The sequence below is a fragment of the Quercus lobata genome, chromosome 12 (genome assembly GCF_001633185.2).
Source record: "Quercus lobata isolate SW786 chromosome 12, ValleyOak3.0 Primary Assembly, whole genome shotgun sequence".
In the NCBI taxonomy this organism is placed as follows: Eukaryota; Viridiplantae; Streptophyta; class Magnoliopsida; order Fagales; family Fagaceae; genus Quercus; species Quercus lobata.
This window is the reverse complement of record NC_044915.1, coordinates 30,393,430-30,465,518: the sequence shown is the minus strand read 5'-3', so window position 1 is coordinate 30,465,518 and position 72,089 is coordinate 30,393,430. Positions and strand designations below refer to the sequence as shown.

The following is a 72,089-nucleotide window of genomic DNA, read 5'->3' as shown; positions in this document are numbered from 1 at the left end:
GATCTTACAAGAGATTTACACAAACAACAATATGAGCAACACTAAAATGTGGCTAAGGTTTGCTTTTTATACTTAAAAAAAATTAGAAAACCCTAAACATTTTAAACAACTAGGATATAGTTGGAAATCTGCAGAAAAAAACATTCTGCCCGAAATTCGATCGATCGAGCCAGGCCGAAATGCATAATACTTTCTGCATTAGCTCGATTCTACCTTTACATAAAATATACAACTTTGAGCAAGATTAAAACACTTCTAAACACATTGTTTTGATCATGGTTTGCCAACAGTATACATTAGAGTTTTAAATATATAAATACCTAAGTCTTTAGAACGTAACAAACTCCCCCTTTGGCAATCCGTGACAAAACACAACTAGAAACTCAAAGTTTACAAAATAAAAGCCCTTTACACAAATAATGCTCATAAAAAAAAAAAATTCAATCCTAATTACTATCCATCAGTTGCAAGTGTAGACAGTAGCTCAATTGAATCAACCTGTATATTTCCTGAAACTCTAAACAAAATGCATAACCGCATGTGTGGAAAAAATACAAGTAAATGAAGTAAATTCTTGATTTCAAACAACACATAATAAAGACATATATCAATGAAAACATCATAAATATAAATCAATAAACAGTTGAAAACAAGAAACATATAAGGTAATAAAAAATAACACTCCCCCTGACATGAATATCCCATCAAAAACATGGCAAGAGCTAAAAAGATAAAACAAAATGTGAAGCACCTAGATACAATTTAAACTCCACAAGCTCCAACCAACAAAATACTCTCCCCTTGAAAACAAAAACTCTTACAATGTACTTCCCCTTTTTGTGACGGAATGCCAAAGGGCAAACAAAATCCATCATCAAAAGGGAGGTGGTGTGGAAGAACGTCTAAACTGTGCCAACTCCGCACGCAAAGCACAGATCTCATGGAGCACGTCCACCAAAATTTGTCCATGAGCTGCCTGAATGGTTAAGACATAATCCAACGTACGTCGAATGTCTGAATCATCCGAAGTAGTCGGTGGAGGAACATTAGTATCAGCAGCAGCAGCAGCAGCACCAGACGTCTCAGTAGCATCAGCACCTGTAGAAGAGGGAGGAGGGGGAATAGCACCAGATGACACACCTCTAGGACGCGAAGGAGTAACTCTCAAGTGAGCAGCCCTTTGTCTAAGAAAGGTGGCACCTATCTGAGCAACAACATGAACAGGCTCACCAGAAGGGAAACCATCAAGACCCAAAAATAGCAGAATCCTATAAATGAAAATAGGATGAATAAGCGCATGCCCTATGACAGAACTCCTATGAACCTCGTTCAAAGAACGAATGAACAGATGTGGGAAACTGATAGACGCACCAGAAACAAACGCATATAAAAACACATATCGCCCTAGAGGGATGGTGTGGAGATAAGAAATAGGCCACAAGGAATGACATGCTATCTTAAAGAAAAGATAGGCAGTCTCGGTAAGCTTAGCGGACGTAATCAGAGGATCAGATCCCCACTGGATAGACAACCCAGTGATGTATGACATGCCAACATCTAAGGGAAGAGACTCATTATAGGGATAGTTAGGCTCCCGAACAACCAGAACCCAAAGAGCCTCAGCCACTACCCGAGGGGTAATGATGAATTCAACACCTCGTATCCAACTCCTAACAAGGCTGTTGGAATCATTGACGTGGCAAGAGAGATTCGAGAAGAACTCTCTAATCAGGGCGGTCGGGGGTGGATGATCTATCTCTAAGAGAGGCAACCAACCTCTAGACTCAAAATTAGCCTTAATGGCTGGATTAATCTCATCTAAAATCACAGCACACTCAGCCCAAATCTTACGCTTACAATTCAAAGACTCAAAGGCCTCTCTGCTTTTATCATTCCTAAACACCTCACTCCTAGAGGGAGAGCTTGGCCCAATCGATCGAAACTTAGGCTCGATTGATCAAATCTCTGGCAGAATGTTTTTTTCTCCAGATTTCCAACTCAGCCTTAGTTGTTTAAAGCGTTTAGGGTTTTCTAATTTGTCCTAAATATAAAAGGAAAACCCTAACCACGTTTTAGTGTTGCTCATATTGTTGTTTGTGTAAATCTTTGGTGAGACCTAGAGTAGCTTTCCTTTACACAAACTTAGGGTTTTCAAGGAGGAGGTATTATCTACACCTTGATGATCAACTCGGTTGCTGCCATTGAATTTTAAAGAAAACACAAGTGGGTGTGCTTGTATCTGATGGTAAATCCAAGAAAGAAGGAGTTCGTGGATTCAGAACTTGCACGTGGTCCTGTCAGTAAGTTCTATTGGTTAGTAGCAATAAGAAGTCAAGTGTGAGGGCTTGTAAGTCTTATTGTATGAACTTCGATTCTTTCAAGATAGTAGATTCAAGTTTATCTTGAGGATAGCTAGGTTAAATCTTCCCCAGGTTTTTACTGGTTTGATTTCCTAGGTGATCATATCTTGTGTTATTTATCTTTTCGCTGCTTTGAATGATATGATCTTTGTGATTTTGATAACCTAGATTTGTTAAATTTGGACAAAGTAACAAGGCTAATTACCTAGGTTAAATCAATTGTGTTTTAAGGGGTCTAAAAACTATCAAGTGGTATCAGAGCAGGTTACTCTCTTGTTGTTGATCTTTTGATCACTGAGCTGATCCTTAACCCTTGTTGTTATAGATTTTTGGAAATTATTTTTACTTATTCATCAACTTGCTTACTTTGTGTATTTGTCACTTGTTGATTTTGTTAAATATTTCCTTGGACGTCTTGGTCTTATCATATGTGATAATAATTATTTGTGTTATGCTGCCTTAATCGCCTTAAAGGCACGTGATTCTTGTCTTTGGTATTTGGATAGTGGTTGTTCCAGGCATATGACAGGAAACAAAAGATTATTCAAGACCCTCTTTGAAGGAAAGATTGGACAGTCACTTTTGGAGATGGAAGCAAATCTGTAATCAGAGGCATTGGAACTGTGGACATCCCAGGGTTACCGGTCTTTGAAGATGTTTGGTATGTTGATGGACTGAAGGCAAATTTACTTAGCATCAGTCAGATTTGCGACAATGGACTGAATATTCTCTTCACTAAGTATGAATGTGAGATACTTGATGGAGGAGGTGACTGTATGTGTGTTGGTGTAAGGACAGCGGACAACTGTTATGGATTGACACCAAGCATAAGCAACAAGTGTTTTAGTGCAAAGATTGATCAAGTTGATTTGTGGCATCAACGGTTGGGGCATGCTAGTCATAAGCAGTTAGAAAATATTTCCAAATGTGATGCTGTTGTTGGTTTACCTAAGTTTGAGAAGATAGATAAGTACATATGTGGACCATGTCAGATAGGTAAACAGATAAAATCTAAACATCCGTCTGTAGTTAGTGTTCTAACTTCAATACCTTTGGAGTTACTGCACATTGATCTTATGGGTCCTGTTCGAGTTCAAAGTTTAGGAAGAAAGAAATATATTCTAGTGGTTGTGGATGACTTTACCAGATATACTTGGATTGTGCTTTTGAAAGATAAAGCTGAGGCTCCTAAGAAGATGATACATCTGTGTAAGAAATCGTAGGTTGAAAAAGATACTGTGATAGCGAGGATTAGAAGTGACCATAGAAGAGAATTTGAGAATACCAAGCTGGCTACCTTTTGCAATAAACAAGGCACACATCAAGAGTTCTCTTCACCCAAGACACCAAAACAAAATGGAATAGTTGAATGGAAAAATAGGGTTGTTCAGGAGATGGCACGTGTTATGCTACACAATAAAAAATTGCCAAAATCCTTCTGGGGAGAAGCAGTTAACATTGCTTGTCATACACTCAACCGGGTGTATTTCAGACCTGATTCCAAGAAGACTCCTTATGAACTCTGGAGAGGAAAGAAGCCGGTCGTTAAGTATTTCAGGACATTTGATAGTGATTGTTACATTCTACGTGATAGAGAGAACCTAGAAAAATTTGATGCAAAGAGTGACAAGGGATATTTTCTAGGGTACTCTTCTACTAGTAGAGCATATAGAGTGTATAATCTGAGAACCAAAACTGTCATGGAATCGTCAAATGTTGTGATCAATGATGAAGTATGTCCAAAAGCACATTCAGAAAGTACTGCTCCGATTCAAGATAAGCCAGTGAAGGTTAATGACTCACTTCTTGTTAATTATGTTAGGAAACATAGTGATGAGGAGTTAATGGTGTTGAATGATGCAATTTCTATGCCATCAAGTCCTAAACCATCCACTCCGGTTCATGAGACTCAACAGGCTCAATATGAGTTTAGTCCTTCATCAGAACAGAAAGGTACATGCACATCTCTAGTTAAAGGTCCTTCCTCTAGAGTAAGGCATAATCATCCATCCTCAAATATATTGGGAAGTCTGAATGATAACATGAGATTAAGGTCAAAAGCCTTAAGTGTAATTACACACTTATGCTATCTATCCCAATTTGAACCGAAAAAGGTAGATGAGGCACTTCAAGATGCTGATTGGGTAAACTTTATGCATGAAGAACTTCATCAATTTGTTTGGAATGATGTGTGGGTATTAGTTCCTAGACCAAAGGGTGTAAATGTAATTGGAACTAAATAGATCTTTAAGAACAAGTTAGATGAACATGACACTGTTATCAGAAATAAATCAAGACTTGTTGCTCAAGACTACACACAAGTGGAAGGGATTGACTTTGATGAGACCTTTGCACCGGTAGCAAGATTGGAATCCATTAGGATATTGTTGACTATAGCTAGTCATCTGAACTTTAAGCTATATCAAATGGATTTCAAAATTGCGTTCTTGAATGGAATGCTGTAAGAAGAAGTATATGTTGAACAATCAAAAGGCTTTGTTGATCCTTACAGATCGGATGATGTTTATAAATTGAAGAGAGTTCTGTATGGTTTGAAACAAGCTCCACAGGCTTGGTATGATAGATTGACTGCATATCTCACTGAGCATGGCTTTAAAAGGGGATTTGCAGACACTACTCTGTTCATAAGAAAGGATAAGAATAGTTTTGCTGTAGCTCAAATTTATGTTGATGATATTATTTTTTGTGCTACTAATGACTCTCTTGCTCATTCTTTTGCAAATGAAATGAAGGCGATGTTTGAAATGAGTATGGTTAGTGAACTAACTTATTTCTCGGGATTACAGGAGAAGCAAACGGACTCAAGGATCTACATCAACCAAGCAAAATATGCAAGGAATCTAGTCAAGAGCTTTGGACTGGACAATGCTGCACATGCTAGAACACCAATGGCCGCCAATGCAAAATTAACAAATGATCCGTCAGGTAAGTCCGCTGATGTTACATTATCCAGAAGTATGAATGGATGCCTTTTATATTTGACTACTAGTCGGCCTGATATTGCTTTTAGTTTTGGTGTTTATTCTAGATTTCAATCTAATCCTAAAGTTTTACACTTAAATGCTGTCAAAAGAATAATTAAATATGTTGGTGGAACTTGTGATTATGGATTATTTTATAGTAATTAGTCTAATCTGTCTCTTGCTGGTTTCTCTGATTCTGATTGGGCTGGTAATACTGATGATAGAAAAAGCACCACTGGTGGGTGTTTTTATGTTGGAGCTAATCTCGTTGCTTGAATGAGTAAAAAGCAAAATTCTGTGTCCTGGTCTACTGCCGAGGCAGAATATATTGATGCTGGAATTTGTTGCTCACAACTTCTTTGGATGAAATAGTTTTTAACTGATTATGGGATATCCTAATATACCATGGTTGTTTACTGTGATAACTCTAGTGCTATTGACATATCTAAGAACCCTGTTCAACATTCTAAGACTAAGTACATAGAGATTAGGTATCACTTCATTAGGGATCTTGTTGAAAGAAAGATTGTGTGTCTTGAGTATATTTCTACTGAATGCCAGAATGCAGACATTTTCACCAAACCTCTTGATAGAAGTAAGTTTGAGACACTTCGTTAAGTAATTGGTGTGATTCTGTGTCCCTGATTTGTCTTGGCCTTCTTGGTTCTTGTGCTTCATTGCTTTACTCTTTATGACCATCGTTCTTTGGTTTTGTTTTTTGTTTTTCTTTTCGTTTGTTTTCTAGTATTTGCATTGCATAACATTCATGCATTTCATTCTATTTTTTTTAAATAAATAAAAAAAAGGAGAAAAAGGAAGCAAATTGTGTTTTGTACTATTCTTCTTGGTTTTTGTGAACAAGGTTGGTCAATTTATTTTCACATAACATGTCTTTTGTATCTTGTTTAGGTTTGATGAGCTTACTTGTTACACTTTACTAGTTGAAACTTTGTAGTGCATGTTGTGTGGGAAAAATGTTTACGGTTTTTGATTACTATGTCTTGATCTTGAAGTCACATGTTTTTGACTGTCGGACTTGAACTTTTAGAGAAAGGCATAAATAACTATCTCACCATTGTTTACTAGCCAATCTTGAACACCTTAGTGCATATCATAAGATTTTGTGCTCGAAAAAGTATAGCACATGCACAAAAAGAACATAATGTGAAGCCTTGGTTTAAATTGCTTAATACGTAAAATTGGTGTGTTGTATTAGGCTTGATGCCAAAATCACTTGACTTAAAAGTTGGTGTATATACTATGAGGCATAAATTCAAGAAACTTACATGATTGCAAGCTTATGATCTAGGAGATGTGAGAGTTATATGATGTAACTCTTTAGGTGATAGTCTTTTTTAAATTCTTTGTGATTGATTGCTATTCACATATCACTTCACATATATCTCAAGTTTTTACTAGTTGCACACACTACACAAGTTACTCTTTGCTAAACATTGTACATGTTCTTGTGTGTGTTTATGGTCTGACCAACCAAGTTTTGCAATACCTTGAATTTTGTGCAAAATTAACTTGCTGATTGAAAATTTATGGAGAATACAAGAAATTTTAATTTTGGGAATTTTGGGCTTAAATTCTTGTTTTTGAAAATCACATCATCACATACTCATGCATTTTGTTCTTCAATTTCAATGTTTTGATTTGTTTCTAAATGTTTTTTTTCAAAAACTGTGTTTTTCCTCAAAATTAGTGAGCCTCTGCTAGTTTCGATTGATCCATTCTATTTTTCGATTAATCAAATTTTTTTTAAAAATGTTTTAGTGAGTCTCTGTCTGTTTCGATCGATTGAAACTGATTTTCGATCAATCGAAATTTTTTAAAATTGTTTTTAACGAGTCTCTGTCTGTTTTGATCGATCGAAGCTGTTTTTCAATCAATCAAAACTCGTGAATCAGGTTTTTTAAAAACTCAGATTTGACTGTTTCAAACTACTTTTTCAAAACTTTTTCAGACTTTCCTCTCTCTCTCTCTCTCTCTCTCTCTCTCTCTCCGACTTGGGAAGGCTCCACTGAGATTTTTATTTATTTTTTTATTTTTTTATATCATTTTCGGCCAATCTTTTTGCAAGGTTTTTCTCTCCCAAGGCCTGTAAGACCTTTATACCCTTTCTTTTTCATTTATTTTCATGTTTTCATGCATAAACTCATGCATTTTTTTGGGATTTTCGGAACTTTTCAAAATTGGGATTGTTGTTGAATCAATCCTCCTTTTCTGAAATTGATAATTGGGTTTTGTTCCTATATTGTTATATTCATGATATATATTGGTTAATTTGATCAATTTGGGGCTTTGTGAAAAATTGAAAATTCTAAGGCTTGTAATTAACCCGAATTGGGGATTTTGTTCAAATTTGGCTAAATTGATGAAATTGGCTTGTTAATTTGATGTAATTGGTCATTATTTTTGGAAATCTATCTTGTATGATGATCAATTAGTCAATATCTTTCAAATCAATCAAGTGGTTTTCCAAAATTTCGGGGTTTTTGTATTAGAAACTTTATGCTCAAGCCAATTTTGTGAATTTGAACTTATTTGAACTTAATTGCAGTGCATTAGGACATGTATCATGCCATTTAAACTGTTCATGCATCATATAGTTTTTGTTCTATATTTTTCTTGTGCTAACTTACATTCTGTCCTTCGTGTTTTTTTTGTTTTGTTCCTTTGCTTTGTGTTTTGGTTCTTATCCTGGCACCATGCCTAGGAAAAATAGAGCCCATAAGACCCCTTCCACTCCCTCTGAGTCTCCCTCTAGGAGTGAGGTGTTTAGGAATGATAAAAGCAGAGAGGCCTTTGAGACTTTGAATTGTAAGCGTAAGATTTAGGCTGAGTGTGCTGTGATTTTAGATGAGATTGATCCGGTTATTAGGGCTAACTTTGACTCTAGAGGTTGGTTGCCTCTCTTAGAGATAGATCATCCACCCCCGACCGCCCTGATTAGAGAGTTCTTCTCGAATCTCTCTTGCCATGTCTATGATTCCAACACCCTTGTTAGGAGTTGGATATGAGGTGTTGAGTTCACCATTACCCCTCGGGTAGTGGCTGAGGCTCTTAGGGTTCTAGTTGTTCGGGAGCCTGACTATTCCTATGATGAGTCTCTTCCCTTAGATGTTGTCATGTCATACATCACTGGGTCATCTATCCAGTGGGGTTCTGATATTCGGATCACGTCCGCTGAGCTTACTGAGACTGCCTATCTTTTCTTTAAGAATGTGTGTCATTCGTTGTGGCCTATTTCTCATCTCCACACCATCCCTCTAGAGCGATGTGTGTTTTTGTATGCGTTCGTTTCTGGTGCGTCTATCATTTTCCCACATCTGTTCCTTCGTTCTTTGAACGAAGTTCATAGGAGTTCCGCCATAGGGCATGCGCTTATTCATCCTATTTTCATTCATAGGATTCTGCTGTTTTTGGGTCTAGATGGTTTCCCTTCTGGTGAGCCTGTTCATGTTGTTGCTCAGATAGGTGCCACCTTTCTTAGACAGAGGGCTGCTCACTTGAGAGTTGCTCCTTCGCGTCTTAGAGGTGTGTCATTTGGTGCTATTCCCCCTCCTCCCTTTTTAACAGGTGCTGATGCTGCTGAGACGTCTGGCGTTGTTGCTGCTGATGCTGATGTTCCTTTACTGACTACTTTGGATGATTCAGACATTCGACGTATATTGGATCATGTCTTGACCGTCCAGGCAGCTCATGGACAGATTTTGGTGGATGTGTTCGATGAGATTCGTGCCTTGCGTGTGGAGTTGGCACAGTTTAGACGTTCTTCCACATCACCTCTCTTTTGATGATGGATTTTGTTTGCCCTTTGGCATTTCGTCACAAAATGGGGGAGTACATTGTAGAGTTTTTGTTTTCAGGGGGAAAATATTTTGTTAGTTGGAGCTTGTGGAGTTTAGATTGTATCTAGGTGCTTCACATTGTATTTTATCTTTTTAGCTCTTGCTATGTTTTTGATGGGATATTCATGTTAGGGGGAGTGTTATTTTTTATTACCTTATATGTTTCTTGTTTTCAATTGTTTATTGATTTATTTTTATGAGTTTTTCATTGATATATGTCTTTATTATGTGTTGTTTAAAATCAAGAATTTACTTTATTTATTGGTATTTTTTCCACACATGCGGTTATGCATTTTGTTTAGTGTTTCAGGAAATATACAGGTTGATTCAATTGAGCTGCTGTCTACACTTGCAACTGATGGATAGTAGTTAGGATTGAATTTGTTTTATGAGCATTATTTGTGTAATGAGCTTTTATTTTGTAAACTTTGAGCTTCTAGTTGTGTTTTGTCACGGATTGCCAAAGGGGAAGTTTGTTAGGTTCTAAATGAAAGTTCAAATATGTGTATAAACACCCTTGAATGTTTAGACCCCCAATTTACAAATTAACCAATTCAAACTTTATGTCAAACAACAAGTGTGCAGAAAATGAACATAAGTTATAATATAGAATTGGAAAAAATATTTAAGCCAAATTAAAATCACAACCCACAGCAGATAATAAAAGGTAAAGATAAAAGGGAAGGAAGATGCAAACACAAAGACAACACGCGATGTGTTATCGAAGAGGAAATTGAAGCCCTTGACGTAAAACCTCTCCGCTGCCCTCCAAGCGGTAAACAATCCACTAGAAATTGTAGTTGGGATACATGGACATCAATAGACCCTCCAAACCTAATCTATCCAGTGCACCTAAGCCCTCCAAGCTTCTTGCTCCAACGAGGTTGCGCCGAACCTTTTTCTTTTTTAGCTTCCCGGATTCCGCTACTAGACTGTAGCATCAACCAATGTAGATTGATTCCTTCCTAACTGCTTTCCAGAACACCAAACAGCCCTCTCACAGTGGTGAATATGGTGAGAACAAGGTTTTGGTAAAATGCCTCTCAAGGATTTGACAATGGAGAGGAAGAGAGTTGAGAAATTTGAAGAGATTCTAATGTATAGATTGTAGGTGAATCAATCTTGTTTTTCTCTAGGGTTTCTCTCTCAAAATTTTCTCTGGAAGCTCTTTTTCATTTGTGGGTATAAGGGATATTTATACTGAGGTGAGAGGAGAATGTGAAACGTCAGGTTTTGCAAAACAGGGGTGGCTCGCGGCTTTGCCTCACGACTTGACTGAGTCGCGAGATCCAGTCGCGAAATAACCGTATGGCTAGTTGTACTGTTTTGTCCTGTAGTGCTCCAGCTTGCATGACCATTCACCTTCTGGCATGCTTGGCATGTGTGGTGCATCTGGCGGCTTGCAGCTGCAAGTCACCCACGAGATCAAGCCACGAGTCTCTGTTTTCTTGCACACTCTTGAGCAATCAACACTTTATCTCACTCACTACCCTTACAACAAACCCACCTAAATACAGGGTTACGAAATGCTGAAATACAAGCAAATTTGGCATGGAATAAAGCCAATAAGATGGTTGATTAAATTCAACCTTACAATCTCCCCCTTTGGCTATTCCGTGACAAAACCCTAAAATAGACTCTAGACTTAACATGTGAGTTGGGAACAGTTGAGCAAAACTCACTCACACCTAACTCTAGAAGCTGTGAAGCACTTGAATCATAAGAACATGAAACTCCTGAAATACAACAATACACCATGATCATTGTATGCAGAAAAGTATGAAATGCATATGAAACAGGCTTAAGGTGATCAAGCAAAGATGAAGTGAAGTATCAAATCATAGCTTGATCAACCAAGTAATCACCACAAGGTAGTGATCATAGTGTTTATTCACACTTGGAATGAACACTTGAATATACAAGTTAACAAGAACAAAGCAAGTTACTTGTATGCCTAACACTTAACCAATGCATAATATACTAAGTATATGCATCTAGGAACAATCCTATAAGGGCACAAGAGTGACAGTACTTAAAACAAAATGCAAGACATTTAGATAGAAGTACTGATTTAAACAAAGCATAAAAGGCTGCATAAAGCATCGTACAAACCATAAAGCCTACAAATATGCATAAAATATAACCCTAAAGGCTTACATAAGCATCATGGGTACAAAACATAATATATACTGAATAACATCAACAATATATATAAAGAGTAAACCAAGTTTATAAGATAAGAGTTAGAAACAAAAATACACCAAAACCATAGTGTATCAAACCCATAAAAACACTAAATACCCAAAAACATAAACACAGATAAACAATGTCTGATATTGACTGCTCCCCCTCAACATATTACTCCCCCTTAAGAGCTGCTTTTTTGCTTCTCATCAACAAAAATCTCCCCCTTTTTGACCAGAATGGCCAAAGGGTCACTGTCCATGTTGGGTGGTGAAGCTGTCAAGTTTTGCAGACAAAATATCAATCTGGTCCTGCATGGCTGCCATCCTCTCAGAGTGCTCGGTCTGGACTCTTCTGATTCCATCAAGTCATTCCAGAATGACTTGAAATGCATCTAGAGGTGTATCTGAAGAAGTTGATGCTCTAGTCCTTTTGCCACTCCTTCTGGTTGATGCATGCCCTCTGCCTCTTCCTCAGTCTCCATTGGGACACCCTTTCTTTCATCACCTTCATCTTTTTCACCTGGAAGCCGAACACTTATCCTTTTGAAGATTAGTTTGTTAATTGTAGAAGGTGTGGACATAGGACTGATGTCTCGAGAGATTGGAACACCATTCTTTCTAAAGATCCTCATGAGCAGACTAGGGAAGATCAGTTTTGGCCTAAAAGTGGTTCTAGTTTCATCCACAATAGTGTCATATATGTGGGAACTGATGTCAATGAATGTCTTTTCTTTGAGGTCCATCAAAAAAATTGCTCTTGCACAGTTGATTGTAGTTAACTTCCTTATGGGATATAGGTTAAACATCATGATTATAGTGAGACACCTCATGTCCACTGGAAAAGCTATGGTATTCAGACATTTCCCTTCTCTCTGTCCACCTATCCTCTGTTGAACAGTTTCAATAGACAGAATTCTATCTTTGTAATTGACAAACTCCTGATCTTCTAATCCTTCAACACCTAGCACATCATCAATGTCATGTGCATCCAAAGTGAACTCTTTACCTCTAACCTAGCAGCTTAGATCATCCTCCTTTATCACAGCATTAGAATAAAACTCCCTAATCAGGGGTTCACACACAACTGGGAGATCATATAGAAGCTTTTCCCATCCTCTCCCTTCAAAACAGTTGGGGATAAAAGTGCCTCTCAAATCCTCCAAATCCATAAACCTTTCTTGAATAATTCCTGCCTTTAAGAAGAAGTCCTTGTATCTCTCAAAGTGGGAAACAGACTTGAACAGGTTAGGGTCTATTTTCATTCTTTTATCTGCTTTCTTTGCAGGTGTTTTCTTCTTTGGGGATGAAGGAGCCATCTGTGAACAATCAGAAAAGGCTACAACAACATAGTACAATACATGTGTAGAACAAATCAGTACTTTGTTAGAAACAAGGACAAAAATGCAACCACACAGATGAACTAAAACAATTAAACCTCATGCTACTTAAATCAACCACACAGATGAACAAGTCTAAAAGTGGGTACACAAGAACAACTGGTATAATGCAGGAGAGTATTAAAGCAACAGAGATTGAAAACATCCAAAAGACAAATATATGTCAATGAGACATACAAATTGATGAGTATGACATGACTCAAAGAAAGAAAAAAAATGCACACAATAGATGGACATGCACATATTTAGCACAGTAAAACTCACAGCCAAAACAGGAACATTTTGAACCAACACATCAACATAAGATCCGACAAGATGAGTAACCAACAAATAACAAACCCTAGCTAAGCACATGATGAAGAACAAAACCAACAACCTAATTAAGGTCAAACTAAATCAATAGCTTCCACAAGCTAAACATGGACAAAGAATAGCCGAAACAAAAACCCATCTTAAAAACATAAACAAATGTGAATAATCAAGAGGGAAAAACACAAAATCAAGTAAAATAGAGTTCAAGAAAGAAAACCCATACCTGTTACTTGAAGATTTTGAGCTGAAAGGAAGCAACAATGGAGTTTGAAAATGGTTACACAGAGCGTTTGGGAAGGAGACAGTTGAGAGAGAAGATGAATAGTCACAAAAAGTTCGAGGGAAAACTGAAAAAGATTTAAAAACTGCCCCTATTTTTGCCAAACACGTGTTTTTCGCTACTGAAGTGAGTCGCCAACAAGTCACCAGGTCAAGCCGCCAAAACACTCAAAGACAAATTTGTGAAAAAATTTTCTAAGTGTTTTTCGTGACTGGAAGGTCTATTCGCGAGGGAGTCACAAGCTGAGCCACGAAAATTTCTGTGTAACCCTCGTGACTGGACCTTCTACTCGCAAACAAGTCGTCAAAAATGACCCGCGAACTCGCGACTGAGGCTCGCGACTTGACTTACCTGCGACTAGTTGCCAAAATAGGGCAAAAGAGATTTTTGAAATTTTTCAGTTTTAAAGAACAAAATACTTTCCAAAAACACCTAAAACACTCAAAATTTTTTTTGTGCTTGAATCAACAAAGATTGAGCATGTGAAAACACATTTCATCAAGTACAATCACACAAATGAATATGGCAATTATTGAACATAGACTTGTGTGTTGTATGTGGATATCAACAAATGAGATAATCCTTAGTCTAATGTGAAACTTCAATGATCAATTCAACCAAGGCATACACAATTAGCACTAGATCATGTGACCCATCTCAATTATAGAAATATGCATATATGACCTCCCATAAGACTTGATAACATAAATTGGAGCTTTACATTTGACTCCTCTTTCAATCATACCATCTGATCTTTTTGAGACAATCACCTCTCATTGTGAGAGTGATGTTTGATATTAGACTTTGATGAGATAGCCTTTGGCTTTTTTGAATAAACATTCACTTTAATCTTTGGTCGCTTTCCCTTTTTCCTAGTCGAATACTAGTATGTGCGACAGGCTTTTACAGCTCAATATCTCTTTTCATTTGGAGATTTGCATTTGGTGAGCTCTTTTTAGCAAAAACAAAAACAAATAGTAGGAAGATATATAAACACAAGTCTATACATGTCTCAAGATCATCATAACCATTCACTTATCATTTAGAACAATCACATAGATTTCAAGATTTCTCCCACAATGATAAGAGTGCAAAGAAACAAGCTATGCTCGAAAATGTATAAAACCATTAGCTCAAAGGTTCAAGGCAAAACAAGTTATGAGACAAAACTCAACTATGTCAATCAAACTTTTTGATTTTCTAATTTTTATGTGATTTTTGGATTTTTGACACAAGAAGAAAAAGATAGATCAAAAACAAAAAGAAAACCAAAAGTATGCACAAATAGACAAACAAACAACCATCAACATAAACAACAAGCAAACAATCAAATATCGTCACAAAGCATAGGAAGTATTAATGCATGGACATGTTGTAATGCTTATGCATGAGTACCCTTTTTCACCCACACGTTACTTGCGTTTGGGGTGATTTCCTTATAGGATTAGGTACGGGAGTTATGGCTTTCAAACCTTCGTATGAAGCTTTCCAAGCAGTTGGTGAATGCACCAATCATCTTCATCACGTTCATCATTCTGAGATCACCATTTTGATCTCTCGATGGTTCACCTGCCCAATTTCTTCTATCATTTCTAGGTCCTCGTGACCTTTGAGGAGTTGCATTATTCTTTGCTTTCAGCTTTTGGCAATTTGGTCGAGTATGCCCTTGAAGTCCGCAATGATGACACACATATTTGATTTAGGACCTCTTTGTGGTCATGGACGAGACTTGGCTTGGGATTCAGACTTGCCCATAGATTGATAACATGAATTCAACAACCGTTCGTTCTCCACATTTCTCTTCTCCTCTATCTTGGGCTTCTTAGTAGTAGGACCAACATTAGCTGATTCTTTGGCCTTTATAAACTTTACTTCTTTAGTGACATTTCTAGATGAGCTACTTTCTCTGGTATATCCCAATTCGGATTTGTTTGAAAAGCTCTTTTGAAATGAAATAACATCATCTAGCTTCTTGGTGGTGACCCTCTCTATTTTAGCATTTGCTTGCACAACTTCTTATTCAAGAAATCTCACTTTTGTGTAAACTTCTGACAGCTCACCATTCAGTGTTTCTATCTCACATTTGGCCTCTTTATATCAGATTAGGAGACTCTTATAGTCCTCCTCTGCCTTCTTTATTTTTCTCACAGCTGTCTTGGCCACCTTTATGTACTCACCCGACTTCTCCAGGAGTGAGTTATAATTCTCTTGAAGATTGGCCATGCTTTCATTTTCTTCAGCATCTGATTCTTCAGCAACTCCCAGTGATTCTTCATCACTATGTTCTCCAAGGTCTTGTACAAGCAGATTTAACTCGTCTAAAGACTCAACATGGGCAATAGTCATAAAAGCTGAATAGTTCCCCTCTCCATCACAGGTTTCTTCAGATTCTGAGTCGGATGAATTTGAGTCACTCAATGTCGTGGCATATACTTTGTCTTTCGATTTCAAATAATTCGGACATTCTCTCTTAAAGTGTCCATGCCCGTTACATTCGAAACAAGTGACTCCTTGTGTAGATTGAGATTCTTTTCCATCTTTCTTTTTGAATTCCATTTTTTCCTTTCCTGAACTTTGGAATTTTCCTTTATCACCAAATTTGCCATTATTTTTGAATTTCAAGAATTTTCGAAAATTTTTTACAAGGTATGCAACATCTTTGTCAACCACATCTTCTCCCAATGATTCATGGTCTTCCACCTTCTCATTAATGGTCTTAAGAGCAAGAGATTTACTCTTCCGTTGATTGGGTAGCGACATCTCATAAGTCTGAAGAGAGCCAACCAGCTCTTGGACTTTGATGTCATCAAGGTCCTTGCTCTCTTTAATCGCTGTCACTTTAGCACGAAAACTTTCCGGCAATGATCGAAGGATCTTTCTTACAATTTTAGAATCCTCCGTTTCTCTCCCAAATTTAACTTGCTTACAATCACCTCACTTAGCTTGCTATAGAAAGAGTCAAAGGACTCATCCTCACTCATTTTTAACTCCTCAAACCGAGTGGTTAGCATCTGCAGCTTGGTGTCTTTTACTTTCTTTGTGCCTTCGTAAGTGGTCTCCAATATCTCCCATGCTTCTTTAGTAATGGTAATGTGAGAAATCCTGTGAAATTCATCTGGAGACACACCACAGAAAATAGTATTGAGTGCTTTACTGTTAGCATTAGATGCAGCGAGTGCTGCCTTATCTCATGTGGATTTGGCTTCCTTAGTTCTGGTCCAACCTATCTCAACAGCATCCCAAACAGATTCATCAATGGAACACAGAAAAGCTCTTATGTGAACCTTCCAAAAAGCACAATTACTATCATCAAAATATGGAGGTGCATTTAGGGATTGAGACTGATCCATCTCAAAAGGGAGTTAAAGATCACACAATGGTAATGAAACCATTAGAAGTGTACCCGCTTTGATACCAATTGAAAGTTCAAATATATGTATAAACACCCTTGAACGTTGAGACCCCTAATTTACAAATTAACTAATTCAAACTTTATGTCAAACAACAAGTGTGCGGAAAATGAACATAAGTTATAATATAGAATTGGAAAAAATATCTAAGTCAAATTAAAATCACAACCCACAGCAAATAATAAAAGGCAAAGATAAAAGAGAAGGAAGATGCAAACACAAAGACAACACGCGATATGTTATCAAAAAGGAAACTGAAGCCCTCGGTGTAAAACCTCTTCGCCGCCCTCCAAGCTGTAAACAATCTACTAAAAAATGTAGTTGGGATACATGGACAGCAATAGACCCTCCAAGCCTAATCTTCCCAGTACACCTAAACCTTCCAAGCTTCTTGCTCCAACGAGGTTGCGCCAAACCTTTTTCTTTTCTAGCTTCCCAGATTCCTCTATTAGACTGTAGCATTAACCAATGTAGATTAGTTCCTTCCTAATTGCTTCCCAGGACACCAAACAACCCTCTCACAGTGATGAATATGGTGAGAACAAGGTTTTGGTAAAATACCTCTCAAGGATTTGACAATGGAGAGGAAGAGAGTTGAGGAATTTGAAGAGACTCTAATGTATAGATTGTAGGTGAATCAATCTTGTTTTTTTCTAGGGTTTTTCTCTCAAAATTCTCTCTGAAAGCTCTCTTTCATTTGTGGGTATAAGGGGTATTTATACTGAGGTGAGAGGAGAATGTGAAACGTCAGGTTTTACAAAATAGGGTTGGCTCATGGCTTGGCCTCGCGACTTGACTGAGTCGCAAGATCCAGTCGCGAGATAACCGTATGGTTAGTTGTACTGTTTTGTCTTGTAGTGCTCCAGCTTGCATGACTATTCACATTCTGGCATGCTTGGCATGTGTGGTGCACTTGGCGGCTTGCAGCCGCGAGTCACCCGCGAGATCAAGCCGCGAGTCTCTATTTTCTTGCACATTTTTGAGCAATCAACACTTTATCTCACTCACTACCCTTATAACAAACCAACCTAAATACAAGGTTACTAAATGTTGAAATATAAGCAAATTTGACACGGAATAAAGCCAATAAGATGGTTGATTGAATTCAACCTTACATTAAAGACTTAGGTATTTATGTATTTAAAACTTTAATGTGTATTGTTAGCAAACCATGATCAAAATAATGTGTTTAAAAGTGTTTTTATCTTGCTCAAAGTTGTATATTTTATGTAAAGTTGGAATCGAGCTAATGTAGAAAGTATTGTGCATTTCGTCCTGGCTCGATCGATCGAATCTGGGACAGAATGTTTTTTTCTGCAGATTTCCAACTCAGCCCTAGTTGTTTAAAACGTTTAGGGTTTTCTAGTTTGTTCTAAGTATAAAAGGTAAACTCTAGCTACGTTTTAGTGTTGCTCATATTGCTGTTTGTGTAAATCTCTTGTGAGATCTAGAGGAGCTTTCCTTTACACAAACTTAGATTTTTCAAGGAGGAGATATTATCTACACCTTGATGATCAACTCGGCTGCTGCCATTGAAGTTTAAAGAAAATACAAGTGGGTGTGCTTGTATCTAGCAACAGATAAATCAAGTTCCAAAGATTTAACTTTATTAAGCAAAAGCATATTCTCAATTTTCACATTGTTCAAAAGTTCATTAGCATCAAACAGTTTTACAAGCAAATTCTTTTTATCAAGCTCAAGAGATTCAATTTTCTTTAGGCCAAGTTCAACATTAATAGCATCCTTTGCAGCAATTTTGCAAAGTTTATTATAGGCCTTTTGAAGATCTGCATCTTCAAAGAGTTCCCCATCAGAAGGGTTCTTTTCAACAGATATGCTCTCATTGACTATAGCAGTAGCAGTGAAAGTAATGAAGTTTCCATCCTCGTCACAATCAGACTCATTATCAGAAACTTCATCATTATTAAGGGTTACAGCCATAACCTTACCCTTAGACTTCAAATAGGTAGGACATTCAGATTTCATGTGACCATACCATTGACATCCAAAACACTGAGAACCCAAAGAATTATTAGAAGATTAACCTACTTTTTCTCTAGGTTTATCATTATTGTTAACCTTAGTGGGATCATGCTTCCTAAAATTTCTAGGTTTAGCAATGTTTGTGCCTCTTGCCTTTCTGTTACTATTCCTGAGAAAGTTTCTAAAGTTCTTGGCAAGGTAAGCAATCTCTGTAGCAGAGAGCTCATCATCAAATCCACCACCTTCAACATCATCAACTGACTTAAAAGCCATTGATTTGGATTTTGTAGTTTTGGGTAGATCTAACTCATAAGATTGAAGGGATCTTACAAGTTCATCAACAGGGATGACATCCTTGCTTTCAGTAATGGCAGTCACCTTGGGTCTAAAGTTTTCAGTTAAAGATCTAAGAATCTTCCTAATAATTTTAGGTTGATCATAGATTTCACCCAAGTTAAAAGAAGAATTAACAATATCATTCAATTTAGCATAAAATTCATCAAAAGATTCATCATCAGACATCCTAATGCTTTCAAATTTAGAAGTCAATTGCTGTAATTTATTGATTTTAACAGCCTTTGTGCCTTCATGCACAGTCTAGAGGATATTCCAAGCAGTATGAGTAATCTCAACATTAGAGATTCTCTTAAATTCCTCCATAAAAACAGCGGTAACGATAGCATTCATAGCCTTGCTATTGAACGCAACTGCTACTTTTTGAAAAGTTTCCCACTCACTAACAGGAGTAGTGGGCTTCTCCCATCCGTATTCAACGGAGTTCCAGACTCTCTCATCAATATCCACGAACATTTTCTTTCTTGGATCCACAGACTTCTTCTTTCTTGGATTCACCACCATATACAAGCACACCCGCTTCTTTAAGTTTCGATGGCAGCAACCGAGTTGATCACCAAGGTGTAAATAATATCTCCTCCTTGAAAACCCTATGTTTGTGTAAAGGAAAACTCCTCTAGATCTCACAAGAGATTTATACAAACAGCAATATGAGCAACACTAAAACGTGGCTAGGGTTTGTCTTTTATACTTAGGACAAATTAGAAAACCCTAAACATTTTAAAAAACTAGGGCTGAGTTGGAAATCTGTAGAAAAAAACATTCTGCCCGAGATTCGAACGATCGAGCCTAAGTTTCGATCGATCAAGCCAGGCTGAAATACACAATACTTTCTGCATTAGCTCGATTCCAACTTTACATAAAATATACAACTTTGAGCAAGACTAAAACACTTCTAAACACATTGTTTTGATCATGGTTTGCTAACAATACACATTAGAGTTTTAAATCCATAAATACCTAAGTCTTTAGAACCAAACATCTTACTTTTTTTTTTTCTATGATTATTTATTGGCTACTAATTATGTTGTTTTCAAAGTGGTTCCGTTGTTGAAGAAAATGGAACAATCACCGCCTATTGTTGTGATGGTACAAAGACAAAACAACTTTTAATCTTCACTCCTTTTTTTGGCCTATATTACAGATATCCACTTTTGGTTTAGCATGTGGAGAGAGACACCAAAGAGGCAGAGGTTTGGAAGGCCTATAGAAATATTTTTTTGCCTTATGCCGCCACCTATGCAGGCTATGCTTTTAATAGTTTTACACTTTTACTCCTACATCCTAACATTTTCTTTTATTATACAAACTAACCTCAATTCACAAGGAAATGCTTGAAATCATTATTTCCTTTTTTGTTTTCTAGATTGTTGGGTAACTCTTTGTTTGTTTTGTTTTTGTTTTTGTTTCTTTTTTTAAAAGTTGAAATGGATATCTATTGTGTTACCAATTTGTTAATGTAGCAGCTAAGAATTTGACTTAGTTTGCAATTCATCAAAGTTAATGTTGCAGCTCTAGAGCAATTTCCATTGTTATATTTCAAATAAATATATTATTGCTGATGGGAATGACGAGAGCACATTACCTTGAAGAGGTCAACACTAGTGACGAGGTCACCCTTGACGACAAACGAGCCATCACCGACGAGGAAAAGAAAGTCATTCAATGGCGCCAGCAAATAACTTGGGCGGTTACAAAGCCAGCAAAACAGTTCGTTGGAGCCTAGTAAAAGCCCCATAATTGGGCTGAAGGCGTTACAAAAGAGAGGTATTAACACCCCAACGGCTAGCAGTAAGCTCACATATATAAAGTCCTCACATTGGCAGCATAAGGTACATAGATACTGAGACTCTAAGAAAATACCGACTACTTTCTAGTTCTGTGAATTGCTTTATTATTCTAACTTTGGCATCGGAGGTGTTGTGGCAGGCACCACATCGGTGACCCTTTTTTTTTCTTGAAGATAACCATGTGCTGATGGGGAGTTCCATCTGCCTACTACAACTGACAAGTTTGCACCTCATCAGTTTGGCGTCGTCTGTGGGAAGCGACATTCTCAAATTCATATTTGAAAACGTAGTTTTCGTCAACCCTCTACATTCAGATGGAATCCAACCCAGATTCAGTAGCCTTGGCCCAGCAAGTCCAGGCCCTTGCAGCCACCATTGAAGAACTCACCAAACAGAACCAGGAAATGAAGCTATGGCTCCAGTAGGTTCAACAGGAAGAGAACCGGTCCAAGGGTAACCTAGAGGAAGAAGGGGATAGTCAACGGAGAGGAACCCCTCATAGAACAACTACTCCGGACGAGCAGAACTCGGACCTTATTCGAGAAATAAGGAAGGAAATGGACGAGCTGAGGAGCGCCATTAAGGAGAAGACGGACCGAAGCATAGACAAAATGGTAAGGGCTACGGATTCACCCTTCATCGCCGCGGTGCTCGAATGCCCTGTGCCGTCAAAGTTTCGCTTACCTCAGCTTGAACCATTTGACGGACTAAAAGACCCCCAGGATCTCCTTAATACCTTCAAGACGACTCTGGGACTTCATCAACCACTTGACGAGATACTATGCCATTCCTTCCCAACGACTCTCAAAGGAGCTGCAAGAGAATGGTTTACTAAGTTGCCAAACTCGTCCATAGACAACTTCGATCAGCTGAGTAGTGCCCTCTTGCGCCACTTAATAGGGGGGCAACGCCCAAGGAGGCCAGTAGACTACTTACTCACCATAAGACAGGGAGAGAAGGAAACTCTGAGATCATATGTCAAACGATTCACCCGGGAAACTCTGGAGGTAGACGAAGCTGATGACAAGGTGCAGCTGACGACCTTCAAAGCAGGGTTGAGGTCCAGAGGCCTTGTGGCCTCTCTCGCAAAGAACCCCCCAAAGACGATGGCGGAGATGCTCTTGAAGGCACAAAAGTACATGAATGCGGAAGATGCTCTAGTTGCTATAAAAGATACTGAGCAGCCAGAAGACAAGGCTAAGAGGGAAGACGACCGCAGGGGGCAAAATAGAGATTGACCAGACCGTCGGAACAATGACGGGAACAGGAGGAAGAATGATAAACATCCTCGGACGGTAAGATTTACTCCCCTGGTTATGCCTGTTGACAAAATTTTCACACAGATCAAGGACGAGCACTATCTCAAATGGCAGACCGTTACACTCATCCCCCAATGTTCGTGACAAGAACAAGTATTGCCGGTTCCACAGAGACCACGACCACCACACAGAGGATTGCAGAGATCTAAAGGAGCAAATAAAGGAGTTAATACGGAAAAGGAAATTACAGAAGTATGTAAAGAAAGGAGAATATAGCAAGTTCAGGGACGACAATAAAATCCAGCATGAAGCCTTCTCTCGGGATAACGACCGTCCGTCCCAGCCTCCACACAAGCTGATCGGGGAGATAAACATGATCACAGGAGGACCATTCTTAGGAGGATCGTTCAGATCACTCAAAAAGGCATACCAGAGATAGGTGAACAGCGTCCACGCCATACCTCCGTCCAAGCATCGACGAACATACCAGGACATGTCTTTCGGCGAAGGAGACGCCATGGGAGTGAAGCAGCCCTACAATGATCCCCTGGTCATAATGCTGAATATAGAAGGGTTTAATACCAAAAGAATCCTCGTTGATAACGGAAGCTCTGCGAACATCATTTACTTCCTAGCCTTCCAGCAGCTGAGATTAGATCTAAAAATACTTCGCCCTTTTGACTCTCCACTCGTCAGTTTCAGTGGAGACAGGGTCTACCCCAGAGGCATAATGACGTTGACGATGACGGCAGGGACCTATCCAGTACAGTTGACCAAACAAGTAGACTTCCTGGTGGTAAATTGTCCCTCATCCTATAATGTCATCATTGGGAGGCCCACCCTTAACAAGTGGAAGGCGGTGACGTCAACCTATTGTTTGAAGGTGAAATTCCCAACAGATAATGGCATTGGTGAAGTGAAGGGTGATCAAGTCCTGGTAAGAGAATGCTATCAAGCTGTCCTAGCTGGAAAAGAGAACCACACATGGATGATTGAAGAAAAAGAGGAAGACGGGATAGAGGCCCTGGAAATAGTGGAATTGGTAGAAGGAAATACGAACAAGACGACCAAGATAGGGACGACGTTAAGCTCAGAAATGAGAACAAGACTCATAAGGTTCCTAAAAGAGAATCTAGATGTCTTTGCATGGAGTCACGAGGACATGCCGGGTATATCTCCAGAGATCATCCAGCACAGGCTGAATGTAGACCCAGAACGGAAGCCTATTCAGCAATGACGAAGAACCTTCGCTCCAGAATGAGATCAGGCAGTTGCAGAGGAAGTTACCAAACTCTTAACGGTTGGATTCATACGGGAAGTGTACTATCCTGAATGGCTCGCCAACGTTGTCCTGGTCAAGAAAGCAAATGGAAAATGGAGGATGTGCGTAGACTTCACCGACCTGAACAAGGCATACCCAAAGGACAGCTTCCCCCTACCAAGAATAGACCAGCTTGTGGACTCCACAGCCGAGCACAAGTTACTGACGTTCATGGACGCCTTCTCAGGGTACAACCAGATAAAAATGGCTGAAGAAGACTAGGAGAAGACCGCCTTCATCATAAGTCAAGGACTTTACTGTTACAAGGTAATGCCTTTTGGGTTGAAAAATGCTGGAGCTACGTATCAGAGGCTTGTGAACAAAATGTTCAGTCAACAAATTGGCAAGAACATGGAGGTGTACGTGGATGACATGCTCGTCAAGAGCAAGGAAGAGCTTGCACATCTGGACGACTTGAAGGAAACTTTTGCAACCCTCAAAAAACACCAGATGAGGTTGAATCCGAGTAAGTGTGTTTTTGGGGTAGCCTCGGGGAAGTTCCTGGGATTCATGGTGTCCCAGAGAGGAATAGAAGCAAACCCAGAAAAAGTACGAGCTATCATCGACATGGCCTCACCCAAAACCGTCAAGGATGTTCAAAAACTCACAGGAAGGATAGCTGCTTTAAACAGGTTCGTCTCTAGGGCTATAGACAAATGCCTGCCCTTTTTCAAAACCTTGAAGCAGGTTTTTGCCTGGACCGATGAGTGCGAAGTGGCGTTCCAAGAGCTAAAGCACTACCTGAGCAGTCCGCCTTTCCTAAGCCCGTCCAAAGAAAGAGAAAACCTATACTTATACCTGGCAGTGTCAGCCTCGGCAATAAGTGTAGCCTTGATTAGAGAAGAAGGCAAGAAGCAGCTCTCGGTTTACTACGTCAGCCAAGCTTTCCAAGGAGCTGAGTCCAGATACCCAAGGATAGAAAAGATTGCGTTTGCATTAATAGTAGCCTCGCGCAAGCTCAGGCAATATTTCCAGTCAAATCCCATTCTCGTAATGACGGACCAACCAATCAAGAAATCAATGAACAGGCCAGAAGCAGCAGGGAGAATGGTCCAGTGGGCAATTGAACTTAGTCAATTTGACATTGAGTACCATCCAAGAACAGCGATCAAGGCACAAGCTCTGGCGGACTTCATCGCAGAATTCACTCTCTCGGACGAAGATAGGATTACTGACGAAGTAGATAAATGGACAATACAGACCGATGGTTCGTCAGCCCAAAAGAAGGGAGGAGTAGGGGTTGTCATAACCACCCTTGACAGAGAAGTGCTGAAATATGGGGTCCAACTAAAATTCCCAGCCACCAACAACGAAGCTGAATACGAAGGAATACTAACGGGACTGAGGCTTGGGAAAGCTCTTGGTGCCAAAAATTTGTTGATCCAGAGTGACTCAAAGCTAGTGATCGGACAGATCAAGGGAGAGTATGAGGCAAAGGAAGAAAGGATGCAGAAATACCTCAAGCTGACGAGACAACTAACTCAGGAATTCGATACAGTGGAGTTCGTGCAAATCCCAAGAAGTCAGAATATGGGGGCTGACGAAGTATCAAAGCTAGCGTCATCAGAAGGGGGGATTAGCACGGACCTGGCGATGGAAGTCCAGAAACACCCTAGTATCGAAAAGGTTGCAACATTCACCATCCAGAATACAGATACCTGGATGACGCCCATAATATCCTTCCTCCAGGACGGGCGCCTCCCTCAAAACACAGAAGAAGCTAAAAAGATTAAGAAGAGAGCAGCCAGGTTCACGATCCTGAATGACACATTGTACAAGAGAGGCTTCTCTATGCCTTACTTGAAGTGCGTCGATGAGGAAGAGGTTAGGTACATCCTGGAGGAAGTACATAGAGGAATTTGTGGCAACCACGCCGGCTTCAGATCCCTGGTAAACAAGGTGGTAAGAGCAGGGTATTTCTGGCCAACCATGCAGGTGGATGCTGCTAAGATCGTCAAGAGGTGCGACAAATGCTAGCGATACGGGAATGTGCAACGGCTACCAGCAGAGAAAATGACGACTATAGCTTCCCTATGGCCATTCGCACAGTGGGGAATCGATATCGTCGGTCCTCTGCCCCAAGGTAAAGGTCAGGTAAAATTCCTACTTGTTGCTATTGATTATTTCACGAAATGGGTTGAAGCAGAAGCCCTAGCGACGATCACTGAGGCTCGGATCGGGAGTTTTGTGTGGAAGAATATAATCTGTAGGTTCGGGATTCCCTCGACGATCATATTAGATAATGAGAGGTAGTTCGATAGCCAAGGCTTCAGGGAATTCTGCTCAAACCTTGGGATCAAGAATCAGTTCTCATCCCCAGGGCATCCTCAGGCAAACGGGCAGACGGAAGTGACGAACCGGATGCTGCTCAAGATTATCAAGACCAGACTGGACGATGCGAAAGGTGCCTGGCTAAAAGAACTACCAAATGTCCTGTGGGCTTACAGAACCACCGCTAGAACCCCAACAGAAGAAACCCCCTTCAGGCTTACCTATGGCACAGAAGCAGTAATCCCAGTTGAAGTAGGGGTCACGAGTATCAGGCGAGGAACTTTCAACGAAGGGATCAACGACGACGAACTGCGACTCAACCTGGATTGTCTGGATGAAGTAAGAGACAACGCATCCAGCAAGATGACGAAATATCAGAAAAAGATGGCCGAATACTACGATAAGAGGGTCAAACTCAGACGATTGGACATAGGAGATCTCGTCCTACGCAGGACCACGACGACGACTAAAGACCCTACCCAGGGAAAGCTAGGTCCTACGTGGGAAGGTCCCTACCGAGTCATTCACTACTCAAGACAAGGAAGTTATCACCTGGAAACCATGGACGGATAGAAGCTCCCTCGACCATGGAACATTGAGCATTTAAAAAATACCACCAGTAGATGTAATAGACAAATGCAGTTACTCTTGAATTTACTAAAAATTTTATCCTTTGATGCCTTTATGCAGACAGGTCCAGTCAATTGTAAATCAGACTAACGTAACAAGAGTCCGCCTTGACGGATGTAAGTTACCGACGAAAACGCCAACGAGTATGAGATAAACTAAAGTAACAAGATTCCGCCTTGATGGATGTAAGTTACTAACGACCTCATAACGGGTGCAAAACAAAAATAGCTAAGTGATAAGATTCCGCCAAGACGGATGTAAATCACTGACGAAGCCCGAAGTGACAATATTCCTTAATCGAATGTAAGTCACCAAAATAAAAATGGCTAAGTGATAAGATTCCGCCGAGACGGATGTAAATCACTGACGAATCCTGAAGTGACGAGATTCCTTAATCGAATGTAAGTCACCAAAATAAAAATGGCTAAGTCATAAGATTCTGCCGAGACGGATGTAAATCACTGACGAAGCCCCAATTTACGAGATTCCTTAATCGGATGTAAGTAACCAAAAAAAAAAAAAAGGGCCAAGTGATAAGATTCCGCCAAGACGGATGTAAATCACTGACGAAGGCACACAAAACGTGTCGGAGATATAGACGTAGCCCTAAAGTTTGCGCGAATGGCAAAGTCCAACTCAACGAACTAAGGATACTGACGAACCTGCAAGGAAAAGAACAAGGAGAAAAAGAAGAAGGACAGAAACCCACATCAAGGATAAAGAATGACGAGCAAATCACAGGTAAAGAAATTTGCACTAAGTACCAGCTAAGTACAAGATACGATAAGAAGTTTATGCTAAATCACAGACATGTGCATAGTCATAGCCACAAAAGCAGGTAAGCATTAAATCATAGAAAAGCCCAAAAACATAGGGCAATTATCCTTGTTGTTCCTACAGACCCATAAAATGGAGGGCCAAGAGATATTGTTCTGAAAATAGAAATAAAAACAAAAAATATATGTACATCTCCAAAAAGGGCCCAAAACACAACGGGCAAATGTAAATGATAAAATTTCCTAAGTATTAGGTTCGGGAGTCTGGAGCGTTAGTAACGGGATCGTCAGCAGAAGGGACATTCTCAGCAATAGGGGCATCATCAGAAGCAGGGGCGCCACCTTCAGGAATAGAAGACTGGGCAGCCTCGTCAGCAGCCATCTCTTGATCTACCACTTCTAAATCTAAATTTGGCAGATCAACCCCTGTAGGGTGCTTGACGAGGTACTTGCGAAGGAGTTCGAAGCCTTTGAAGTACCAACTGAAGAGTACTGTGGAATATTCCTCAGTTTGCTGAAAGGCCTCGACGGACCTAGTAGCGATCGTCTTCAACTTTTCCCTTGCCACCTGAAGGTGGTTGTCCTTCTCCAGATTCAGCTGACGCTCGACCCTTAGGTCAGAATTCAGAGCCTTGACTTTCTCCTTCAAGGTAGCAGCCTCGTCCATCAACTCTATGAGGTCTTTTTTCAGAGTCAAGTTCTCCTTTTCTAGAGCCTCCATCTTAGACGTCAAAGAAGCCACCTTAGCCTCTTGAGTGAGACACTCAGAAGCAAGGTGAAGGCTTTCCCCCAACACCTGACGAATCAAGATAAGTGCATCAGTAAAAAAAAAAAAAAAAATTTTTTTTTTTTTTTTGATGAAAGAAGATACCAAGGAAAAATGCACGAACAGCCTTACCTGCACAATCTTATGGACGTGCTGACTCGCAACTACATTGATAGGCACTCCAGAAAAGACCTTAAGGTCCTTAGCCCTCATCACATTATGTGCCCGCTCCACTGCCACACCTTCGTCATCAAAGACGGAAAAGCCAGTTTTCTCCTTCTCTTTGTCTTTGGCTGACAACCTCGGCCTCTTTGATGACGGGGTAGGAATCTCCTCAATGGAAGTAGCCGGCGAAGCCACCCAGGTACCCTCTACTCCCGAGACAATGGGAGTAGCATCCACGGAGGGGACGACGGAAGGACCCTTCCCCGTCACACGAACCACTTTCTTGCCAATACTAGCCAAGGGTTCGTCTTTCTTAGCCCTCATCTTGGCATACATATCCTTATTGAACTTGGTCGTCATCTCTACAAAAAAAAAAAAAAAAAAAAAAAAAGACTAAGAAATCCAAAATACGCAAGTGAAGGTCAATACTGACGAGGTAGACACTTACTCTTCTTCTCTTCGATGCTAATGCTGCGCAAAACGTAGGGAGATGGATCCGGGCCTAAGTAGTAGAAAGCAAGTGTCCGTGGGTCAAGGAGATCGTCCCAACTCTCAATCGACTTAGCGTATTCGATTGCCTTCTGGACACGACCCTGGTATTTGCTCTTCAACTTGGGGCGTCTTTTAACTGCAAAAGAAGGTGAACAAGTGGTTAGTGACGACTGCAAGACAAAAAGAAAATAGACGAGAAGAAACATAGACGCACCTAAATTTGGGGTTCCCCACCAACGAAGTAACCTTGGGATATCACCCCAAGCCTCGCTAGAAAGGGTCTTAAAGTCATCCCCGGACACGAAAAACAAACGTGACTTCCAGTACCTGAATGACGAGGCTAGACCCTTAATGATCCTAGTCCTCCTTGTCCAAGGGACTAGTTCATAGTACCCATACTCTTTTGATTCCTTTAAACGGTAGATATGGACGAGCTCACTCACTTTGATCATATCCTCGTTGGCAGCCAGCCAAATCTCCATACAATTAATGACTATTCTCCAGGAGTTAGGCATGAGTTGCCTGGGGGCAATGCCAAAATGATCTAAGAGCTCCATCACCAAAGGATGGACAGGTAGCCTAAGTCCAGAAGTGAAGGCAGCCTCGTAGAAGCACACTTCACCTGGAAAGAAGTGGCAGGCCCGATCCTCAGGACCAGGCTGACGAACATGGACCCGCGTTGGGAACTGGAACCTGTCCTTAAACCTAGCCACTGTGTCAGTGTCCAGCCCACACTCCTCGTTGAGAGCGTAAAAAGCCCTAACCTGATGAGGGGTGGAAACGGCTGTATCACCCTCGACCGGGCTGCCACTAGACGACAACCCAATGTCTAATTCAGTAGATCTCACTTCAGACATCCCCTTCGTCTCTCTCTCAAACCAAGCCAATGACTGACCTAAAATCGGAGATAGTTCCCCTAAAACCACACTCAACCCATTACCTTCAAAAAGATAGTCCCCAATCAAAGGAAAAAAGTCCCCGGAAACACCCAAAGCCGCCCCTAAGCGAGCGAAAAAGAAAGAAACAGAGGGACAAGCTACCCAAACCTCGGAAGAACCAACCATGAAAGGGGATATCCAATCCTAAATGCCCAATATATCAAACACAAAAACAACAAAAGTAAAAGACAAAAGGAGAAAAAAATCAGGGATTTATAAAGGGACCTTGAAAAAAAAAATCTCTGAGAAATCAAAGAAGTAGCGTACCTTGGAAAACAGAACAGTCGAGGTCGGAGAAATTCGTCGCCGGAGTAAGGTCAGAGTCGCCGGAGCAGAATCGGAATGATGGCAGAAATAAGCAAAAAAGACAAACACTCGGTGCAGGAAAAGAAAGAAAAACCAGAGTGAAGGAAAAAGAAAAGTCTTTAAAATAAAAAAACCCAAGGAAACTGAAAAGTAGCGGGAAACCCAAGGGTCATGCCATCAATACTCTCAATCAGCATATGCCACTTGGCCACGTTCCATACTGCACCGCCATCACGCATTAAATTCGAAACGAAACCCTAAGCGTCACAAACAACTCAGGAAAAGAAGCTTTTCACCTTCTGTGGCCCTCATGACACGTCACTGACGACCACAGAACCTGGGGGGCAACTGATGGGGATGACGAGAGCACATTACCTTGATGAGGTCAACACTAGTGATGAGGTCACCCTTGACGACAAACGAGCCATCACCGACGAGGAAAAGAAAGTCATTCAATGGCGCTAGCAAATAACCTGGGCGGTTACAAAGCCAGCAAAACAGTCCGTTGGAGCCTAGTAAAAGCCCCATAATTGGGCTGAAGGCGTTACAAAAGAGAGGCATTAACACCCCAACGGCTAGCAGTCAAGCTCACATATATAAAGTCCTTACATTGGCAGCATAAGGTACATAGATACTGAGACTCTAAGAAAATAACGACTACTTTTTAGTTCTGTGAATTGCTTTATTGTTCTAACTTTGACATCAGAGGTGTTGTGGCAGGCACCACACCGGTGACCCTTTTTTTTTCTTGAAGATAACCAGGTGCTGACGGGGAATTCCATCTGCCTACTACAACTGACGAGTTTGCACCTCATCAATTGCAATGGGTTGACAATTTTTTTTCAGTATATTGCTGAAAAAGTGGTAGAACTCTTTGTATATTTAAAGGATGTGTTTATTCACACTCTTTGATGCATTAACATTTTTATTTGAGACTCCAAAGACAAACTCGAAAGGAGGAGTAAAAGAAGTAGTCGTTACTAATCTTTTTGGAGTGAAGACTAAAGAATCTAATCTTCTTGGAGTGAAGACGTCTATGGAGTAAGATACATCGGCTTAGAATTTTTTTTTTCTTTTATTTTGGAATAAATAGATTTGTATAGTAGCAAATTTATGTTTATCTTATTTTTGTATACATAGATCTGTATGGTAGTGAAAGATTGATGGAATATAAGTTAGGTCTCACATTTGTTATTCAAATATTAACAACAGCAACAATATTATTGTTAATCAATATTTTTCAAGAATAATAATAATAATAATAATAATTTAGTAATCCTACAAAAATATTGACACAATTATTCAATTTTTCCTTTTCTATTATAGTTCAATGTTTCTGCACATAAGCACAAGTTTCAAGTTAGTTGAATTAATTGTATATTTTTTATGTTCTTAACATGCATTTCAAATTTTGTTCGAAATTGGATGTTATTTACCATTCATCCATAACTTATCTTTTATGCATTATTTAAAACTACAAAAACTTGAAATTTAAATATTTGATTGATGAAATAGTTATTTATATATCTTTGATCTTTTTTAAATTTTGCAAGTAGAGATGATATAATTAATAAGAAAATGCAATTTAATAGTGGATTTTTTCAAAATTTATATCCAATAAAAATATATAAGAAGAGTTTGAAGAGTTTTATCTCTCCAAACTAGTTTGGAGAAAATTTTTTGTCCTTATGATAGTGAATATCAAGAATATGTTATCTTATCATATAATTACACATATAAATACAATTCCTCTCTCAATTTTTGAATCGTAGTGATATTAAATTTATGTTGTTCTAACTTGTAAGAACAGGCTTGAGCTTTCAACAAGAAACTTTTACCTCCTCTTTTTTTTTTTTTTTTTTTTTTTTTTTTTGAAGACAAAACTTTTACATATAAGCACAAAATGTACCACGAGTATTTAGTTTGTAGGTTATTACGAGCAAAAGGTTTTATCCTAAAAGAAGATTAATGAGGTTCAAGTTGAAAACAATTTTTACTATATAAATATAGCGATATTTATGCATGTGACATGCACACTCGCTTTTACATTGTTCTATAAATCCAGAAAGTTATGCCCACAATGTTGACACCTTAATTTTACCTTCAAATTATGCTTCAAAGCTCGTAAGTCATGCCTACTTTCATCATACGCTTGTGAGGAACATCAAACACTTTGTCACTCTCTCCCAAATTTTTCTTCAAGAAATTGTAAGCATAACCTATCATAATTCTCTTGCCTATATTGGCGTGTTTATTAGCAATAACTTCAGTCTCACCAATTAAGTGAACTATACCTGCATGACATGCTTTGTCCACTACCTCCATCTCTCTCTCCACTGCCTCTTTTTGCTTATCTTCTTCAACCTCCTTCACATCCTCCTTTTCATTCTTTTTGTTTACCAACCCATCATCAAGTATTTCACCATCATTCTCACCAATATTCTGAAACAACCAAAAATCATCTCTAACGAACATCTTCAATCTTTCTATCAAAATCTTCTCAAATGGCTCTTTCTCATTATGCACATCTGTGTATCCATATCTCACAACACAACGAAAGATATTATGTTCCTTAGGCTCTACTCGATGAAATTGGAAACGCTCTTCCAGCTGAACCTTGCTTATGGGCAATGATTTGATGGTGATGAAAACAAGTACTGAATGCAATGCTGGTACATTTTCCACATAGTGTTTGAAGATTGGAGGAATGCCTTGAACAAATTCTGAGTAGAACATGGCTAGCCCAGGAATTCGACAAAAGCTGTTATCAGCAACTATTTCCTTCAACTTCTCCATAGAAATTTTATGCTCAAGCTCATAATAGTATTTTTTTTGGAACACGTTGTTCCAAACATACATTACAGTCATTAGGATTGCAGCAAAGGCCAGGGGAAGATATCCTCCTTGGTCAAATTTGTAGAAGACTGAACTTAAAAAGATAAGCTCCACGCTGCCAATGGTAAGAACGTAGGAAATAACAAGAATTATGTGGGATTTCCATATCAAGATCATTACTAGAACTAGAAAAAATGATGTGAGGACCATTACAATAACCACTGCTAACCCTGTAGGCAATAACAACTCATTATTAGTTGCAATATATATCTTTTATTTTTAAAAAAATGCTAAAATTACTATCAATATTACTACAAAAATTTGCAAAGTAACGTCACAATGAACATAATTGGTGTCAGTTTAACATCTTTTATATATACTCTATTTGAATCTTAGAAAATGTCAAAGGGTAAGTAATGAGATGAAAAAACTCAATAACGCTTTATGGTAGTTATTATTATTATTATTTTGAATAGGGAATTTAACAATTATTTTTTAAATGGTTGACATGAATTGTTGTAATTAGAGTAACAAAACTTTTAGTCCACCATTGACATCATTTTATTATGTACCAATCACAATGGGTAATTTTAATAATTTAAAAAAAAAAATTTGTGAAGAATATTATGTTCCTAGCTAGATTTAAAATTTCCCCATTTTTGACCATTTTGACATTCAATGCCATTGTTCTGTGGATGCATAGCTTAGATTAAAGAAAGGCTAAAAGAATATGTAGATATGGGGATTACCAAAGGCGTTGCCAATGTTAGTTGTGGTCCTAAAACCCAAAGTGGTAGCTACACAAGCCAGCATAAGAAGGTAATTGGCTTCAGGCACATAAACTTGTCCTTCATACTCAGCTGATGTATGAACTACTTTCACCCGAGGGAAACACCCTAATGAGAGAGATTGTTGGAGTATAGAGAAAGTCCCAGTAATTATGGCTTGGCTTGCTATGATTGATGCTAATACGGCCACCACAAACATAGGCCAAAATAGAGTTTCTGCATCATATTTTAAGCACCGCGTGAACAAGTATTGAAGGCCAAAAGTGAAAGGGAGAGAATGTGTATGGACATGTATGGTTTACCTGGTATAGACTTGTGAAAGGTATTAGCAACAAGATCACTGTGCTTTCGGAGGAAGGAGGCTTGTCCTATGTATGCCAAAAGGAGAGCCGGATAGGTCACAAAGCCCATGCTAATTTGAATGGATAGAGCTGTGAAGTGACCCAAATCAGCAAATAAAGCCTCAGTTCCTGCATATTTTGACAAGTAACATTACACACTAACAAACTTTTTATAAGGTGTGTATATATATCACAATGGAAAGAAACTACAACCTGTTATGGTGAGGATAACACCACCAAGGGAAATCCAAGCATCTTTTTTGTTCCTTTGAAAATAATCTATGATGTACTTTGGATATAAGGCTTTAATAACAGTTGGATCAAATTTGATGAAATTGTAGAGGCCAATGCCAGCAATAAAGGCAAACCATATGCAAAGTATTGGAGCAAAACTATACCCCACTTTATCAGTTCCAAATCTCTGAACCATGAATAGGATGATCAAGATAACTACTGATATCCAAATAATCATCTCTGTATACAACAAAAATGACTAGTTATTAACAAACTATTGCTCATGAAAAAGTAATCAAATGGGCAGTTTATATTAATGTGCAGCGGCTCGTTATTTGCCAAAATTACTGCCTGCCTAAGTGGAATCTAAAATCATCTTTATTTTTGGCTTCTATATTGCTCTCTCTCTCTCTCTCTCTCTCTCTCTCTTCCAACTGATTTAAAACATTTTCAATATGGAATCGTAATTATAAGTTGTTTCATTGACTTTTTTTTTTTTTGCTAATATAAAAGAATTATGATGTGCCGCATGGTCTCAAGAGTACCTTCTGTTATTGCTGGTATGGCTACCTGGATTCCACCAACAGCCGATAAAACTGCCATCACAAACAATAGAAAAGAGAACTAAGAGAGGATTAATTTGTAATTTGAAAAAGAAAAGTTAGAAAGGCAAAAATCCATTGCAAGTTGCAACAAACTCTATGGAATCGATTTCTCAAAAAAAAAAAAAAAAAAAAAACTCTATGGAATCGAGAATGGCAGTAATAATAGACACAGAGTCACAGATTGTTAATAGATACATGTTATCTGGGCAACGAAAAAAAAAAAAAAAACTGAATGGATGAAAGAGAAATTGTTATTGTGTTAACTATTTGATCAAAACCTGCCAAACTTACAAGAACGTAAGAATCAAGGAGGCCTTTTTTTTATTATTTATTTTTATTTTTTATGCATGAAAAGGGGAGGTATGAATCACGTTATAAAATGACTTGATTTGTTTCTTTTACACATTACAAAACTTGGATAGAAACTTTGTATAGTTTTATGGTAAAAGATGAAGTCTTTTTTTATTCCCTTTGTAAAAGGAAGAAAGATGAAGATGAAGTTACTTATTGATTGAAAAAAAATAGTCATATGATGTGACAATTTTGCGCAAGCAAGATTTTTTATTTTATTTTTGTTAATAATTTGATAATTAAGAAAAGATGATTTAAATCTTGGATATTTCTGTTAAGAATATAAAGATATCAGTTGAGATATAAGACTTTTAGTGCATAAAAGACTTCCTTTATGACATTATCGCATGAAAAAAATATATAGAGTTCTTAGCTTCCTAAACAAATAAGGAAAAAAAAAAAAAAAAAAAAAAAAGAAGGAAAAGCAATAAAATTTTTATGCAAGCGTTTAAAAGAGAAAACAAAGAAGTGGGTGGGGGGATTGTCAGATACCTTTTGTCATGTAACCCTAATCGATTGTTACAGTTTTAGCTGGCGATCTCTTGTCATTTGTTTTGTATAATTAAAGTCTTTTTTTTGTATCAAATTTTTTTTTTTACTTTTATATTTTAAAAAAGAAGCAATATGTCTAAGCCGTTTTCGGCTCAAAAGTGGTGGTAAACTTCAATGTAAAGTAGCTAAACAATCAGAAATAGAAAAACAAATTATATCTAAGTAAAGTACTTGCATTTTTATAATCAACAAAAATGATATGGAAAACTATTTTCACATGTAAGTAGAATCCACAAAAATAGATTATACATATATATCTAAGAGATATATTATACACATGTTCTATAAGATAATTTTAGACATACCACATGCATCACTTAATCACAAGCACTAATGTAGATTGTATAAATGATTAATGGAAAGTGAATGTGCATACCTGAGATTGAAGGAGTGAGGACACCATCCCCTATAAGCATGGAAGTCCCAAGCATTGTGGCGATCAATAAGCAATGCTTGGCAAACTTGCTCTTCTCTAGCTTAGACTTGAGCCACGATGCCCTCTGTGCACGACGGTTTGGCGACTTGATCTGGTAATTTGACACCTCATAATCCTCAGCCTGTTGGTTTGGGATGAAACTCAACTTGGCATACCGGCATAAGAGAGAGTACAAGGCAAATGTCCCTCCTGTAATTGAAATGTTTAACACAAACTTAAGAATGTGTTTGAAAGTTTGGAAGGAGAGGAGAGTAGAGGATATCTGGGGGAAGGAGAGGGGAGGGAAGTAGTTACCCTTTCCCCTTAATTATTTAGATGTTTAAGTAAGAGGAAGGAGAATGTATATATATATCTCATTTATTTGGATGATGTAAACATTTATAGGAGGAGAAGGGGGGTGAGGAGAATGGTCTTATAAAGTGACAATTAGGACCATGTTTTGCAAATTTTTAATAAATAGATATAGATTAAGGTAAAGTACAGTTAACACCTATGAGGTTAATATCAGTCTGATCCAAGACTTTTTAATACTGACCAATTTGGTCCCTAAACCCAACTTGGATCCTAAACTGTTACTCATTTTTCTCTTCTATCTCTTGGTGATTAAGAATGAATTACGTCAGTTTTGAGAAGTTTTAAACTTAATTGACATTAGTTCAAATCTCAGAGTTGATTATGGATTAAATTGGTCAATTTTGAAAAGTTTTGAACTTAATTGATTTTGATATTAACTCAAATCTCAGGGATGTTAATTGTATTTTACTCATTTATCTTTATAGTTTTGACCTTGATACGAAAAAGAACCATTTTTAGAGTAGGATCATACCTTCGCCCTTATCATTGGCCTTCAAGACAATCAACACGTACTTGATGAGAGAAAGTAAGGTGAGGGTATATAGGATCAAAGAAAGCACTCCCAGGATGTCGTCTTTGTGCTTTATACCATTGGGGAAGGTGCTCGAAAAGACATATAGAGGTGATGTACCAATGTCCCCATACACTACTCCAATACTTTGGAATGCTAGGTGGAAGATCACTGACCACTCTACTGCCTAAACAAATGGGAGTAAATGTAAAATGTCAAATACTCCTCCTTACCAGTTACCGTGCATGCAAGAAGAAAGTTTCCAATTATGCAAAAACCGTTGAAACATATTTAGCAATGACTAATGTACTATTACTAGCTACTATACACTGCTACTTTTAATCATTACGATCTTGAAAACTTAATTGAGAGCCAATAGTTTTATAGTTCAATTGATATTTTTTGGTATCTTTAATTGAGACATGCATCTCCAGGCAGGGTTCAAATCTTTTATTCTTTTTTTTTTTATTTTTTTATTATCGTATCTATCAAATTAGCAAAACAAATAATTAGAAGAACATAGGGGGAAGAGTTGCTGGCTGCAAACCTTGGAGTCATGGCCATGATGAGGTCTAGGAAAGTTGTGGGACTCGATGTTCAAATCCTTTTGCCATGAAACTTTGCTCTGTTTAACCTCTTGAGAAACTTCCTCATTTCCTACTTCAGTAATGGCTTCTACTAAATTTTCAGGCATGTCTATGACAATCTTATAAATATTACCGAGTGAGAGAGAGTGAGAGAGAGAGAGAGTTAAGAGAGGTATGTTTGGTTAAGAGAGTTGGTATACTTAAAAACTTAAAAGTGAGGATATTTATATGCAAATGAACATGGCAGAGTCAAGAATGATAGCTTGTAATTGTAACATTGATATACACTTCAAGACAAACTCAAATTATGTTATAGAGAGATTACCATACACACACTTACGTATAAACAAAATCACAGGCAAGCAACTAGGACAGGCCCCATTTGCAATACAATTAAAAAACGTAGTTTTTTTTTCTTCAATAGATTATAACAAAACCAGTCTACTACTCCATCCTTTAATGTACCTCAATTATTGAGATTTTTTTTCTTCGAATCTAATTATTGAGAGTTAATATTTAAAAAAAAAAAAAAAAACCTCATTAAAAAAAGAAATGATAAAATTATTAATTCTGAGATGACAGAAGTGAGAAAGCTACTACATCCTTTAATGTACCTCAATTATTGAGATTTTTTTTTTCTTCGAAACTAATTATTGAGAGTTAATATAAAAAAAAAAAAAACTCATTAAAAAAAGAAATGATAAAATTATTAATTCTGAGATGACAGAAGTGAGAAAGCTACTACTCCATCCTTTAATGTACCTCAATTATTGAGATTTTTTTTCTTCGAAACTAATTATTGAGAGTTAATATTAAAAAAAAAAAACTCATTAAAAAAAGAAATGATAAAATTATTAATTCTGAGATGACAGAAGTGAGAAAGCTTACACCTGGAGTAGCAAGCTGAATGTGGAGGAAGGCCATAACTTTGAACTTTAAAATACCTTGGAACCGTCCTTAATAATCAATTAGTAAGTTTAAATAAGAGGGATGAAGTGGGAGGCCATAACCATCCGTATGTCGTACATATTATTATAAACTTCAGACTTGCTTAATTCCCTTCCTATTCTATTCTTTTTTTTCCCTTCGTTTCTCCCTCATATGAATCTCTCTGATATGTATCATTATAAAAAAGTGTAAGTATTATAAAATTTTTCAGAAGATTAATAATTATGGGTATAATTAAAGTATACTATCTTAGATGCAGTACGTTAAATTCTTAATTATATTCACATACACAATTGAATAAAATTTAATTGTTATTGGAAATGATACTAATGTTTATATTTTATTGTTCAACACAATTAGGTGTTCGAATTCAATTGAAGAACACAATATATTACATCTAAGTTATTGTATCTAAATTCTGCCCAATAATAATATTCAAAGCATACCCAAATACACAAAATGGAATAGAATATATCTCAATTTTAAGTATTTTTCATTTAATTCATTTTAGAGTTAAGATTTTGATTTTTACGATCTAATAATATACATGGCTTTTAAAATTTTAAATGGATAAAAATATTATTTTAACTTATAAATATCCTAAGAATAAAATAATATTACGAGAGAACATTATATATATATATATATATATATATAAAATCGAAACATCTGAAACTCTCACAATTTTCCATGTCAGCACAATATTTAAATAAAATTATCATTTTATTTAAATAAAATTATTTTTATTTAATCCAAACTTAACAAGGAGTGAAACTCTATCTCTCTAACAAGTCTAACTTAAACTCAGATTCAAACATTGATAAATTATCTCCAAATTTGTGAGGTTAATCAAGAACACTATAAAGGCAAAGCAAACCCAAATATATATATTTTTTAAAACCGAGTTGAGGTATGAGCTCTTCCTATGTTATTTTCTTCTCCTCTACTTTGTTAATATATAAATATATATATATATATATATATTATGGTTTTTCATGTATTTTTTAAATTGTAATTTTCGTACATGAACCACCAAACTCTCTTTAACCGTTTTTTACAAGATAAAAAAGCTTGCAATAATTGAAATTATTCTTTTGAATGTAACCCATCTTTTTCTTATATTTCTCTATTGTTTAGTCATTTTTATATATATATATATATATATATTTGTTTCAATAATTTCTAAGCAAAGAATCATCTAATTCTTTAATATTTTTTAGTCATTCAGAAGTTTTAATATCTGAATTTTTGAGTTATTTTTTTGTAATATCTGAAATTGTTCAACAAATATTTTGTAAGTCATTGCACGTTCAAATAATGACTTTTTCATCAAATTGTAACACAAATTGAAGTTATACAAGAGCAAATCATGCAATGATGCAGCTTCTTAAATTTTTCATAAAATTATTTTATTCTACCTCACAAATAGGTAAGTTCTCGTGCATAATATGGGTTAACGATTATAAAGTAGTATTTCTTGGGAGTAGTATATTCCCCATTCACATATACGGATATTCTTAAGCAAATATATAAGAGTAGATCTCAAGGTCCTATCAATGGCGTGAACGCATTACCTAACGGATAACAAGTAGGTGTTCTTTTTTGTTTTTTTCGGCTAGAGAAAACCAAGTAGGTGTTCTCTAGCCCAAAAAAGAAAACCAGGGGTAAAAAAATAATAAAGATGTGTAAGCACACAAGTAATTACCTTGAGTTTATAGATATCACGTTTAGGCTTTTGACTTGTATATAGTAACTTTGACTTGAAATTCAATTTAGTTATTAGACAATCAATTTAAAGAATTAACCTCCAGGGCATGCATCAAGATTGTAAAAAAATCAAAGCTTTTGTTACTTGTTAGTATTCTCGGTTAAAGTCTAATAATTTTAACCACGTGGTGTATACTGTTAGGTTATTCCCATTTAGACCCTGGTTGAATATTATGCCTCGAATTAATTGAGATTAATTTCTGATGGTTTTTAGACCCCTTAAAAATAATTGATTTAACCTAGGTAATTAGCCAAGTTGTTACTTAGTTCAATTTAACAAGTTTAGGTTATCACAATAACAAAGATCAAATCATGCAAAGCAGCAAAAAATAAATAACACAAGATATGATCACTCAGGAAACCAAATCGGTAAAAACTTGGGGAGAATTTGACCTAACTGTCCTCAAGGTAAACTTGAATCCACTATCTTGAAAGAATCGAAGTTCATATAATAAGACTTAAAAGCCCCCACGCTCGACTTCTTATTGCTATCAACCAGTAGAACTTATTGACATGACCACGTGCAAGCTCCGAATCCACGGGTTTCTTCTTTCTTGGATTCACCACCAGATACAAGCACACCCGTTTGTGTTTTCTTTAAATTTCAATGGCAGCAACTGAGTTGATCATCAAGGTGTAGATAAATCTTTTTCTTGAAAACCCTAAATTTGTGTAAAGAAAAGCTCCTCTAAATCTCACAAGAGATTTACACAAACCGTAATATGAGCAACACTAAAACGTGGCAAGGGTTTGCCTTTTATACTTAGAACAAATTAGAAACCCTAAAAACGTTTTAAAACAACTAGGGCTGAGTTGGAAATTCTGCAGAAAAAAAAACATTCTGCCCGAGCTTCGATCGATTGAGTCAGGTCGAAATGCATTAATCTTTTCTGCATTAAGCTCGATTCCAACTTTACATAAATGCACAACTTTGAGCAAGACTAAAACACTTCTAAACACATTATTTTGATCATGATTTGCCAACAATACAAATTAGAGTTCTAAATACATAAAATCCTAAGTCTTTAGAACCTAACAAACTCCCCTTTTGGCAATCCGTGACAAAACACAACTAGAAACTCAAAGTTTACAAAATAAAAAACCCTTTACAAAAATAATGCTCATAAAACAAATTCAATCCTAACTACTATCCATCAGTTGCAAGTGTAGACAGCAGCTCAATTGAATTAACCTGTATATTTCCTGAAACACTAAACAAAATGCATAACCGCATGTGTGGAAACAATACAAGGGTTTGCCTTTTATACTTAGAACAAATTAGAAACCCTAAAAACGTTTTAAAACAACTAGGGCTGAGTTGGAAATTCTGCAGAAAAAAAAACATTCTGCCCGAGCTTCGATCGATCGAGTCAGGTCGAAATGCATTAATCTTTTCTGCATTAAGCTCGATTCCAACTTTACATAAATGCACAACTTTGAGCAAGACTAAAACACTTCTAAACACATTATTTTGATCATGGTTTGCCAACAATACAAATTAGAGTTCTAAATACATAAAATCCTAAGTCTTTAGAACCTAACAAACTCCCCTTTTGGCAATCCGTGACAAAACACAACTAGAAACTCAAAGTTTACAAAATAAAAAACTCTTTACAAAAATAATGCTCATAAAACAAATTCAATCCTAACTACTATCCATCAGTTGCAAGTGTAGACAGCAACTCAATTGAATTAATCTGTATATTTCCTGAAACACTAAACAAAATGCATAACCGCATGTGTGGAAACAATACAAGTAAACAATTTAAATTCTTGATTTCAAACAACACACAATAGAGACATATATCAATGAATAATACATAAATATAAATCAATAAATAGTTTGAAATAAGAAACATATAAAGAACCAACACAAAATACTCCCCCTAACATGAATATCCCATCAAAAACATGGCAAGAGCTAAAAAGATAAAATACAATGTGAAGCACCTAGTTACAATCTAAACTGCACAAGCTCCAACCAAAGAAAATACTCTCCCCCTGAAAAAAAAAACTCTACAAAGTACTCCCCCTTTTTGTGACAGAATGCCAAAGGACAAACAAAATCTATCATCAAAAGGGAGGTGGTCTAAACTGCGCCAACTCCGCCCGCAAGGCACGGATCTCATTGAGCACGTCCACCAAAATCTGTCCATGAGCCGCTTGAACGGTTAAGACATGATCCAATGTACGTCGAATGTTTGAATCATCCGAAGTAGTTGGTGGAGGAACATCAGCATCAGCAGTAGCACCCGATGTCTCAGTAGCATCAACACCTGTAGAAGAGAGAGGAAGGGGAACATCACTAGATGACGCACATTTAGGACGCGAAGGAGCAACTCTCAAGTGAGTAGCCCTCTGTCTAAGAAAGGTGGCACCTATGGAAGCAATGACATGCACAGGCTCACCAGACGAGAAACCATCTAGACCTAACAAGAGCAAAATCCTATGAATGAAAATAGGATAAATAAATGCATGCCCTAAGGCAGAACTCCTATGAACCTCGTTCAAAGAACGAAGGAACAAATAAGGGAAACTGATCGATGCACTAGAAACAAAAGCATACAAAAACACACATCGCTCTAGAGGGATGGTGTGGAAATGAGAAATAGGCCACAACGAATGACACGCTATCCTAAAGAAAAGATAGACAGTCTTAGTAAGCTCAGCGGACGCGATCCGAGGATCAGAACCCCACTGGATAGATGACCTAGTGATGTATAACATGACAACATCAAATGAGGGTGACTCATCATAGGGATAGTCAGGCTCTCGAACAACCGGAACCCCAAGAGCCTCAGCCACTACCCGAGGGGTAATGTGAACTCAACACCTCGTATCCAACTCCTAACAAGGGTGTTGGAATCATAGACGTGGCAAGAAAGGTTCGAGAAGAACTCTCTAATCAGGGCGGTTAGTGGTGGATGATCTATCTCTAAGAGAGGCAACCAACCTCTAGACTCAAAATTAGCCCTAATGGCCGGATCAATCTCATCTAAAACTATAGCTCGCTCAGCCCATATCTTATGCTTACTGTTCAAAGTATCAAAGGCCTCTCTGCACTTATCATTCCTAAACACCTTACTCTTAAAGGGAGACTCAGATGATGTGGAAGGGGTCTTATGGGTTCTAGTTTTCCTAGGCATGGTGCTAGGATAAGGACCGAAACATAGAGCAAAGGAACAAAAACACAAAAGACAAAACCAATGGTAGACTGCAAGTTAGCACAAAAAAAAAAAAAAAAAAATATATATATATATATATATATATATATATATATAGAACAAAAATCTATATGATGCATGAACAATTTAAATGGTATGATGCATGTCCTAATGAAATGCAATTAAGTCCAAAAAAGTTCAAATTCACAAAATTGGCTTGAACATAGAGATATTAACACAAAAACCCCAAAATTTAGAAAACCACTTGATCAATTTGAAAGATATTGACGAATTGATCATCATACATGATAGAGTTCAAAAATTAATGACCAAATACATCAATTGAACAAGCCAATTTCATCAATTTAATTCAAATTGAACAAAATCCCCAATTCGGATCAATTTCAAACCCTAGAATTTTTCAATTTTTCAAAAACCACAAAATTGATCAAATTAAACTACAAGAACCATGATAATAACATCCTAGAACAAAAACCCAATGATCAATTTCACCAAAAAAGGTTTGAATCATCAAAAACCCCAAAATATGAAAAGTGCCGAAAATACCCGATGAATATGCATGAAAAATGCATGAAAACATGAAATAAAATGCAAAAGGAAGGGTAAGAAGGACTTACCGGCATTGGAACACAAAAACCTTGCAAAAATTTCAGAGGAAAACGACAAAAAATCCTTAGTGGAGCCTAGCCAAGTCGGAGAGAGAGATGAAAGTTTGAAAAGTTTTGAAAAAGTGCCTTTGAAAAAGTCCAATTTGACTTTCAAAAAACATGATTCACGAGTTTCGATCGATCGAAAAATAGTCTCGATTGATCGAAACAGACAGAGACTTTAACAAAACAATTTTAAAAGAGTTTTTGATTGATCGAAACAAAAGAGGCTCTCTCTAACAAATTTAAAAATTTTCGATTGATCGAAAAATAGAATGGATCAATCGAAATGGGTAGAGGCTCACTAAATTTGAAAAAAAACACAGTTTTTTGAAAAAAATTTAGAATCGACTCAAAGCATTGAAATTTAAGAGCAATATGCATGAGTATGTGATGATGTGACTTTCAAAAACAAGAATTTTAAGCCCAAATTTCCCAAAAATAAAATTTCTTGCATTCTCCATAAATTTTCAAGCAACAAATTAATTTTGCACAAAATTCAAAGTATTTGCAAAATATAGTTGGTCAGACCATAAACACACAATAACATATACAAAGTTTAGCAAAGAGTAACTCGTGTAGTGTGTGCAACTAGCAAAAACTTGAGATACATGTGAGGTGATATATGAATAGCAATCAATCATAAAGTCTACCAAATTCATCACAAAGAATTTAAAAGAGACTATCACCTAAAGAGTTACATCATATAACTCTCACATCTCCTAGATTATAAGCTTGCAATCATGTAAGTTTCTTGAATTTATGCCTCATAATATATACACCAATTTCAAGTTATGTGATTTTGGCATCAAGCCTAATAGTACACACCAATTTTAAGTATTAAGCAATTTAGATTGAGGCTTCACCTTATGTTCTTTTCGTACATGTGCTACACTTTCTTAAACACAAAATCTTATGATATGCACTAAGGTGTTCATGATTGGCTAGTGAATAGTGGTGAGATGGTTATTTATGCCTCTCTCTAAAAGTTCAAGTCCGACAATCAAAGACATGTGACTCCAAGATTAAGACAGAACAATCAAAAACCATAAATATCTTTCCCACACAACATGCACTACAAAGTTTCAACTAGTAAAGTGCAATAGGTAAGCTCATCAAAGTTAAATAAGGTACAAACGACATGTTATGTGAAAATAAATTGACCAACCTTGTTTTTCAAAAACTAAGAAGAATAGTACAAAATACAATTTGCTTCATTTTTCTTCCTTTTTTTATTTTTTATTTTTTTATTAAAAAAAACACCTAAAATGAAATGCATGAATGTTATGAAATGTAAATCCTAGAAAAAAAAAAAAATCAAAGAACAATGGTCACAAAGGGTAGAGCAATGAAGCACATGGACCATGAAGGCCAAGACCGATTAGGGACACAGAATTACACCAATTACTTAACGAAGAGTCTCAAACTTACTTCTATCAAGAGGTTTGGTGAAAATGTCGGCATTCTGACGTTCAGTAGGAATATACTCAAGACACACAATCTTTCTTTCAACAAGATCTCTAATGAAGTGATACCTAATCTCTATGTGCTTAGTCTTAGAATGTTGAATAGGGTTCTTAGATATTTCAATAGCACTAGAGTTATCACAATAAACAACTATGGTATCTTGAGATATCCCATAATTAGTTAAAACCTTTTTCATCCGAAGAAGTTGTGAGCAACAACTTCCAGCAACAATATATTCTGTCTCGGCAGTAGACAAGGACACAAAATTTTGCTTTTTACTCATCCAAGTAACGAGATTAGCTCCAACATAAAAACACCTGCCAGTGGTGCTTTTTCTATCATCAGCATCCCCAGCCCAATCAGAATCAGAGAAACCAGCAAGAGACAGATTAGACTCTTTACTATAAAATAATCCATAATCACAAGTTCCAGCAACATATTTAATTATTCTTTTGACAGCATTTAAGTGTAAAACTTTAGGATTAGATTGAAATCTAGAACAAACACCAACACTAAATGCAATATCAGGCCGACTAGCAGTCAAATATAAAAGACATCCAATCATACTTCTGTATAATGTAACATCAATAGACTCACCTGACGGATCATTTGTTAATTTTGCATTGGTGGCCATTGATATTCTGCCATGTGCAGTATTGTCTAGTCCAAATCTCTTGACTAGATTCTTTGCATATTTTTCTTGGTTGATATAGATCCCTGAGTCCGTTTACTTCACTTGTAATCCCAAGAAATAAGTTAGTTCACCAACCATACTCATTTCAAACATTGCCTTCATTTCATCTGCAAAAGAATGAGTAAGAGAGTCATTAGTAGCACTAAAAACAATATCATCAACATAATTTTGAGCTATAACAAAACTGTTCTTATCCTTTCTTATGAAGAGAGTAGTGTCTGCAGATCCCCTTTTGAAGCCATGCTCAATGAGATATGCAGTCAATCTATCATACCAGGCCCATGGAGCTTGTTTCAAACCATACAGAGCTCTCTTCAATTTATACACATCATCCGGTCTGTGAGGGTAAATAAAGCCTTTAGGTTGTTCAAAATATACTTCTTCTTGCAACATTCCATTCAAGAAGGCACTTTTGACATCCATTTGATATAGCTTGAAATTTAGATGACTAGCTATAGCCAACAGTATCCTAATGGATTCCAATCTTGCTACCGTTGCAAAGGTCTCATCAAAATCAATCCCTTCCACTTATGTGTACCCTTGAGCAATAAGTCTTGATTTATTTCTGATAATAGTGCCATGTTTATCTGACTTATTCTTAAAGATTCATTTAGTTTCAATTATATTTACACCCTTTGGTCTAGGAACTAATTTTTACACATCATTTCGAATAAATTAATGAAGTTCTTTATGCACAGAGTTTACTCAATTAGCATCTTGAAGTGCCTTATCTACCTTTTTCGGTTCAAATTGGGACAGATAGCATGAGTGTGTAATTACACTTAAGGCTTTTGACCTTAATTTCATGTTATCATTCAGACTTCCTAATATATTTGAGGAGGGATGCTTAAACCTTACTCTAGATGAAGGACCTTTAACTAGAGATGTTGATGTACCTTTCTGTTCTGATGAAGGACTAAACTCATGTTGAACCTGTTGAGTCTCATGAACTGGAGTAGATGGTTCAGGACTTGATGGCACCCAAAATTGCATCATTCAACACCATTAGCTTCTCATCACTATGTTTCCCAGCATAATCAATAGGAAGTGAGTTATTAACCTCCATAGGCTTATCTTGAATCGGAGTAGTACTTTCTGAATGTGCTTCTTGATATACTTCATCATTCATCACAATATTTGACGATTCCATGACAGTTTTGGTTCTCAGATTATACACTCTATATGCTCTACTAATAGAGGAGTACCCTAGAAAATATCCATTGTCACTCTTTGCATCAAATTTCTCTAGCTTCTCTCTATCACGTAGAATGTAACAATCACTACCAAATATCTTGAAATACTTAACGATCGGTTTTTTTCCTCTCCAGAGTTCATAAGGAGTTTTCTTGGAATCAAGTTTGAAATACACTCGGTTGAGTGTATGGCAAGCAATGTTAACTGCTTCTTCCCAGAAAGATTTTGGCAATTTTTTATTGTGCAGCATGACACGTGCCATCTCCTGAACGACCTTATTTTTCCGTTCAACTATTCCATTTTATTGTGATGTCTTGGGTGAAGAGAACTCTTGATGTGTGCCCTGTACATTGCAGAAGGTAGCCAGCTTGGTATTCTCAAATTCTCTTCCATGGTCACTTTTGATTCTTGCTATTACAGTATCTTTTCAACCTGCAATTTCTTACATAGATGTATCATCTTCTCAGGAGCCTCAGTTTTATCTTTCAAAAGTATAACCCAAGTATATCTGGTAAAGTCATCCACAACCACTAGAATATACTTCTTTCCTCCTAAACTCTGAACTCGAGCAGGACCCACAAGATCAATGTGCAGTAACTCCAGAGGTCTTGAAGTTTGAACACTAGCCACAGACGGATGTTTAGATTTTATCTGTTTACTTATCTGAGATGGTCCACATATGCAGTTATCTATCTTCTCAAACTTAGGTAAACCAACAATAGCATCACATTTGGAAATCTTTTCTAATTGCTTATGACTTGCATGCCCCAACCGTTGATGCCACAAATCAACTTGATCAATTTTTGTACTAAAACACTTGTTGCTTATGCTTGGTGTCAATCCATAACAGTTGTCCGCTGTCCTTACACCAACACACATACAGTCACCTTCTCCATCAAGTATCTCACATTCATACTTAGTGAAGAGAACATTCAGTCCATTGTCACAAATCTGACTGATGCTGAGTAAATTTGCCTTCAGTTCATCAACATACCAAACATCTTCAAAGACCAGTAACCCTGGGATGTCCACAGTTCCAATGCCTCTGATGACAGATTTGCTTCCATCTCCAAAAGTGACTGTCCCAATCTTTCCTTCAAAGAGGGTTTCGAATAATTCTTTGTTTCCTGTCATATGCCTGGAACAATCACTATCCAAATACCAAAGACAAGAATCACGTGCCTTTAAGGCGGTTAAGGCAGTATAACACAAATAATTATTACCACATATGATAAGACCAAGACGTCCAAGGAAAGATTTAACAAACTCAACAAGTGACAAATACACACATTAAGCAAGTTGATGAATAAGCAAAAAGAATTTCCAAGAATCCATGACAACAGGGGTCAAGGATCAGCTCAGTGATCAAAAGATCAACAACAAAAGAACAACCCGCTCTGATACCACTTGATGGTTTTTAGACCCCTTAAAAATAATTTATTTAACTTAGGTAATTAGCCAAGTTGTTACTTAGTCCAATTTAACAAGTCTAGGTTATCACAATAACAAAGATCAAATCATGTAAAATAGCGAAAAATAAATAACACAAGATATGATCACCCAGGAAACCAAACCAGTAAAAAACTGTGGAAGATTTGACCTAGCTATCTTCAAGATAAACTTGAAGCCACTATCTTGAAAGAATCGAAATTCATACAATAAGACTTACAAGCCCCAATGCTTGACTTCTTATTGCTACCAACCAATAGAACTTACTGACATGACCACGTGTAAGTTCTGAATCCATGGACTCCTTCTTTCTTGGATTCACCACCAGATACAAGCACACCCGCTTGTGTTTTCTTTAAACTTCAATGGCAACAACTGAGTTGATCATTAAGGTGTAGATAAATCTTCTCCTTGAAAACCCTAAGTTTGTGTAAAGGAAAGCTCCTCTAGATCTCACAAAAGATTTACACAGACTGTAATATGAGTAACACTAAAACGTGGCTAGGATTTGCCTTTTATACTTAGGACAAATAGAAACCCTAAAAACGTTTTAAAACAACTAGGGCTGAGTTGGAAATTTTGCAAAAAAAAAAAAACATTCTGCCCAAGTTTCGATTGATCGAGCCTAAGCTTCGATCGATTGAGCTAGGCCGAAATGCATTAATCTTTTCTGCATTAAACTCGATTCCAACTTTACATAAATGCACAACTTTGAGCAAGAATAAAACACTTCTAAACACATTGTTTTGATCATGATTTGTCAACAATACAAATTAGAGTTCTAAATACATGAAATCCTAAGTCTTTAGAACCTAACAATTTCTAACTGATTCAATTATATGACTACAATAGCAATATTAATCACCACAGGTCAGCAAAACCATAACATAAATAATCAAAATGATCAAATCAAGACACATGATCATGACAAAGTGGAAAACTCATTTAAGACTATCCAAGATAAAAATCACTAAGAGAGACATTCCCCAACAACAAGCAATCGATTATAATCAAGAAAATATTTTATAATTTAAGTTAAATGTCTACCTAGACTCTTCAAAGACAATAGATGAATTTATTATAACAATCTTTTGTAGTTTCAGAACCTCTAAACTCTTAAACTATATGGACGCACTAACAATGACGCATCCACACTTCACAACCAAAACCTTCAACTCCAAGAATCTCATGAAGATTTAAACTCCGCAGTAGTAGCACTATGATATTGTCATCACCCCATTTTGACCCTACTAGAATTTTCAAAATCCCTTAGTGAAATTCAAGACTATCAAAACCCTATTTTAAATTAATTAATTTAATCACGGATTTTATCAAGAATTAATTTGGGTCAATTGAACGGAAAAAAGGCCTTTTAAAAATCCAAAGGCGGTTAATTGAGGTCAAAGCACATTCGTTTCAGCTCAAAACACTTAAAAATGGTAAACTTTTCCAATTTTAGGCTAAGCCCTAGAGATGAGAAACTTTGACTGCATTTTAATTGAAAAATCTGACTATTGATCAGAACAAATTTATTGCCACCACGAAGAGCACATAAAAAATTTCGATACAACAGCTTATGGACTGAAATCAAACCATGGGTAAGCAAGATATGTATCATTGAAACCATGTGAAAATGTAAAAAACACTTAACATATTTTGCCACTTGGATCTTGAGAGAAATTGATGATTCCCATACTACAAAAAATGGATCTGAAAAACTAGCACTTTCTCAAAGTAAAGGTCGTCCTTTACAACATGGAACTCCCAGCCGGTTCATCCATTAAAGGCTTGGATTAAAAATAATTGAGCGAAAAAAATGGGATATTTTAATCTCTCATACTAATCACTCAAATCACTCAACTTTGGAGGCACATAACTCTCTCACTGGAAGTCTAAGCAATGAACTGCCAAAACCACTTGAAAGTTTAGTTCACAATCTTTCCAATGACAACGAAATCAGTCAAACTGGACACAAATAGCACCTCCCACTGAAGCTCCAAAAACAAGCCAACCGAATGGGACAATAAAAAGAAAAGAAAAAACAAGGGGAAACATTCTCATGTATTTTATTGTTCCCAAATAGATCGAAGATTACCCTAAATATATTGTTAAACGTCCCACAAATTATGTGGACAAGAAATTAACCATCCTAATAAGGGAGCTTAAATATTTAAGTTCCTATCATTATACTACAAAAAAAAGAGGGCTACAGCCGCGTTTGAAAAACGCAACTATAGACCCTAAAAACGCAGCTATAGGCTATAGCTTCGTTTTCAAACGCAGCCTATCATGTGCGACTATAGCCCTTTGCAGGACCTAGAGTTGCGTTTTCTAGCCCCTATAGCCGCGTTTTTACACGCGCACAGATGCGGGACCTATAGCTGTGTTTTATAGAAAACACGGCTATAGACCCAGTATAGGCTAAGGAGCAATAGCTGTGTTTTGTATAAAACGTAGCTCAAACCGGGCCTATAGCCGCGTTTTCCACAAAATGCAGCTATAGGTCCTGAAGCTATGGGTGTGGAAAATGTAGCTATAAGGGTAAAAAACGTAGCCCAAACCAGGCCTATAGCCGCGTTTTGAACAAAATGCAACTATAGGTCCAACATTTTTGGGTGTGTAAAAACGCGGCTATATGGGGTCGAGCTACGTTTTTGAAAATGCAACTATAGATCTGTGTTTTTGAAAACACGGCTAGAGACCCCGCCATTGGGTTTTCCTGTAGCCGTGTTTTCTATAGGTTTTATTTTATTTTTTTCTTCCTAAGCACATTCCTGCCCAAAATAAGACCTGTAATTCCTGCCAACACTCAGATGGAACCAATTGGAACCAACAAAACAAATTGCCAACACTCAACAATTCCCAACCAATTGCCAAAAGATTAATTACATAAACAAATAATTAGAAACAAGTTCGCAACAACATATTTTTACATCACAAAATGCATGTTCCTCAAGGATTTTTTACATCACAAAAAATTGTCAGCAAGCATCATGGTACTTCATCAGCCAGTTCCCAACAAGCATCATGGTACAGCCAATTACCTGTGACAATGAGAACATCGGAAATAAGCTAACGTTTTAAGCTAAAACAAACAAACTCTAAACAAATAACCAAGTATTTTGCTCAGTCAGTCTATTAACAAGGTCAACATCCCTTAAATTTTTAGAGTCATTATCATATATGAGCTCGTTAACATATTCTTTTTGCTTGTATCCGTTTAAAAGCATGACATCTTAAAACAAGACTGAGAGTGAGACATAGTTCACTAGCTGCACTTTTAAAGGTTTAAATCTTTCCAAACTCTATACAGTATCATAGATTCCACTCTCTTCAAATTCATATATACACATACATTTACATAATCCATATTCACTGCCGTTTTATAAATATAATAACAAATGTTATAATTTCTTAGATGGAAAGCTACCTTCTAGTAAGGTCCCTTCATATTCAAGCTCACTAGTCATCAAATTTAAATTCTTTCAAGTTTCAACAATAAAATGAGAACAATACTCCATGTCGAGTATACCATGTTCTAATTAACCACATTGCTATTATTATCCTTCCTTTAAAAAAATTAAATAAATAATGTAAATTGCATTGGGAACTATCAGCTACATTTAGCAAGTGTAATAAGGCATGGTTGAAATTTTCTAATTTGATTTTATGTCTTATAATACATCTACTTCCCTACTTCTTGCTTCATATATATTGATTCGGGACCTTCAAATTGGAATAAAACCAACAAAGAAGAAGTATATCTGATTTTCATTTTTATTTTTTTTCCCAACATAGTTGTATATGTTATAATGAATAGTTGTATTTGTTTACCAGAGGATTCACAGTTTCATTTCCATGGAGAGTCCCTATCAAGCACTGCCACCCTGAATATATGTAAGGCATCATATTAATATCACATAACAATGCATTGCAAAAAGAGTAGTTTTGCTAAATACACCTTCAATTTGGTACCTGAGACATATCCAAATCACATGCACCTTGGCTAAGTTGGGCGAACATTGCATTCATGCGCACTCCTTGTAGTCGCATGCCCTCTTGCTTCAAAAGTTTTTCCATCCTATTTTGTACGTTTTCCCACAAGAACCAAATAACATATTACACACCATAAACAATACAAACACAAAAGGCAAGCTAATATTCTATTCAAATTGTGCTTACTATGTTCTCTTGCACGTGGGGAGTAATAGCAGTCTCATCTCTCCTACGGTATACTTTTAGATACACGTCTGCGTGCTCGACTAGAGCCCCGTTAGCTTTCACCTACATGATGAACAAAATGTCATACAATAAACACAATTTCTCTTAGATTTGTCATGTTGTTTATCATTTGCATTGACTAGGGTGTTCATGAATTTTAAGTTTATATCTACCACTAACAAGAAAGTAAAAGAGTATTTTCAACATTTAGTGCGATTCAAAAGCATAAAATCAACTTATGTGATACACAAATACAATAGCACTTGTAATGCATTTCTTACCATGTCATTAGAAATTTGTGCAAAACTTTTAGCCCCAAACATTGTAATCTCCTTCTGTAAACCTCGATTGACCTTGTTCTTGTTACTTAATGTCTGCAACCACATTACCATCAAAGTATATGAAAACTAAACATCTCTTGACTAAGGTATTTTACTACTTAATGTAAGTTTTTGTCTCTTCTGTGCTTGTCATTGTGCATTCATAATATATTTATGTTTCTAATTACCCTTCTCTTCAATGTTAAAATAGGAGTTGATACAATTCGGTTCTGCAGCATGTGTGTGACCTGAATATACTTGTTCATTGTTTGCTATTAGCTTACCTAAATTGGTTATGCCCATTCATCTGGATGGTTTATTGGTGTGATTATGTATTGTGTGCATTTAAGTAATATGTTAAGAACTGCGTTGTGATCTTGTAAGTACCAATATAAACTAGTTAAAAAGCATGTTTTTAGTATTAAAGGCCTACAAGATGTATCATAACCCAAGCATGGAATAGAACGTAAAAATGAGAGAAAATGAACTAAGAGTATGTAAGCCTTTGTCCACAGCCTAAGCTACATAGATTTGCCAGTGCAGTAAGATAAGTGAGCTAGGATAAAATTGCTATTTCATTTGTTTACTATGACAATTTAAAAAAAAAAAATATATATTTCTTATTGAGACCCCTGGCATAAATATGATGAAATTGCATACCTTTGTAGTGGTCGTAGTCTCCAACCAGTCTCTAAATAATAGTAATCTTAAGTTTATGTTGTTGATGAGGGCAAAACAACTCTATTACATCTACTAGAAAGTGCTTTGAGCTACACTAATTATATTATACATAACTAGAAGATTTAGGTTAAAAGGAGGGGCTATTAGAGTGAAACATGGCCAACATGATTTCATTGACTAACTTACGACTAAAATGGGATAGACAAATAAAGTAGCAGTACCATAGTTTTCTCATTAAACCAACATGTAACCATCTTCATCCACTGGTCCTCCATTACCCTCGGCGATGTCTTGGCCAATAGTTGTTCCTTTGTCACCCCGCATTTAATGTGAACCTTCTTCAACTTAGTCCTCCGATTTCTCCTGAGGACCTCGAGTATATGCATTGCCCATCCCATTTGATAAGGTGGTTTAATGATATCGGGGTCAATGAGATACCGTTTTTGAAATGCAAAAGTGGAGTTAGCAAAACACAAGTATGGACCCTATTGAATATGACATTTAATTACGACAGCTGGCTGTAAATGACTGTTACTTATACTTTGTTTTCATATTACCTCAATCTCCGTCCAACAATTCTTTTTATAATTTTTAGGAACTGTTGGCCACCCAATAGGGACAATTGGGCATAATAACCCATTGTAACAAAAAGTTCCCAACCACCGAATGAATGTTTTACCTTCCGAACCAATCGGTTGCCCTTGATCATTTAACGGTAACGGGATCTTCCAGGATCCATCCAATGCCCATATCTCAGATAGCTTTGAAGGACCACATCTTTTAAGCCTATTTTCTGCTGCTGGGCTTTATTGATCATAATCATCTATATATACAAAACCACCAATATTAGGGTTGAATTATCAATTCTCACAAGTAATGAAATATATCACACCACGAAAATCTATATATATATTGACCCCAAAAGAAATTAGGAATAAAAATAAATAAGAAAAATAAAGATTATATGGTCAATTCTAACCATACCCTATTTGAAGTAGATATATATCCAAATTGCACTAACTTTATTGTAAAGGGTAGTTTGTTGTTTCACCATCAAAGGTGTATTAAGTTTACCAGAATAGTGCCCCTGTTTAGTAAAACAACCCAAGATCACTCCATTACCTTCATGTGACAAAGTGTAATTGGTCTTGTAAAATTCTTGGGTAGTTTTGTGTGAAAGAAGCGTAAATCATGCTCATATGACAAATCTTATACGGCTGAATATAAATATTAGAGTGTAGGAGTAGGCAAGTATCCACATGCAAATGAATAACAGTACCACATTCTCTAGTTCTTTAAGGACAATTTAGCCTTCATAGCACATGTGAATACTATTTCTATGACTGAGTTTATAAGAAAATTGTTTTACTAAGTTCACTTGCTAGGAATTTTGTTTTATGCACCAAATCAATTTATATTGTCTACACAATACTTGGGGATGTTAGCATCTATGTTGTGGGCAAGGATGAGTACGATGAACTTGCTTGTGAGTATTTTATTACTTTCTTTTAGTTAAATATCTAGAATATTATTTAACTAAATTCAATCATTGTAAACTATTTTTACACTACACTGAACTATTAAAAGCATAGTCTGTCTAGAAAAGTTGAAGTAAAAGAAAAGAAAAATCAATAGGATTTTTATTCGAAGACATGTTAAGTACTAGGGGCCTTTGTCTCATCGTCATTAGAGGCAACTGGTCTTGCCTCCTGAGAAATATGGGCTTCCTCATCTTGTGCCTCCACCCTTTGTCATCCATGTGACGATCCTTCGCCAATGTAAACAAGCGGGGCAATTGCCATTTCCTCTTCCCCATAACCGTGTCCAACACCTTCACAGCACAAACATAAAGATAATTATAGCCAACAACCAATCACATGAACAAATAACAACATGAAGAAATAACAATTTTAACAACATGAAGATAATATTATACTAACAACATGAAGAAATAACAATTTTAACGTTAATGATATATGTTAAAACTGTTATTTCTTTACGACATGAAGAAATAGTAGTTTTAACATATATATGCAACAACATGAAGAAATAACAGTTTCATGTGATAATTACTTATGTTAGAACTGTTATTAATTTCTTAAGAAGATGAAGAGGAACACAGTTTTCACATATATATGCAAGATTCTCCAACTTTGCACGCAATAGACCTTTACAAATTCTATTTACAATTTCAATAATTTTCTATAACATAATTACACATACAACAACAGTACCCTATTACACTACTCATCATCGCTGTACTTGACTTCGTTGTCATTTTCATTGTTGGACTCATTATCAATGAACTCACAATCATCTAAGTTGTCCATTTTTTGAAGATTTCTTTCGCCAATGATAGAGGCATCAATTGCCATTCCCTCCACATCATCTCGATCCCAACGAAATCATTTTATCAAGTTAGAAAGACACATAAGAATAAGCTTGAGCCTTCAGAAAAGAAATTGTTCTTATATAAGCATGAAAAGCACCAAAAATATTGCTAATTTTTTACAAGAATTTAACTTTTTTATATAAAAAAAAAAAAAATTGAGCCAAGCAAAAGGTTATGTCCCCAAAAAAGAATGTGATTCAGGTCCTTTGTAATTTATTATCACTACTCACTATCATGATTCATGAGAAAGTGACTTACAAGATGGGGATAAATGATTTGGGAAAATTTGATTCCCTGGGTTGATTTTTTCTAGGCTAAATTACAGTATTTGATGATAGTTTTTACATTTTTTTTATATTTTAAATGCGGATGTTTTGATTACCAAACCTTTATAAGTAAGTATCTAAGTTTTTTTTGGGGGTGGGGGGAGATTTTTCTAACATCAACATTTTCATAATGTCCCCACTAATTCTAGTATTGTATTCACTAGTCTCATTACATGCGATTTGCGTGTGCGATGAGGCTCTATTTTTTTTTTTTTTTTTTTGGTATAGTGTCATAATTTTCTATTTATTTCAATTTTTAGATGATGATACAACCAAAAAAAAAAAAAAAAAAAACTTAAAGCTGTGATTTAACGATGTCATTTCAAATTATTATTATTATTATTATTTTTTCATTCTTGTTGTTACTTGTTAGTGCAAAATGAGCAAGATGTTTGAAACTCTTGGCCCTCTTGGCTTGGAATGGCGTTTCAGCAAAATCATGGATTCAACAAAAACTATTATACGAATTAAAAAAGAAAAAGAAAAAAAGAAGAAGAGAAAGTTACAAAAAAAAAATATATATATATATATATACCTACCAAAAATCATTATGAACCAACTATGGAACCCTTATCTTCTTTGTGGGATAGCACCAATTTGCTACATGTAGGCGGAATTCTTTTCAAAATTGCATAGTATTAAAAGAAAAGAAGTGTGTATATATATATATATATATATATATATATATATATGTATATATTAAGAGGATTTAGAAAGTTAGTTATTGCTTTTTTTCCTGTCAAAAATACCCCTAAATTAATTAACCAACAACTTAAAAATGGGGTTAAAATAGTAAATTGGTAAAAGAAAGTTAGTTATTTTTTTTTTACTGTAAAAAATACCCCTACCTAAAACTTAAAAATGGAGTTGAAATAGTAAATTGACAAAAATAATAAATTCATACTTTTACGTTGAAATGTCTTCCTATTAATAAACTCCTACTTTTACGTTGATTTAAATTCCTACTTTTACTCACTAACTCCCTACAAAATAGAATTACTCTTTTGTTAATTTTAAAACTCCTCCAATCTACAAAACTCACCTCACGTATTCATTTTTTTTTTGGTGATTGGAAAAAGTAGAAATCTCAAATTATAATAAATGCAAATGATTAATTTTTACCCAAAAAATAGAAGAGCCTTAAAGGCTAGTATATATTGATGTAGTTCTAAATTGTTGAAACTATTTTTATTTAAATTTAAATTAAAACGTGTGGTGTTTCAATGAGGATATGTGGTAGTACCTAAATTTAAGGAATATAAATGAGAAGTTATAGTCATGGTTTTATGGTAGGATTTTTTTTTTTTTTTTCAAATTCAAAATAAAGAAAACGAGATTTGAGAAGGTAAAACAAAAACAAAAAGGTGAGATTAGGGATTAAGAAAACTGAAATTCAAAAAAAAAAAAAAAAATACAACAATGTGAGATTAGGAATTAAGGAAACCAAAAAAAAAAGAAAAATTAAATTAGAATGTGGTCTTGAAGGAAATATACAAAGTGGACTGAGAAATTTTTTTTAATTTTTTATTTATTTATAATTTTTGAATAAGTTTGTTTTGAAAACATAGATTAGTAGGAGAGTGTCCTATTTTGTAGGCATTTTAAGTGAAGTTAGAGATATATTTTACTAGATTGTCTCTAAATTTTGTCACTATTAAATGTAAGGTCTAGGAGTATTTTTAAACTATATAAAAGTCCAGTCCAACTAATCAACTAAATATAGAATAGATGATTTGAATTTGCTTAACTAATCAACACCATATATATATATATATATATATATAGTACCTTTAGCATATAATGATATCATGAACACTCACATCTCCTTTAGTCAGCAAATTATAGAGTTACCACTTTAGAAATGTGACGTTTGGTAAAAATAAAAAATAAAAAAATAAAATTGTTGCATAAAGATACACAAATATATATGTTTGAATATTCTACGCATATGCCATATATTTCTTTCATCATGTGATTTTTATGAGTTTATTTATTTTTCAATTTATACCATATAATCGAATAACTATGTCATTCATTACATGATGAACTTTTACAACATATCAAATATGTCCTTAGTGTGAAATACAAAGAAAAATACTTTAGTAATTTTACATCATTGCATATTTAAGTCGTTGTACAAAGTCCAAAGTCATCAAGCACACACTTAGATTAGTTAATGTTAATTTAAAATGAACCCTATTATTTCCTTTCCTTTTTGCAGAAAAAACCTATGACCATCCTTGACTGTAAATATCTTAAACCGGTCAAAGAGTCCGACAGCTCACAATAGTTAATGGGAACACGTATTATTAGGTGGAATCACGTTTGCCAAGAAGCAATTAAAACACGGGCTTCACTATATTATATTCTATCATCGTCTACGTAATTCGTACGGAGCATCCACATTATCATTCATTTCAACCATTCTCTATAAGTTTATCACAATTTTTCTTGCCCCGTCGAATCTATATAATAGAAAGAAAATCTCTATGTGTTCCTATTATTTGACCACATTACTATAGCTTTGTTTTTTTTTTTTTTTTTTTTTTTTTTTGGGGGTGGGGGGGTGGTTCAATAAAGACACCATTTATATTTTATTGTTGACCTCTATCAATAGAATTTTGTCATAATTTGAGTATAGTTCAAAAGTTGTTCAAATTTGACGAGATTAAGATCCATTTAAAGATGATGAATTGATAATTTTTTTAGCAAAATCTTTTACACTATAATGATTTTTTTTAGTCAAACTTGTTTCATTTAAAATTAAATATGTGAGATTTTAAAATATACATAAATCTAAACCTAATTAGATTTAAAAACTATAGTCATAGGCTCATGCCAAGAGGAAGCCGGTCTTAAGATAAATTAAAAAAAAAAATAATAATTAAAAACCACAAACTGCTTATAAAAACAAAACATCAAGATGATTCAAATTAGTTCATAAATCAATGCCTTAGTACATCAATTAATTTTTCTTCTTTAAAAAATGTGCATTATAATTTATAATTGAGTATTTATTAATTTTTAACTTGTACCCTTAATAAACTCAATACTCATAATGAAAGTATGAGAAATGAAAGAATAGATAAATAAGGAAAAAAAAAAAACATAAATTTTAAATAAGTTGACTATAATTTTCCTAATCTGACATGAAAATCTTTGCGAAAAGCTGAATACATGACTAATCCTCCGATTTTTTACGTACCATATAAATGTTAAGTTTTACTTTTAATTGGAAATATTGGCCAAGCAAGTATATTTCAAAAAAAAAAAAAAAAAAATATTGGTGTGTAACAAAGAAACAAAGAAGTTCCACACAAGGACACAATCATCAAAATTTATTTCTAGAAAATTTTTACAAGAATCAGCAAATAAAGCCATACGCACACTTAATTTACAGGAGAACCATTTGATTACACTTGCCATGATCTATAGCTTGTAGTGAATCTTTTTATTTTTTGCTTGCACACTAGATATATATAACTGTATGCTTCTCACATTTAGAAAAGAAAAGAAAAGAAAGTTTCTTTCACACTGCTATTATTATTTTTCACATCCTAATCCATTAAAGTTCATAAGTCATACCCACTTTCAGCATACGCTTGTGAGGAATATCAAGCACTTTTTCACTTTCTCTTAAATTTCTTTTCATGAAAGTATAAGCATAATCTATCAAAATTCTCTTTGCAACACTGGCTCCTTTTGCAGCAACCACATCAGTCTCACCAATGAAGTGAACAATACCAGCATGCCATGCCTTGTCCACAGTCTCAATCTGTCTTTCAAATTCCTCTGATTGATCCTCTTCAACATGCCTCTCATCCAGTGTATCTCCATCGTTCTCAACATTATTATTCTGCACATTTTTGGACAACCATAAATTCTCTGCAATAAAGAACTTCAAGTTTTCTATCAAAACCTTTTCAAAGGGCTCTTGCTCATTTTGCACATCTGTGTATCCATATCTAACAACGCAGCGAAACACATTAAGCTCTTTAGGCTCTACTTGGCGAAATAGGAAACGCTCTTTCACTGGAACCTTGCTTATGGGAAGTGACTTGATGGAGATGAAAACAAGGACAGTGTGCAATGCGGGCACATTCGCCACATAGTGCTTGAAAATTGGTGGGATGCCTTGAACAAGCTCTGAGTAGAACAGGGCAAGTCCAGGTATTCGACAAAGGCTTGTGTTAGCAACTACTTCCTTTAACGTCTCTGGGGAAATCTTATGCTTAAGCTCATAATCATACTTTCTCCTGAAAACACTGTTCCAAGTATACATTACAGTCATTAGGACTGTTGCGAATGCTAGGGGAAGATATCCTCCTTGGTCAAATTTGTAGAGGACTGAACTTAAATATACAAGCTCTACACTGCCAATGATAAGAATGTATGAAATTATGAGAAGTATGTGGGTTTTCCATATCATGATCATCACTAGAGCTATGAAGCATGATGTGAGGGTCATTACAAAAACCACTGCTATCCCTGCACAAAGTAAATTAACTACTCTTTAGTTGCAACTCATATATATATGAGACTCTATTTGAATCTTATATTGCTGTATTTGGACTATTATTCTTATTTGTTTATGTACAACTTTTCAAAGTCTATACTTTTTCTAAGTATAACTGTATTTTTTGCTAACTCTTTAATAAATGTCAAATAAGCTTTTCAACCAAAAAAATAAAATAAAATAAGATAAATAAATAAAGACAAGGAAAAATTATATATGTAGGTAGTGGATTACCATAGGCATTGCCAATGTTAGTTGTTGTCCTAAAACCCAAAGTGACTGATACACAAGCCACCATAAGAAGGTAATTAGCTTCAGGTACATAAACTTGTCCTTCATACTTCGTTGATGTGTGGATTACTTTCACTCGAGGGAAACACCCTAGAGAGAGGGATTGTTGTATTATAGAGAAAGTCCCTGATATTATGGCTTGGCTTGCTATAATTGATGCTAACACAGCCACCACAAAAGTTGGCCAATATAGAGGTCCTGCGCATCATATAAAAATACCACACTCAGAACTAGTTAACTATATATGTCAAATGCCAATGAATGTATATAGAGAGAGAAAGAGTAGAAAGAATGTCAATATGGCCATGGATATGTTCCTAGCAATTACCTGGTATGGATTTGTAAAAGGCAGTAGCAACAAGATCATTGTGCTTGCGAAGGAAGGATGCTTGTCCAGTGTATGCCAATATAAGAGCTGGATAGGTCACACAGCACATGCTTATTTGAATGGATCGAACTGAGAAGTGACCAAGATCAGCAAATAAAGCCTCAGTTCCTGCATAATTTTACAACACTACATTAACCAACTTTAGCTTATTGAAGGTATATATATATATATATATATATATGTATGTATGTATGTATGTGTGTGTGTGTATATATATATATATATAAAATATATATTACAATTTACAAAGGAAAGAAATTGCAACCTGTTATGGCAAGGACAACACCACCAAGGGAAACCCAAGCATCTTTTTTATTCCTCCGAAAATAATCTATAATATAGTATGGATTTATTGCCTTAGCTACAGCAGGGTCATATTTGATGAAATTGTAGACGCCAATGCCGCCAATAAATGTAAACCAAATGCAAATTATCGGAGCAAAGGTATAGCCTACTTTATCAGTTCCAAGTCTTTGAACCGCGAATAGCACAATCAATATAACCACTGATATCCAAACAACCATATCTGTGTAAGACAAAATAAGTAGTTATTAATAAAATGTCTTGTCACGTACATATCAATCAAGATATTGCTATTGCAGAGTTGAACATTATTGATTGTTAAACTTAATACATATTGGTATTCGACATAAAATTAGATAATTTAGACTCTTCAATTTCCATATGATGCTTAATTGATTTTTTTTTTCTTCGATAATTTGGAGAGCAGGGATTTTAACTCTGAATGTCTACGTTAAAAACACTAAAAAATATCAATTAAGTTATAAAATTCTTAGTGATATTGATTTGACAAATTAGAAATTAGTTTCTTGTCAAATTTAATGATATTGACAAATTTAAAATTGCATGAGATTGGCAATTTAGAAATTAGTAGTATCAGTCTCATCTCTTGCCCTCCATTTACTCGGAACTGATTGCTCTAATCAGAAAAGTATAAGTGATTATGAATGGTTTAAATTAAAATTTTTTTAATAAAGATTTATTTTTCTTATTATAAGTTATAACAAACTTCTTTACCACTAAATTTTTGGCTATGGATAGTCTGAAATAACAACCTCTCTCTCTCTCTCTCTCATTTTACATTTAAGATTTCTATTTTTCGTTTTTCTACTTTAAAAAATTTAGCCTCATATATACAACATGTCTTTTGCTTTTGAGATAATAATAATGATATGATCATTATTAGTCGTATCTCATGCGCTCCATGGACTTAAAGACTTTTTTTAATAATAAAATTAAGTCTATTTCGTCAAATTATTATAACTGTTCTTAACTCCCTATTCACCATATGAATCGTTTAAATTTAAAGTTTTCTTAATATAATTTTAATTTTATTATAACTATGACTTCTTCACCACTACATTTGTGGTTTTGGATAGTTTTGATTTTTCTCTCCAAAAAAAAAAAGGATAGTTTGATTTTAAGATAGAACCTCACTCTACCAACTTATTTTTTCATTTCTCACTTTCCTACATTTAAGGTTTTTTATTTATTTTTGGTATTTCTTCTTTGACAGTTTTATCCTCATTTATATTTTTATTCTTCTTTCTATCATTTTTATTTTTAACTTGAGGTCTTTTTAGAAAAATAAAAAATTGAAGTCATCAAATTATACACTCTTTATAATTATATAATATAATATAATAAGGTGTGGACGGTATACATAAGGCATTTTGATTTGCGAGGTTTTTTTTTTTTTTTTTGGGAAAATCAACAATTAAAACCACTAAAGCATGATCTCTTTATATTAATATAATATTAATTTATTAAGTAGAAAAGTATAGTATAGATAAGGGTACTTTGTACTGATTTACCAAAAGCAAAAAAAAAAAAAAAAAAAAAAAAAAAAAAAAAGGAGGAAAAAAGGCACTTCACATTATTGTGCATTGCCTTGCTTTTGCCAAAATTATATGGTGTGCCTACATGGAATCTGGAAAAATTGTTGGGAATACCTACTTTATATTTTATAATTAATATTTATATATATAATTATATATACATATATTGGCTAATATAAAGAAATTATGATGTGCCACATAACCAAATGGTTACCTTGTGTTACTTTAGTTGATTCTATCCGGATTCCTCCCACAGCCGACAAAACTGCCATCACAAACATTGCAAAAGAGAAGATTTGTAATTTGCATTTAAAAGCCAAATAAATAGAGAGTAAAACAACAAAAAGTGAAGTACATGTTGCAAAAGGCTATAATACTGTGTTTGAGAGTTATTAATTTAATGAATTAATATATCGAATAAAAATGATAACTTAAAAAGTAATTGAATGAAATGAAAAGAATTGAGGTGTCTTTCTTATATATAAATTTACCATTATATCATTAATTCTTCTTCTTCTTCTTTTTACTTGAAATAATAGACATTACTTCTTATTTTTATTCTTAGAAAATAGGCATAAAGATGTCAATTCTAGAGAAATCCGGTTTTGCCCCATTTTTGGAGGGACTGTATAAGATAATGGAAAAGTTCCTTTTCCTCTCTTTTAACTCATCCAATCAATATATTTGGTATTTTTTTTTGGGGGGACCCTCTCTAATCGATAACTACACTAAGAAATCCGTGCCTGCGCGTGGACTAATAATGTATTATTTGATCACAAATAATGGTTAACTGTATAATAATGCATTATTTGATCACAATCAGCTCAAATTACAAGAACTTAAAAACAAGGTGGACCCTTTTCTATATGCATGAAGAACGGAGGCATATATAATTATGGATGAACCACGGTATTTTCTTCTTTGGTTTATATATAAATTTATATATATATATATATATATATGTATATTCCTACTTTTTTTTTTTTTTGAGAATCTATATATTCCTACTTTGATCTTTTGAACATATTCTAAAATTATGCTTTTAGCTTTGCATTAATTTATTTAACAATATAAAAATAAAAGAAGAATATTTTTACTTTAAAAAAAAAATGTGACATTGTTGCATGCATATAACATATCTGATAACTTTATCACAAGGAAAAAATACCGATTTCTGAGTCTATTGACAAAAATTTAAGAAAAAAAAAAAAAAAAAACACCTTTGCAATACATGGAAAAATTACTTTTAATGTTCTAGTCAACATAAATTAGTAATGGTAGATAGGATACCAAGAATATTTATCTCATATCACAGATATATACATAATTATTTTATTACTAACCATCTACGAATATAATATGTAAAAGGAATGGTAAATAGAAACTAATTGTAGAAATGAAAACACCGTATGCATGGTATAATCATAAGTACTAATGTAGAAATGAAAAAAATTAGAAAGTATAGGTGTAAACCTGAGATACAAGGAGTAAGAACACCGTCCCCAATCAACATGGAAGTTCCAAGCATTGTGGCAAACAATAAGATTTGCTTTGCAAATTTGCTGTTCTCTAGCGTAGACTTGAGCCACGATGCCATCCGTACACGACCATTTGGCACTTCAAGCTCATAATTTGACACTTCATGGTCCTCAGCTTGTTGATTCGGAATAAAACCAACCTTGGCATAGCGGCATAAGAGAGAGTATAACGCAAACGTCCCACCTGAAATTGATTTTCATTATATAATTAGTAATAAAATAATGGTTATTATTTCTATGAAAATTATTACAGTTAAATATACACATTTAAATTAAATTTTACCTTAAATAATAATAAAAAGAGTCGGTGATTAATATAATATTGTTGAGACTAAACTTAAGTCTCACCATTATGTTTACTAAGCTTTTGAGTTAAGTAGTTAGAGTCTCACCATCATATTTACTCCCAACAACTATTTTTTTTGTTTTTTTGCTTTTTTTTTTTGTTTTTTTTTGTTTTTTAAGAATGTCAACAACTAGTTAAACTATATAAATCATGCGTGTTAAATTTTTTTGATTAATTTGGCATCAGATTGAATAAAAATCAACTTGAAATTTTATAAAAAATTATTTAAAAATAGAGTTTTATTTTTTGTGAAATTCTTAAAGCTCGAGCCTAAACATTTTGTGAAAGAGTTTTGAAACAAGAAATTTTGTGGTAATAGTTTTTTTTTTTTTTTTTTCGGGTGAAACTTTGTGGTAATAGTATAAATATATTCCGAGAAAACAAAATTTTGGTACAATAATTTATTTCTTTCGGGGGTGATCTTTAATCAGACCACCCAAAAATTTATATTGTAACATGAAGAGAACATTTTTCATAGTAGGATCATACCTTCGCCATTATCGTTAGCCCTTAAAACAATCAACACGTACTTGATGAGAGTAATTAAGGTGATGGTATAGAAGATCAAAGAAAGTACTCCTAGGATATCGTCGTTGTGCGAGATACCATTGGGGAAGGTGCTGGTATACACGTATAGCGGTGATGTACCAACATCCCCGTACACCACTCCAATACTTTGAAATGCTAGATGCACGATCGTTGACCAATCCATAGCCTAAACAAAACCCCAAAAAAAAAAAAAAAAAAAAATGTTAACCCAAAAGATGTAAATTTTATATGTCAAACAATACAAAATAAGTGTTTCTTCCTATACCTGTGGCATGCAAGAAAAATTGCTAATTGATGTGTGTGATGTGGGATATGGAGATTTTTGGGAAGTGGTGGCGGTGTCAATACCTTGGAGTGATGGTCATGATGAGGACCATGAAAGCTGCGGGACTCGATGTCCAAAGAGTCATATCTGCGTAACTTTTGCCATGAAAATTTCCTCTCCTTGAGCTCTTGATCTTGAGAAACTTCCTCCTTGGTTTCGTTTGTAATGGCGTCTAATACTGCATCGTCAGCCATGTTTTTTAATAACTGCAGAAATTACGGATACGAGAGAGAGAGAAAGAAGTATGGTCTGTATGGAAGTCAAAAATGGTGGCACATTTATAAGGAAACTTTGCAAGTGACGAACTCACAAGTTTTTGTTTTTGTTTTTGTTTTTTGTTTTTTTTTTTTGTTTTTTGTTTTAAGTATCTGAACTACTTGTACGGATGCCAAGATAGGTTCGAACCGTTAAGGGCAGGTATCCCTTTATTATTATTACTATTTTGTACATTATTTTTTGTTTTAATGTGAAAATGTGCTTTTTGTTGGTTCATAGGGATGGGGACAACTCAGTGGGGTTGGCTAAGTGGTTCGGTACTCGGTCTCAAAGTGGTTGTCTTGAGTTTAACTAGGAGCTTTTTAGTTCAAGTTCGGGCACTAGTATTTTGAAAAAACTCTTTGGGCCAGCGATTTACTCCACTGTGGGCCCACCCGTCATGAACAGTAATTAGTCTTTGGTTAAAAGTTTTGAGAAAACACTGTGGGAAAAAAAAAAAAAAAAAGGGATGGGGACATTCATTAAAAGAAAATAATAGGGATGGAAACAGGGTGGAACCAAATCATGTGTGTTCTGTTTTTACACCATCTTTTTTTTTTTTTTTTTTAAAAAAAAAAAAAAAAAATTAAAGGTAGGCAAATCTCAGGCAGGTAGGTAAGTAGAAATGAGGTAATTAATGTGGAGTCATTTAAAGGTAGGCAAATCTCATGCAGGTAGGAACTTTCTATTTCCTTTCCATTAAAACTCCCAATAAAATGTAGTTATTTTCACTGTTGACTTATGACAGTATTTTAAAACTTCATTTCTTTTAAGCACAAACATATATAATATTTTCCTTCATATTGCTTTAAAAAAAAAAAATTTCAATTGATGAAAATAATTTATCCCAAATGGACCCTAAATTAGGGTAATAAATGAACCAAGCTACATGGAAAAACATTTGTTTATATTTGTTTGTTTAGCAAACAAATCAAGCTCAAACACAAGTTTAATAATTAGTCTCGATTATCAAACAAGTCAAAGCTCAAATATAATATAATGTGTTTGTGAACTCAGGTCGCCCCCTTCCACCCATTTTTCATTCATAAAAAAAAAAGAAAAAAAAAAAGAGTGTTCTTGAACATGCAAACTCAATTTAATTATATATAATATTATGTTTTTATATGTAACATGTACAAAAATATACTTACAGACTTGAGAATGGATTGTGTAAGTTTTGTAACTAAGTTCATATAATATCAAATACAAATTTGTAGTTTATTGATAATATAAATTGTTTATCCATAGTAAAATTCACAAATTTGTGAAAGTGTAAGAATTTTAGTTTTGGTGTTACTATATATGGGGAAAAATGGGCTAATTAAATAGTTTATGAACAAACTTGAGCTTATTCAACAAGAAAATAAACTAAGCTTGAACATTTAAAATCTCGTTTGGTAATGAGATCGAACTTAGCTCGTGTTCAAAATAAAATTAAATGAACAAATTTGAATTTTTAACACTTAACTTGACTTAGTTTGTTTACAACATTATCCTAAATAAATAAATAAATAATTTCAATATATTGTTAAAATGGTTAAAGGATTCAAATAAGTTGGAGGACAAGCACCACAGGGATACAAATTCGGGCCCTATCCTAAGGAGAGGGCTAGAAGCTTAGAAGTACTACTAAATCTAAAAGAGTAGAAGACTAAGCCCTTGTTTGGGAGGAGGGAATGGAAAGGAATGGAAAATAATAAAAAGAATAATTTTAAAATATTCTTCCCTTCCCTTGTTTGGGAGTTTTAATGGAGGGAATGGAAATTCCATTCTCTTATTTGAGAGTTTAAGTGGGAGGGAATGAAATGGGTAAGAGGGAACACTCATTCCTATTTATTTCCTTAAAATCTCAAATTTTCATTTCCCCCAAAATTGGGAGAAGTGAGAGAGAATGAAATTAGATTTAATGAATTTTTGACTAAAACTCTCAAAATATCCTTATATATTCAACAATTTATTTTCAAATAGAGGTCTAATAGTATTATTCTCATAAAATGATTTTGATAGGATTAACAAACTCAACTTCCATGGATGATATCATCGTTACCAACGAGGTCATCCCCTAAGACGAGCTGATCGAATGTCCACATCATGGACGAAGGTAGCAAAGCCATTCAATATGGGCAATAATATCTTGGGCAGTTACAAAAACAGCTGTATGGATTGTTGGAAGCCCATTGAAGTCCATATTATTGAGCACAAGGCGTTACCAAGAAAGGCATTAAAGCCACAACAGCTGCCACAATAGTTAGGGGTTGTAGAAACATATATAAGTCCTTCACAAGCACTAGCACAAGGTATATAGACATACCTAAGAAAGCTGCTAGCTATTCTAATACTCTGTTATTTCCTAAAAACTCTTAATACTAACTTTGGCATCGAAGACGTTGTGGCAGACACCACACCGGTGACCACCTTAAAGGAGTTATCTTACCATTTTTAGGGTGACATAAACAGAAGAACGTCTCCATTTGGACACACATACAACAATTGACGAGTTTGTACCTCATCAGTTTGGCGTCGTCTATGGGAACGACATTTTCGTACTCAGATTCGAAAACGTAGTTTCCATCAACTTCTATATTCAGATGAAGTCCAACCAGGATTCTACAACCTTAGCTCTACAAGTCCAGGCCCTAGCAGCCACCATTGAAGAGCTCACTAGACAGAACCAGGAAATGAGGCTACAGCTTCAGCAAGAGGAGAACCGGTCTAGAGCCAATCGAGAGGATGCAGGGGATAGCCATAGAAGGAGTGACCGTCGAGGGCTGGTTACCCCAGATGAACAAAACTCAGATCTTCTTTGGGAGATGAGAAAGGAGATGGATGAGCTGAGAAACGCCATTAAAGAAAAAACAGATCGAAGCTTGGATAGAATAGTCAGGGTAATAGATTCACCCTTCACCATAGCAGTCTTAAAATGCCCTGTGCCGTCGAAGTTTTGCTTGCCTCAGCTTGAGTTGTTTGATGGACTTAAAGACCCACAGGACCACCTCAACACTTTCAAGACGACACTAGACCTTCAACAGCCTCCTGACGAAATTGTGTCGTTCCTTCCCCACCACTCTCAAAGGAGCTGCTAGGGAGTGGTTCACAAAGTTACCAACATCGTCCATCGATAGTTTCGAATAGCTGAGCAATGCATTTTTGCGCCACTTTGTTGGAGGACAATGCCTGAAGAGGCCAGCAGACCTTTTACTCACCATTAGACAGGGAGAGAAAGAAACCCCGAGGTCATACGTGAAACGCTTTACTTGGAAGACCCTAGAGGTGGACGAAACTGATGACAAGGTGCAGCTGACGACCTTTAAAGCAGGGTTGAAGTCTAGAGAATTCACGGTTTCACTCGCAAAGAATCCTTCTAAAACAATGGCAGATATGCTTCTGAAGGCACAAAAGTACATGAATGTTGAAGATGTATTAGCAGCCATAAGGGACGTAGAAAAGTCAGGAGACAAGGGAAGGAGGGAGAACGATCGTAGAGGACAAAAAAGGAAACGTCCAGATCGTCGGACTAGTGACGGGGGCAAAAGGAAAGACGAAAAACTCCTCGAATGGTAAAATTCACCCCTCTAGTTATGCCTGTTGACAAAATTTTGACGCAGATTAAGGATGAGCACTACCTCAAATGGCAAAGGCCATTACATTTATCCTCTAATGTTTGTAACAAGAAGAAGTACTGCCGGTGTCACAAGGATCATGACCACTACATAGAAGATTTCCGGGACCTAAAGGAGTAGATAAAGGAGTTGATACGGAAAGGAAAACTGCAAAAGTATGTAAAGAAAGGGGAGTCTAGTAGGTTCAGGGATGGTAACAAAAACCAGCGCGAATCCTCGCCCAAAGACAAAGATAACAAGTCCCAACCTCTGCAGAATGTGATCGGGGAGATAAAGACGATTGTAAGAGGGCCATTCACAGGTGGGTCATTCAAATCCCTCAAGAAAGCATGTCAGAGGCAGGTGAACGGCGTCCACATGATACCTACATTTAAGCAAAGACGAACAGACTAGGACATGTCTTTCAACGAGGAAGATGTAAGGGGAGTGAAGCAGCCTCATAACGACCCCTTAGTCATAATGCTTACGATAGAAGGATTCAATACTAAGAGACTCCTCGTGGACAATGGAAGCTCTACAGACATCATCTACCTTCCCGCTTTCTAGCAGTTGAAACTAGATCCAGGAAGACTACGCTCATTTGACTCCCCCCCGCTTTCTAGCATAGTGATGTTGACAATAACAGTGGGGACCTACCTGAGGTAGTTGACCCGTCAGTTATACTTCTTGGTGGTAGACTACCCCTCATCTTACAATGTGATTATTGAGAGGCCCATGGTCAACTGATGGAAGTCAACAACATCTACCTATTGCCTAAAGGTAAAGTTTCCAACTAAGAATGGTGTTGGTGAGGTAAAAGAAGATCAGGTCCTAGCCAGGAAATGCTACCAGGCCGTGTTGGCTGCAAAGGAGAACCATACATGGATGATTGAGGAGAAAGAAGAAGATAAAGTGGAAGTCTTGGAGACAGTGGAACTGGTCGAATGAGAGGCAACCAAGACGATAAGAATAGGGATGACACTAAGTCTAGAGATGAGAACAAGGCTCGTTTAGTTCCTTAAAGAAAACCTGGACGTCTTTGCGTGAAGTCATGAGGACATGCCAGACATATCTCCAAAAGTCATCTAGTATAAGTTGAACGTAGACTTGGAGAGAAAGCCCCTCCAATAAAGACGACGAGTCTTCACCCCTAAACGAAACCAAGCAATTACAGATGAGGTTAACAAACTATTGTCAGCAGGCTTTATTTGGGAGGTCTACTATCCTGATTGGCTCATAAACGTCGTCCTAGTGAAGAAAGCAAATGGGAAATGGAGAATGTGCATGGACTTCACGGACCTGAACAAAACTTGCCTGAAAGATAGCTTCCCTCTACCAAGGATAGACCAGCTAGTAGATTCTACAGCTAGGCATAAGTTACTAACATTCATGAATGCTTTTTCAGGATACAACCAGATAAAAATGGCTGAAGAAGATCAGGAAAAAATTGCTTTCATCACAAGTCAAGGGCTTTATTGCTATAAGGTAATGCCCTTCGGATTGAAGAATGCAGGAGCAACTTACCAGAAGTTAGTGAACAAAATGTTCAGCAAGCATATTGGCAGGAATATGGAGGTGTACGTGGATGACATGCTTGTTAAGAGTAAAGAGGAACTTGCCCACCTCGACGACTTGAAGGAGGCGTTTACCACCCTCAAACAATACCAGATGAAGTTGAATCCTGGCAAGTGTGCCTTTGGT

At 35.9% G+C, this 72,089-nt stretch overlaps 3 protein-coding genes across 3 annotated transcripts; 1 reads left to right on the top strand and 2 right to left on the bottom strand.

Moving 5' to 3' along the window:
* Nucleotides 1-21,524: 21,524 nt before the first annotated feature.
* Nucleotides 21,525-22,151, top strand: LOC115970532. Its single transcript, XM_031090153.1, has one exon. It carries the CDS (start codon nt 21,525-21,527, stop codon nt 22,149-22,151), a length of 627 nt encoding a protein of 208 aa, XP_030946013.1.
* Nucleotides 22,152-31,952: 9,801 nt separating this feature from the next.
* On the bottom strand, nt 31,953-37,538 carry LOC115970530 (potassium transporter 5-like). The gene is made up of 8 exons (XM_031090152.1): nt 37,392-37,538; nt 36,806-37,031; nt 35,920-36,168; nt 34,581-34,631; nt 34,015-34,275; nt 33,763-33,930; nt 33,422-33,676; nt 31,953-32,902 (listed from the first exon to the last, which is right to left on the bottom strand). Exons 1-8 carry the CDS (start codon nt 37,536-37,538, stop codon nt 31,953-31,955), a joined length of 2,307 nt encoding a protein of 768 aa, XP_030946012.1.
* A 22,749-nt stretch (nt 37,539-60,287) lies between these two features.
* On the bottom strand, nt 60,288-66,728 carry LOC115969943 (potassium transporter 5-like). Its single transcript, XM_031089585.1, has 8 exons — nt 66,558-66,728; nt 66,150-66,375; nt 65,250-65,498; nt 63,991-64,041; nt 62,183-62,443; nt 61,858-62,025; nt 61,473-61,727; nt 60,288-61,210 (listed from the first exon to the last, which is right to left on the bottom strand). The coding sequence occupies exons 1-8, from the start codon at nt 66,726-66,728 to the stop codon at nt 60,288-60,290; spliced, it is 2,304 nt and encodes a 767-aa protein (XP_030945445.1).
* Between the last annotated feature and the right edge of the window lie 5,361 nt (nt 66,729-72,089).

Excerpts from the sequence above, each read along its gene's own strand:
- LOC115970532 (XM_031090153.1), top strand. The coding sequence starts at position 21,525 with ATGGTAAGGGCTACGGATTCACCCTTCATCGCCGCGGTGCTCGAATGC.
- LOC115970530 (XM_031090152.1), bottom strand. The coding sequence starts at position 37,538 with ATGCCTGAAAATTTAGTAGAAGCCATTACTGAAGTAGGAAATGAGGAA. Across the intron at positions 36,169-36,805 it reads GGCCAATGATAAGGGCGAAG|GAGGGACATTTGCCTTGTAC; the intron begins GTATGATCCTAC and ends TTTCAATTACAG. Across the intron at positions 34,632-35,919 it reads CCTCACTCCTTCAATCTCAG|TTTTATCGGCTGTTGGTGGA; the intron begins GTATGCACATTC and ends TTGTGATGGCAG.
- LOC115969943 (XM_031089585.1), bottom strand. The coding sequence starts at position 66,728 with ATGGCTGACGATGCAGTATTAGACGCCATTACAAACGAAACCAAGGAG. Across the intron at positions 66,376-66,557 it reads ATCATGACCATCACTCCAAG|GCTATGGATTGGTCAACGAT; the intron begins GTATTGACACCG and ends GGTTTTGTTTAG. Across the intron at positions 62,026-62,182 it reads TGTTGTCCTTGCCATAACAG|GAACTGAGGCTTTATTTGCT; the intron begins GTTGCAATTTCT and ends AAAATTATGCAG.